The following is a 72,089-nucleotide window of genomic DNA, read 5'->3' on the forward strand; positions in this document are numbered from 1 at the left end:
GTGACCGGGTCACACTGGCACCATCGGCGAGTATGTGCATGGGTGTGTGGGGGCAGGGCAGAGTTCATTGGGCCCCGTACAGTTTCTTGGTATGGAGCCCCATGTATGTGGCCTAATGGTATAGTCACATTGCCTTTACCATAAAGTATCTGACCTCCTGGCAGCCTGATCCCTGTTTACGGCACCATTTACAATTATGTTTTCATCCTCTGGACACGGATATATAGTTGTCCAGTGCTTCCCAGTTCCCAGTCTGACACAGTGCTCTCTGCTGCCACCTCTGTCCATGTCAGGAACTGTCCAGAGCAGGAGAGGTTTTCTATGGGGATTTGCTGCTGCTCAGGACAGTTCCTGACATGGACAAAGGTGGCAGCAGAGAGCACTGTGTAAGACTGGAGAGAATACACCACTTCCTGCAGGACATACAGCAGCTGATAAGTACTGGAGATTTTTAAACAGAAGTGAATTACAAATCTACATAACTTTCTGACACCAGTTAATTTGGGGGAGGGGATTAGTTTGAGTAACAATGTACTGACAATGTACTAGTTAATAAAGTAACAGTTTTTATCCTTTTACAATAAATAGATAAATAAATAACTAAATTAAACTTTCCCACCTCAGTGGGCTCTGGAGGGCATTGAGTTTTTCCAAAAAGCAGGGACTTCAGATGATGTCCTCTCCATTTATTGAATAAAAAAAAAATTGTACAAAAAGTCACTGATAGGTGACGCTGTAGCAGTATCAGTATTTTATTGAGGCTTTTCCAGATCTGCTGTTGTTTCCCAATAGCCTGGCCTGACCCGTGTGTCTCCTGTTTATTAGGTTCCTTATAGGATCAGGTCTACAGTGGCAGATCGGCATCTGTGTCACATCTGAAGAACGGCATTCGTGTTAAAGCTGCTAAAACTGATTTAATGTGTTCTGCGATGAAAAATGTGGTTTTCTATGAAAAAAAGGAAGAGCTTGGTTAAAAACCAAGGGAGACATAGTGACCATTTTTAGGCTATGTTCACATTGCATAAGAGACAGGCTGTTCCGTGACCCAGACGGGTCACGGAACGGCCGGTCTCTGCAAAGATCATCCCAGCCAGTACTGCAGCAGCGGCCGGATGATCTTTCCGGCCGCAGTGTTCTGATGCGGACACATCAGCACGCTCCCCCATTAGAACTTTCATAGCGCACAATGAAGCAAGCGGCCGGAGCCGCTCGCTTCATTGTGTGAACTGAAAGAAAATGGTGGTGGTCAGCTCACCTCCAGCATGAATCCAACAAAGGTCCCAATAGATGAGAGGGTGCACGGGTCCGGCTTCGGCCAGCTGCCAGTTCAGGATGAAGGTAACAAATTGCGGCCTCAGAAAACTCAGTTTCTCGCAACGCCGCATGGGATCCCGGCCGGAGCGTATACGATATGTATACGCTCCGGCCGGGATTCCATGGAAGAATAGCTAGTGTATGGCAACAACGGCCGTATTTTTACACTGTGTGAACATAACCTTAGTGTGATTTGCAGAGATACAGCGCCACCTATCAGTGACTTTTCAGAACCAAAATTTTTTCATTTCTTAAATGGTGGTTGCATCATATAAAGAGACTGTGATTTGGAGCAGCAGAGTCCTCCTTTAATTTCAGAAGCCAAGTGTGTGCATGTGTGTGTGAGAATATATATATATATATATATATATATATATATATATATTAGTAAAATACACCACTGTAATTTAAAAAAGGGATCAAAAATTATCAAATTTGACAGATCGCCCCATGTCAGTATCACCCAGTACAACAAATTTACATAAAATCTATACAAAGCATCATTAGCTCTAAATCCTCATTCTCATTCTGCCGCCAGAACACTACTAAATTACAATGAATTAGATTAAGTTGTTAGGAAAACAATGACATCTCTATGGCGTTCCAATTACGGAGAGGAGCGTAAGGGCTGACAAACACCTACACACAGCCCCAGGGGGGCGACACGCAGATAATGTGGTGGGTGATGATAAGACATAATTACACCATAGGGTTAAGTGGGAATCAGAATTATAAATAGCTGCGGCTGCTCCATAGAAAATCACTCATTCTTCCTTTTAAAGAATTTTGCCTCTGTATTAAGGTCAAAAATCCCAGTCCAATTTGTTTTTCCAGCCTAAAGGTCAGACCGGGTCCTGCAAGGTATATAATGTATATACATGTTGTGAATGTAAGGAGTTTCCTACAACAAACGGCTAATATTGAGACAATCAGCATTGTTTAAAGGGGTTCTCCATAAAAAAAAAAAATCAACTGGTTTTAGAAAGTTATATAGATTTGTAATTCACTTCTATTTAAAATTCTCCAGTCTTCCAGTACTTATCAGCTGCTGTGTGTCCTGCAGGAAGTGGTGTATTCTTTCCAGTCTGACACAGTGCTCTCTGCTGCCACCTCTGTCCATGTCAGGAACTGTCCAGAGCAGGAGAGGTTTTCTATGGGGATTTGCTGTTGCTCTGGACAGTTCCTGACGTGGACAGAGGTGGCAGCAGAGAGCACTGTGTCAGACTGGAAAGAATACACCACTTCCTGCAGGACGTACAGCGGGTGATAAGTACTGAAAGACTGGAGATTTTTAAATAGAAGTAATTTACAAATCAACAGTTGAGTTGACATTTTTTTTCTTCTGGTAATGTTGATAATGTTTGATGGATTCGATCAGATTGGTAGCTGGGACTGTGAAGGTCTCCGCGGCTCGGGGTGGTGTAATGGTCTGAAAAGGAAATATACAATTAGTAACATATGTTGGGACGCTGTAACCTTTAATCAGTCATTTAGCGTTTCTCCAGCAGCAGCTGCTCCATCCAGGCAGAAGTCTGAGGAGCATTAATATCATCTGAATATAGAACCAAGGGGCAAAGCTCTCAGGTTTACACTACACCCCGAGGCTCCCAGCTATAGCAGTGTATACTGTATACTGCAGGGACAAAAGGGAGGGAGGGAGAGAGGAAAGGGACGGAGGGAAGGAAGGGACGGAGGGAAGGAAGGGACGGAGGGAAGGAAGGGAGAGAGGGAGGAAGAAGGGAAGGAAGGGAGAGAGGGAAGGAAGGGAGAGAGGGAAGGAAGGGACGGAGGGAAGGAAGGGAGAGAGGGAGGAAGAAGGGAAGGAAGGGAGAGAGGGAAGGAAGGGAGAGAGGGAAGGAAGGGACGGAGGGAAGGAAGGGAGAGAGGGAAGGAAAGAAGGAAGGGAGAGAGTGAAGGAAAGAAGGAAGGGAGAGAGGGAAGGAAGAGACGGAGGGAAGGAAGGGAGAGAGGGAAGGAAAGAAGGAAGGGAGAGAGGGAAGGAAGGGAGGGAGAGAGGGAAGGAAGGGAGGGAGAGAGGGAAGGAAGGAAGGAATAAAGGAAGGAAGGAAGGAAGGGAGAGAGGGAGGAAGAAGGGAAGGAAGGGAGGGAGGGAAGGAAGGGAGAGAGGGAAGGAAGGGACGGAGGGAAGGAAGGGAGAGAGGGAGGAAGAAGGGAAGGAAGGGAGGGAAGGAAGGAAGGGAGAGAGGGAAGGAAGAGACGGAGGGAAGGAAGGGAGAGAGGGAAGGAAAGAAGGAAGGGAGAGAGGGAAGGAAAGAAGGAAGGGAGAGAGGGAAGGAAAGAAGGAAGGGAGAGAGGGAAGGAAAGAAGGAAGGGAGAGAGGGAAGGAAAGAAGGAAGGGAGAGAGGGAAGGAAGGGAGAGAGGGAAGGAAGGGAGAGAGGGAAGGAAGGGAGGGAGAGAGGGAAGGAAGGAAGGAAGGAAGGAAGGAAAGGAGAGAGGGAGGGAAGGGAGGGAGAAAGGGAAGGAAGGAAGGAAAGGAGAGAGGGAAGGAAGAAAGAAAGAAAGAAAGAAAGAAAGAAAGGGAAGGAAGGAAGGAAGGAAGGAAGGAAGGAAGGAAGGGAAGGAAGGAAGGAAGGAAGGGAAGGAAGGAAGGAAGAAAGAAAGAGAGAGAGAGAGAGAGAGAGAGAGAGAAAGGGAAGGAAGGAAGGGAAGGAAGGAAGGAAGGGAAGAAAGGAAGGAAGGGAAGGAAGGAAGGAAGGGAAGAAAGGAAGGGACGGAAGGAAGGAAAGGAAGAAAGGAAGGGACGGAAGGAAGGAAGGGACGGAAGGGAGGGAGAAAGAAGGGAAGGAAGGGACGGAGGGAAGGAAGGAAGGAAGAAAGAAAGAGAGAGAGAAAGAGGGAAGGAAGGAAGGAAGGAAGGGAAGGAAGGAAGGAAGGAAGAAAGAAAGAGAGAGAGAGAGAGGGAAGGAAGGAAGGGAAGGAAGAAAGAAAGAGAGAGAGAGAGGGAAGGGAGGGAGGAAGAAGGGAAGGAAGGAAGGGACGGAGGGAAGGAAGGAAGGAAGGGAGGGAGGGAGGGAGAGATGGAGGAAAGAAGGGCAGGAGGGAGGGAGGGAAGGCTATAAAGGGACATGGGGGGGCAGAATAAACACTACCATGGAGCAGCTTCCTGCCTGTAGAGTGTAAGCCCTCGCCCCCAGGGTCCTCTGTCCTCATGCACCAGGCTGCCATTTACCTCATTTATGTAATATGTTTTTGACCGTGTAATGTTGTGTTTGTCATTCCCTATCGCTTGGTGGGGGCAGCTTTATGGGCTGGGAAATGTTCTCCGGGCCACTCATCCAAAGCTTTGGCTGTCCGGCATGATGGGAATTGTAGTTTGGCAACAGCTGGAGAGCCGCAGTTTAAGTTAGTCTAAAAGAAAGATTTTGTTGCCGAAAACTATCAAACACCACTCAGCTTTCACTTTGTATTCCACTCTTAAAAAATGAAAGCAGAGCTGTGATTGGTTGCTATGCACAGTTTTCCATAGCAACCATCAGATTCCAGCTTTAATTTTTAAAAAGGCGGGACTCTGAATGGTTGCTAGGGGCGACAGCTCCACCGCACATGCTCTGATAGTGTTTTCACTACCACATTATGATCAGCGCTCGGTGTGAACAGGGCTCATGTTACGTGACATTGTCTCATTCATTCACGAGCCCGTTCCTTGGCGCTCACAGAGACGTCATGATAAATGAGGAGATTCCGTTGTTGTGGGTAATAAATCATATTTCTATATTGAACAAAAACTTTATGAGGATGATAATTATGTGAGAAAGCATCATTGCAGCATAAAACACATTGGCATGGAACAAACAAGACGTTGGCAGGAGGCCTGGCATCTCTGAAGATGAAGACGACACACCCAGGAATAATCTACCAAACAAGTCAGAGCAGAGAGGAGACGGGTTCTCTGCCCCCATACTATATATCTCATTATCCTGGGACCTGGATCATAGGAGACAAAGCCGTATGAAAGATCACAATGCCGACTATTTGGGGCAACCTTTACCACCTGTTTTTTGCAACTCCCATGACCCTAGGACCAATTCTTAACCCACTTATGTATTCTGGCCATTCCCTAATTAAAGGAAAAGTGCGGCAAAAATTTTTATTAAAGCATTGTATTGCCCCCCAAAAGTTATACAAATCACCAATATACACTTATTATGGAAAATGCTTATAAGGAGCTTTCCCCCTGCACTTACTACTGCATCAAGGCTTCACTTCCTGGATAACATGGAGATGTCACTTCCTGGATAACATGGTGATGTCACTTCCTGGATAACATGGTGATGTTACTTCCTGGATAACATGGTGATGTCACTTCCTGGATAACATGGTGATGTCACTTCCTGGATAACATGGTGATGTCGCTTCCTGGATAACATGGTGATGTCACTTCCCGGATAACATGGTGATGTCACTTCCTGGATAACATGGTGATGTCGCTTCCTGGATAACATGGTGATGTCACGACCCGACTCCCAGAGCTGTGCGGACTGTGGCTGGTGGAGAGGATGATGGCAGGGGGACACTGAGGGACACAGGGCACTGGAGGGACACTGAGAATCCCCCTGCCATCATCCTCTCCAGCAGCCACAGCCCGCACAGCCCTGGGAGTCGGGTCGTGACATCACCATTTTATCCAGGAAGTGACATCACCATGTTATCCAGGAAGTGACATCACCATTTTATCCAGGAAGTGACATCACCATGTTATCCAGAAAGTGACATCACCATGTTATTCAGGAAGTGACATCATCATGTTATCCAGGAAGTGACATCACCATGTTATCCAGGAAGTGGCATCATCATGTTATCCAGGAAGTGACATCACCATGTTATCCAGGAAGTGACATCACCATGTTATCCAGGAAGTGGCATCACCATGTTATCCAGGAAGGGACATCACCATGTTATCCAGGAAGTGACATCACCATGTTATCCAGGAAGTGACATCACCATGTTATCCAGGAAGTGACATCACCATGTTATCCAGGAAGTGAAGCCTTGATGCAGCAGTAAGTGTAGGGAAAAAAACACTTTATAAGCATTTCCCGTAATAAGTGTATATATTGGGGTTTTGTATAACTTTTGGAGAGGCAATACAATACTTTAATAAAAATTTTCGCTGGACTTCTCGCAAGTCCAAAATCATCTGGGCCCCTTCTCTTCAAGGGCCCCTTGAAGGCAAATAGGAGATGAGGATTAACACTACTATCACATTATCAACACTATTATCACACAGTTAATAAGACTGGAAAAAGCAACGTTCTATCAAGGCCAACCTATAACTGTACAGTGTTGATCCAGAAGAAGTCAAGAAAAACTCTTTTTATGTCAATCTGCATATTGGCAGATTATGCATGCCTGTTGGATACCTACATTTGTTTTCCTATACTATGGCCCTGTGATATATCATAGTATGAAAGCCCAGACCCCGCCCCCAGTCAGAACTTAAAGGGGTACTCCAGCGATTTTATTTTCTTTCAAATCAACTGGTTTCAGAAAGTTATAAATTTGTAAATTACTTCTATGTAAAAACCTCCAGTCTTCCAGTACTTATCAGCTGCTGTATGTCCTCCAGGAAGTGGTGTATTCTTTCCAGTCTGACACAGTGCTCTCTGCTGCCACCTCTGTCAATGTCAGGAACTGTCCAGAGGAGGAGAAAATCCCCATAGAAAACCTCTCCTGCTCTGGACAGTTCCTGACATGGACAGAGGTGGCCGCAGATAGCACTGTGTCAGATTTAAACGAATACACCACTTCCTGTAGGACATGCAGCAGCTGATAAGTACTGGAAGACTGGAAATTTTTAATAGAGGTAAATTGTAAATTTATATAACTTTCTGACACTGGCTGTTTGGGAAAAAAAAAATTTTTGCTAGAATTCCCCTTTAAGGAAACTTTAGAAACTTTTTTTTATACAAACATTGGACAGCTAGTCTGCACCATAAATACAGTGATAGCATCTGAGGAATGTACGATATCTGCTTCTCCTACAGTGATTGCCGTCTCACAGATAGTTATAGGATGGCGCATTCATAAAGTATTTCCTCTACAGACATTAAGTCAAATGGCGCATGCAAAATATAGACTCTCTTACCCTGGGATCTCATAGCACTTTATCTGGCTGATAACAAGTTTGGGAGAACTTTCAGCAGACCATCCATCTAACTTTATGGGATCAAGGTTTACTGGCGCCGCATCAAGGCCTCAAGTTACAAAAATAATTTTCAATGGATTCTGTGGGAGATCTAAACCTCTAGGACAGGATTATACTGGTGCATCAGCACAGGCGGCATTGTAACGGAAAGTCGCAACCGTAAAGCCTGACTTTTTTATTTTATTTTTTATATAATCAGGGGTTGTGATCGCAAGCAGTTTTGCCATATACTCCTCATATTTTTGTTGAGTTTTTTTAATGTTTAACTCAACATTATACATACGGCCACTAGGTGTCTCCCTTCCTGTCAAACTGCACTCTGTTCTCCCTCCGTGCTGATATTTGGTGTTTTCTCTGTTCAAAAATAGAGACCAAACACAGGAAGTCCCTGTCCTTTGCGCTCACACAAGGAAAGGGGCCTGTTCTTCATGCCGGTTGTATATCATCTGAGGACAATTAATTTATTAACTTTTGGTAATTCTGTTATCATCTCTACAGCTTACAAGAAGACAATACTCTATGTTATGTAACAATTCAGTCAGTTCAGTGTAATGTCACTGTGTGGTTACTGTGTGGTGCTGTGTGACAGGAGAGCTGACCATTCAATGCGAGCACCCCCAGGATTCTCTGCTACTGAATGTGGACACTCAGCAGCCGTACACATGCACAGTGAAGACTTGTCCCGCTCTGTGCACGCTAAGGAATGGCTATGAATCAATAGCAAGCCATGTCTGTGAGTGCACAAAGGACAGGGACTTCCTGTGTTTAGTCTCTTTTTTTTAACCAACTATCAACATGGAAGAAGCATGGACTGCCATTTTACTGGAAGGGAGACACCTAGTGGCCATATGTATAACACTGATTCATAAAAAACATGTTAGTTTGCAGAGTAAAATTCTGCGACGGAGCTCTCCACCATGGAATCCCACCTGCCGTCTGTTTCAATGGGACGGCTCACGCGCCTCCGTTTCCGCCCCCTGCAGCTCCCGGCGCCCCCCCCTCTCCGAGCGCTTGTTTGCTCCTCTCGTCGGCCCGTGGAATAGGGGCTTAAGGGCCCTATTACACGGGACAATTATCGTGCGAAAAATCGTTAAATCGTTCGTATTTAAACGATAATCGCTCTGTCTAATTGCAGGCGTTGATCGTTTATTTAGATCTGAACCTAAAATCATTGTTAATCATTCGCTGTAATTCCACATTCGTTCGCTCAAGTTCCGCATTTGTTCACTAATCGCTCAGTGTAATTGCACATTGTCCATTGTTTTGCTGGGATCAGAAGGAATAAACGATCATAGTAACAATCACAATAACGATCATAGTAACGATCGTAACTAACGATTATCGTTCTGTGTAATATGGCGAACGATTTCAGGTAAACGATAAACAATCTCGTTTGCGATCGTTTATCGTTAGTGGTTAATGGTTAAAAATCAGTCAGTGTAATAGGACCCTTATGGTCCTTTTACACGGAACGATTTATCGTTCGAATTTGCACGATAATGATCGAATTCAAACAATAATCGTACGTGTAAACGCAGCGAATGATCAAGCGACGAGCGAGAAATCGTTCATTTTGATCTTTCAACGTGTTCTCAAATCATCGTTGATCGTTCGCAAAAAATTCGCAGATCGTTCAGTGTAAACATTCTTTCAACGATTTCACCTATGTGTGAGATAGGCTTAAGCGATCGCAAAGTGATTGCAAAACAATTTTTCCGAACGATGTATCGTTCCATCTAAACGCTGATCGTTATAAAAAAAAACATTGTTCATTCAAAATCGTTAATCGTGCGATCGGGCGAATTATCGCTCGGTGTAAAAGTACCATAACTCTTCCCTCTACTTCTCTTCCTATTACAATTGTTCAAAGAGAATAAAAAGTTGCAAACCTATTTTCTTATACAATGAGCGAACTTACATAGAACTCAGAGCGACCTTGTAAATTCTTATATGACTTAGGGCCCTATTACACGGGACGATTATCGTGCGAAAAATAGTTATATCGTTCGAATTTAAACAATGATTGTTCTGTGCAATTGCAGGCAACGATCGAAAAATCGTTCGTATGACGTTGATCGTTGATTTAGATCTGAACCTAAAATTATCGTTAATCGTTCGCTAATCGTTCGCTGTAATTCCACACTCATTCGCTCAAGTTCCGTGTAATTGCACATTGTTCATTGTTTTGCTGGGATCAGAAGGAGTAAACGATCATAGTAACGATCATAACTAACGACCATCGTTCTGTATAATATGGTGAACGATTTCAGGTTAACAATAAACAATCTCGTTTGCAATCGTTTATCTTTAGTCGTTAATCGTTAAAAATCGCTCTGTGTAATAGGACCCTTACTAGAGCGTCTTTTCTTATACCGTACCTCTGTGCTGTGTTTTTCCTCTGTTATTTTTCCAGTACATAGGTGTTAAACTCAAGTCCGCCAGCTGTTACAAAACTACAATTCCCATCATGCCTGGACAGCCAAAGCTTTAGCTTTGGCTGTTCAGGCATGATGGGAATTGTAGTTTTGCAACAGCTGGAGGGCCTGAGTTTGACACCCCTTGCATACTATACACTGATACCCGGGCACTATCCTTTTTGTCAATCGGCTGTGACCCTACCCGGTGGGACACTGACTGTACACTGCACACTGATTCCATTAACGTGACCACTGCTTGCTGTCATTGAATGAGACGTTACAAACAGTTATAATACTTGTTCCCTTCTGTGGGTTGCGAGTATTATGTTCTATAAGCGTCTCCCACAGGGTCACCTTTTGTAATAAAGTCTGCAGAATCTCTATTCTGTAGGCATCTTACGTACTGTGGGGGGAAGGGGGGCGGCGTTCACTGTCACAGCCCGGAGCTGGTGGCCAGACGTCCGCAGTCCTTCTCCGCAGTTATTTACATCTGGAGAACACTGCGGGTCTTGTGTCCATGTAAAAAAGGAACACGATGCAAAATGTAACTGGATCTGCAAACTTCAGTGTCGGCTTTCTGCAGCCGGTATTCGCTGGCGCGGAGCGGCACTGCTGGCAGCGGCTTCACATCTCGGGCTACGCTTCAGTGTAGAACAATTATTAGTCTTCAGCCGCAGACGTTTTCATTTTTCACAGGTTGTTTTTCTGACTTTTTCGTGGAATATGATATAAGAGCGGGCAATTCTCAGAAGGTTATTGATGAAATGACAGGAAAAAAAAAAAGTTTGCACCTTTTTATACAAATGTCAGTGGTAGGCGGGCAGCGATTGACATGGTTATTGGATTTCTGTTGTGTGTTTGAAGTTTTCTTGTTGATTCAATATCCAGTGATAAATAACAACACAAAAGACACAAACCACAAATATAAAGATACATAGTTGGGTCAGGTCAGTCAAGGTCGTCTAAACTTCCCCACCCCCCTATTACCCCATTTACCTTTTCCCCCCCAGGTCATTGAGCCGGACACCAGGATGGATTTGGCCACAGCAGCCGTTTCTACAGAACATAACACCTGGAACATATAAACATGTCATAACTTATATCCATATAACATATACAAAAATAACATTTCCCGTAATTATTCCCACCAGAAAGAGACATGTGACAACAGAGGACGTCCTTGGAGCGTCAAACATCTGGCGACACGTCTGCTCAACTGTAAATTACCTGCAGCCATAAACCTGGCTCAGAGGCCCCGGAACGCCACCTAAAGAGGTCATATACCAACCAACCAACCAAGAGCCAAGCCTAAGGGTCCTATTCCACGGCCGATGGGAGCCTGATCAACAATGTAAATGTTTGCTGGGCCTATTCCCTGGCCCAATAATCGTTACCGATGTCCTTGCAGCCCTTGTTTAAACATCATACTTTACCTATCCAGGCTGCAGGGCTTCTCCTGCGCTCCTTCTTCCTCCTGTGCGCAGCAGCTTCGGAGCGGCCTTTCTGGGCTGACAGACCGCTCAGCCAATCACTGGCTTTAACGGTCCTGGCCAGTGATTGGCTGAGCGGTCTGTCAGTTCAGACAGGCCGCTCCGAAGCTGCTGCTGCGCGCGGGATTGGGAGAAGGAGCGCAGGAGAGGCCCTGCAGCATGGTTAGGTAAAGTATGATGTTTTTAAATCGTCCGTCGCCCGCCGCATGTCGCTATTCCACGCAGTGATGCGAGGTTGGTGCCCGATAATTTTAGGTTTGCACCTAAATAAACGATCAGCCGATGACACGATCATGATCGTTGTCTCTATTCCATCTGATTCTATCCGATTTGGCCGATTATCGCTCCGTGGAATAGGCCCCTAAGGCTACATTCACACATCCCTTGTTCTGTCCACAATTGCAGACAGAACATAGGACCAATGGTATTCAATGGCCCCGTTCACACGTCCGTGTGTACGGGGCCGTGATCCGTGCCGCAAAAAAAAGGACATGTAATGCGGACCACATTTTGCGGCCCGGATTGCACTGGTATTGAAGTGGGAATGTAGTGCTCTGTGAAGCTTGCACACTTGCACATTCAGTAGCGGATTACAATAGGTCTGTTTTGGGGGGTAGCCTGGGGCCCTGAGCTCCTGTTGAGCCCATGGGCACCCAAGCAGACTTATACTTTCAGGGGTGTATTGTCTCCTGGCTACAGTTCTGCCATAATTTGCAAAAAAAAGTGTTGTTTTTTTACCTCGATTTTGCACAATTCAGGGCATCATGACATTATTCATCCTGTTCTATGAACACAACGCTAGTGCTGCTATAGTTACAGTAGGATGGGGGGGCCCAGGCCTGTTGAACAGCCCAGAGCCTATGGTAAACTTAATTCACCCCTGTGCACATTCATAGTGCGGGCCACGGTCGTGGGCTGCACTACGGGTGTTTGAATTAAGTCTTAAAACCATATGCATTAATAGAAGGAACCCATACCCACAATGCAACTCTCTCCCAAACAATTTGTCACTGACCCCCCCATCTAAAAAAGCCTTTACGACCAAGACTCAACATTATCCAGCTGCAGTAAAGGGCGGGTGGGAGATCCTGCCCCGTCCTTCATCAGACGCAGACTGAGGACCTCCTCCTGGCAGAGGAGCAGGGTCTGCTGGCACTGTGATCCCTCCCCAGTAGCACCGTCATGTTGGCCTGCCCCTAAGCCTATGTCTGGAATGGCCATTACTGGAATATTCTCACTGTAATTAGAGATGAGGCGAAATTGGATGCATTATTGATGTTATTGATCAGAGCAGGTCTCACTGCTAAGACCCGTCAACTCGCTAATTCCGACAGTTTAGCCCCGCCATAGTTTAGCCCCCAATATGAGACATGCCCGATGACATGTTGACAGTCATTTTTAATGATAGTGACTATTTAAGGCTTCAGACCGGACCCAAGACCATATAACACTTTCTACAGACCAGACACTATGATCCGTAGAAAGTTATCCGCCAGAATTCCTCAGTGTGCATATACCCTTAGGGTGGCATTTATTAAGTCCGGCGTTTTTTACGCCGGACTTATAAATGCCCCCGCAGCTACGGCGCTACGGAGATTTATGTAGAGGTGGACTGCCTCTACATAAATCCCGTGCGCGCCGGTGCGCACCGCCGAAAACCTACGCCAGCTGAGGAATGTGGGTGGAACGGATGGTAAATCGCGCGGACTCTGAGTCCGCGCCCTCCGTTCCACCCACTACACGCCCCCTTTCCGCCCCCCTGGCGTACTCGGCGGAAAGTGCCGATTTGCGAATATTTTATTCGCAAATCGGCCATTTGCGAATAAAAAAATACGCAAATCGGCACTTTCCGCCGAAAATCATCCGTTCGCCGGATGATACATGTGGCCCTTAGAGTCTAGCATTCAGTTGTCAGGACATTGGTGGTGCCTGCAAGGAATTGAAATCAATGGCCACGCAATTACAGACAAAACTATGGAATGTGTGGATGCAACACGGCCGTGATTAATGGTATGTTCACATCTCGTTTTTTGTCCTCACGTCGGGCTACAACATCAGAAATCAGTGCAAAAAGGATGCTGACGTGCAGCCCGGCGTGGTCGACAACGCTTTTGAGTCCTGCACAAAAGCTGTGTACGTCCCGCAAATGAGCAGAACACAGTCACATAATGACTCTGTCCTGCTCATTTAAGTCAATGTGGCCGTCGGCCACACGCCGGGCACGTCAACATCCTTTTTGCACTGACATGAGGACAAAAAACGAGATTTGAACATACCCTAATACTTAACTTACATTGAGCTGCAGCTGAGGGAATTCCGACCAGAGTGTATACACATAGGGCCACATGTATCATCCGGCAAACGGATGATTTTCGGCGGAAAGTGCCGATTTGCGTATTTTTTTTATTCGCAAATGGCCGATTTGCAAATAAAATATTCGCAAATCGGCACTTTCCGCCGAGTACGCCAGGGGGGCGGAAAGGGGGCGTGTAGTGGGTGGAACGGAGGGCGCGGACTCAGAGTCCGTGCGATTTACCATCCGTTCTGCCCACATGTACGCCGAAACCCTACTCCAGTCCTCAGCTGGCGTAGGTTTTCGGCGGTGCGCATCGGCGCGCACGGGATTTATGTATAGGCAGTCCGCCTCTACATAAATCTCCGTAGCGCCGTAGCTGCGGGGGCATTTATAAGTCCGGCGTAAAAAACGCCGGACTTAATAAATGCCACCCACAGTATACACTCCGTCCGAGACCGCTAGCGGCAACGCAAAAAAATGACATGTCAGTTGTCTGCGGCCGCTATGCATTGAATAACGGCCGCAAAGAACTTGTCAGTTTACACAATGGAGAGTGCGGCTCCGGCAGCAGGGAATTCGGATGTATCCTAATTCATCAGTAGATAAGATCATCCAGGTGGTGCTGCAGTATCGGCAAGGATGATCTTCAGTAACACCGGCCGTTCTGTGATCCGGCCGGGTCACAGAACAGCCGGTGTTAAACACAATGTGAACATGACCTTGCAATGCAGAAGAACAAAAAATATACATAAAAATAAATAAAAAGCACAAGAATTTGTTTTTCTTGTTTTCCCCTTTAAGAAAATACATCATGTCATTCCAACAAGTTTCCTTCCAAACCTCTGTGTGAGCGGCGGCGGTGGCGGCAGTAAATGTGTCTCCTGTGTAAGTGCAGCCATTAAAGTATTAGTGTCCCTCGGAGCTACGGTTCAGCCTCCTCAGATACAGAACATTGATATTTCCCCTGGCCGGGGAGGAATAGCAAATGGAGATGAATTAGATTATCCAGATCAGATTGTGGTCGTACGGCAATAACTATGTGATAAAAGTAAACAAACTGGAAGCGCCGAAAACGCCACAAACTCTGCAAGGCTCATATCCTGAAATGACGCCTATTGTCTACGGAGGGGAACGGAGGACACGGTACAGAATGGACAAAGGAAATTGTTTTTATTCTGCAGATTTCCAGTAATTCTCATAAAATAGAGAAAATTGCTGCCTGTATCTACTGCGCTGTTTGTGCACAATTATTTCTATGTTGCTTTAGTGCAGGGATGGGGAACTATCGCCCCCCAAGAGTCGCTTTGGCTGTCCAGTCATGCTGGGAATTGTAGTTTTGCAACAGCTGGAGGGCCGAAGGTTCCCCATCCCAGATCTAGTGGATGTTAGTGGTGACTGATTGTGAGGTCGGTACAATTGCCGGTTGGTGTGGCACCTCGAGGATGCTTAGGGGCACTTGTCACAGTGTTATGGCGTTACACGGTCTTACACCCACCCTGGGCTATTGGTACCACCATAACACAGAAAGCGAGGAAAGAACACCAGGGGGGCCATCTACTATAAAGAGACTACATGGAGGGGGACATCAACTAATAATAATATAAAAAGACTAAATAGGAGGGCAATCTAATATAGGGGGACTACACTGGGGGCTATCTACTATATGGGGACTACACAAAGGGGGTTTCTACTATAAAAAGACTAAATAAGGGGTAATCTAATATAGGGGACTACCCTGGGGGCCATCTACTATATGGGAACTACACATGGGGCCTTTTACTGTAGGGGACTACACAGGGGGGCCTTCTACTATAGGGGGACTTGGCAGGGGGGCATCTACTATAGGGAGACTACACATGGGACCATCTACTATAGGAGACTACACAGGGGGCCTTCTACTATAGGGGTACTGGGCAGGGGGCCATCTACTATATGGAGACTACACATGGGGCCTTCTACTATAGGGGACTACACAGCAGGCCCTCTACTATAGGGGGAGCACACAGGGGGCCATCTAATATAGGGGAACTACAAAGGGGGACCATCTACTATAGGTAGACCACACAGGGGGCCATCTGATGTAGGGGAATAGGGGAACTACAGAGGGGGGCCATCTAATATAGACAGACTACCCAGGGGGCTATCTACTATAGGAGGATGGCACAGAGAGGGTCACTTACTATATGAGGACTGCACAGATAGGGGCATCTAGAATAGAGTGGCACAAATGGGTGCATCTACTATATGGGGACTACAAGGAGGGAGCCATTTTTCTTGGTGTTTTTCTTTATTATTTCCCATGACACGGGTTTGGTCATTCCCAAGAAACATGGATTGGGGGGGGGGGGGGTAGTTTTTTTCGGACAGCCCATATCCCAGGGTACGTTTAATCCACCATTGTTTGGAGGTGCTAGTGGAAATCTGCCATAATAATGAAGTGTTATATCATCTTCAATCTTCTTAATAGATTTCTGCAAGGAACCAGTATATCGATAAGGACTTTTCGGTCAACGGAAATTTTTCAACCTGGTATCTGTAATGTATAATTAAATCCACATCAATAGATTTTCATATGTTCTCAAAACAACCATTACGTCCATGCTATAACAACTCCGTCATGTAGTGGATGTGCCCCAAAAGTCATCGATCATGTTGGATACAAAGTATACACGGCCATAAATCAATAGTAAGCCTATGTAATGCATCATTAATGTTCAAAAGACCTCTGATGCCTCCCCTCCATTACTGTCAGTGCTACAGAGCGTACGGCAAGAATCATTAATGGTAGGCGGCATGGGGGACTGAGGATGCCTTGAGGATACCTACACCATTGTAGCGTATAGAGAGCATTGATGCCTGGAAGAGGGAAATGTAGAGAAGGAAAATGAAAAGCCATATGAGCTCGGTAAGTATGCAACTCAAGGAGGTTATATTGTGAAATAAGTCCCCCATGATGCAGCGGCCGAAGCAACGACTTTACCCTCCAGGGTACACCTAGTACACCATGTCTGATAGATGGTAATGGGGTGCCCGTGGTGTTCCATGTTCAATAACACAGCCAGATACCACTTGTAGCATGACAAATGAATGGCTCTTTACCATGGTAGACTTGACAGTAGACAAACAACTTCACAGTGGTTTCTTAAGTCCCATTCTCTGGTTTGTGGTAGTGCTATTGTGCAGAGGAGGAGGTACCCCCGTGAGCCGAGTGGCAGGAAAATGGATGAGGGAAGACGAGTCATAAAATGTACTCCTTTAGCCTTGTGCAATGTAGTTAGGAATGACAACTGTCTACCGGTACTGGTTGGTAGTGATAAGCCAACATCCCGATGTTTGGGTCAGATCCCGAACCTGAACATAAAAAAATAATCGTGATCAGTTTGTGTTCGCCAAACATTCACAAACAAATAACGGACGTACAGTACTGTATGTTTCAGTCTACGCACATGCGTACAGATCATCAGGCGCTAAGCATAAATTACGCAGTTGCATACGTTTTGGTCTACGCACATGCATACAGATTATCAGGTACATAGCGTAAATCGTGCAGTTGCGCACATCGTGAGATAAACGTTCACAAGTTTGAATATGTTCGAAAATGATCGTTATAACCATTCCGATCATCGTTGAACACGAACAATTAGCGTCATGTTCGTACGAACGTATGAACATTTTCGCTCATGACTACTGGTTGGCTCATACTTTTAGGACTTTAAGAAGATTGATGAACCAACGGTGGGTGGAGAGCTACAATGTCCAGTAGCTGGATGAAGTATTGTGTGGAGACATGACAGGATAGGGGGCAAATATGAGATCTCAGGGGGTCCGACCTCCCTGCTAGATCTTCTCTCTCTGGTGGCTCCATAGAAAATGAATGGAGCTGCAGGTCACATGCTGACCCTCAACTCCATTTATAACAAAGGAGCCCATCTAGAGATCCCTGGTGGCATAGAGGTCGGACCCCCGCAATCCTTTAAATAGGAAAAACCCTTTAAGATTTATTCCTTCTCGGAGGCAAGAAATGTTCTGTAGCTCACCATCCCCTTAGTATGGATTGTAGGATTTCCCAGTAGAGTCTGTGAGTCATCTCCTTACACATCACCATTGCTTGAGACTAGTGTTGAGCGGACCTGTGAAACTGCTTGGCTTTGGCAACATTCTCCAAACCTGAATGCCCGGCATTGGATTCCCAGTGGCTCAGAATTTGGATGCCGCCCTAGGGCTGCCAAAAAAACATGGATACAGCCTATGGCCAGATCCATGTTTCCCAGGACCCCCTAGGGCGGCATCCAACTTCTGCAGCTGTGGGAAATTAAACACTAAGACAGAGATTTATCAAACATGGTGTAAAGTGACACTGGCTCAGTTGCCCCTAGCAACCAATCAGATTCCACCTTTCATTCCTCACAGACTCTTTGGAAAATGAAAGGTGGAATCTGATTGGTTGCTAGGGGCAACTGGGCCAGTGTCACTTTACACCATGTTTGATAAATCTCCCCCTGAGTGTTAAGATTTGGAGAATGTTGCAGAACAGTTTTCCCACTCTTGTCAAGAGTTTAAATTAAAGGGGTTATCCAGTGCTACAAAAACATGGCCACTTTCTTTCAGAGACAACACGACTCTGGCCATGTTTTTGTAGCGCTGGATAACCCCTTTAAGGCTGGCTTGGCTAGCTAACACTGCTGGATATGCTGCGCTCAGCCTGATGGCTAGCTCTACAGTGCACACGCTAGCTGCATGACTAGCACATGGACAGAACAGGACTGGACTAAATCAGATGCTTTCAATCTGTTAGGGGAATTCTGGGATAGAGAAATTCCACCCACAGGTTCTGGTAAATAGGGAAATAGTTAATTGAAGTCTATGGGGCCTTCGCATAAGCACTTACAAGTTGTAGCATTAGTTCGTTGGCAGAAAATAAGGAAACAACTGCACAATCTGTTCACTTATAAAGGAACAGAAAGCGTTGTGCATAGAGATGGTGCAGGAATTATGAGACACTGCAACAACACTGCAACCATATGACAACCCAATACCAATCTCTACTGGAATACTACAGATATAGAGAGAGTGAGTAACTTACCTGTACTGGATCCTGTGCTGAGGGTCCTATTCCATGGGCCGATGGGGGCCCGATCAATAATGTAAATGAGCTCTGATTTGCTAGATCGGCGCTCGTTTACTGGGCCTTTTCCACAGCCAGATAATCGTTAGAGAGGGCTGCAGGGACATCGTTACCGATGTCCTTGCAGCCCTTGTTTAAACCGCATACATTACCTAACCATGCTGCAGGTCTTCTCCTGCGCTCCTTCTCCGACCCACGTGCAGCAGCTTCCGTGCGGCATGTCTGAGCTGGCAGACCGCTCAGCCAATCACTGGCCGCGCCGTTCCTGGACAGTGATTGGCTGAGAGGTCTTTCAGCTCAGACAGGCCGCTCCGAAGCTGCTGCTGTGCGCGGGAACGGGAGAGAAGGAGCGCAGGAGAAGACCTGCAACATGGTTAGGTAATGTATGCTGTTTGTGAAATCGTCGGTCGCCTGCCGCGCACTGCTATTCCACATAGCGATGCGCGGTCGGTAATGTGACATGATCAATGACATGATCATCGGCTGATCGTTGTCTCTATTCCACGGAGCGAGAATCGGCTGAATTGGGCCGATTCGGACGATTATCGCTCCACACATACTGTATGCCCAGCATGCTCCAAATCCGGCCCAAGCTCCGCCGTCTCTGTGGTCAGCCCTGACTCCTTTAGCTGCTGTTCCCCAGTACTGCATAGTAATCTGTCCCCCTCCATTATAGAAGCCTAGGTAAGCCATGAGAGGCGGGTCTGACAACAAGCTTGTTGACTGTTTTCCATGACAACTAGTAGAATTTTGAATGCAGCTCTGGAGTATACATTATTTCAAGCTTTAAATCAGAATACTTAATTCTAAAGGTCGTGCCAATGTGTAGTTACATTTTCATGTGTACCTCACCTCTTTTGTATACAGAGGGTAGGTTGCAGTAGGGTTGTCTTGTGATAGTCCTAGCATTACAGTGCTAGAACCTGGGCCTACTGGAGCCTGGTATAAGAGCTTCTTCTGGCATGAGCCCAACCTGGTTCATTAGCTGATACCTTGTTGTTCTGTTTTTACCTTTTTCACAGAAAAGAGGACTAGGGCTTGTTTTTGGAGTTGGCCTTATTTTCAGAGAAACACGGTATGCCCCTACACTGTTGTCCCACGCTATATGGTAGTTATCCACCATACTGTATGTCTTACTGTTGTTAGGATTCTATACTGTAAGTTCCCTTGTAGTCAGGCCTCCATACTATATACCTCCCTACCCCCTCTGCAGGTTGCAGGTAGTCCCCATACTGTATACCCCCTGGCCCCCGAACACCCCCCCCCTTCGAAGTTGTTCCCCCATACTGTATACTTCCCCCTCTGCAGGTAGTCCCCATACTGTATACCTCCCTCCTCCTATGTAGTTGTTCCCCCATATTGTATACCTCCCCCTCTGCAGGTAGTCCCCATACTGTATACCTCCCTCCTCCTATGCAATTCTTCCCCCATACTATATACCTACCTCCTCCTGTGTAGTTGTTCCCCATACTTTATACATCCCCCTCTGCTGGTAGTCCTCATACTGTATATGCAAAAGAACACTGCAGAGACACCATCACGTGTCTCGATGTCAGTGAACTAGCCAGACCTTTCTCCGGGAAGGAACAACCTAGCCAAGGAATGTCTCCAATCAAGGAAACCACCCAAGCAAGGTATCCATCCACAGACAGCTGTTTCAGGGTATTTGCCCCTCATCAATGCGGAGTTGGTTTCTCAGTGAGCTAAAACTGCATGCATCTCCCCTCTGCAGGTAGTCCCCATACTGTATACATCCCCCCTCTGCAGGTAGTCCCCATACTGTATACATCCCCCCTCTGCAGGTAGTCCCCATACAGTATACATCCGCCCTCTGAAGGTAGTCCTCATACTGTATACCTTCCACCCCCTCTATAGTTGGTCCATGTACCCTCTGTCCCCCCATATATAATGTCCCCTACTGTGCACCTTCTTACCCCTTCTGCCTCCCCTGCAGCTTGTGCAGGTGGGGGGCGGAGCATAACACATCTGGCCCTGATTGGCTGATGCTCATCCACTCAGTGTCAGGGATCTGGTCAGGTGACTGTAACTAGGGTTTATATTCCAAGCCTTCTGCAAAAAGCCTGAAAAATGAAGCCAGGTCTTATTATCAGAATACATTTACCAAGAGCAGAGTAACAAATCATTGATGTACAAGGGGCCCACACACCTGTCTACATACCAGGACCACCCCATGTTCACTATTCATTCCTGAGGCCTTATTCATGTACAGAGCCTACCTATAATGCATTTCTTGGCCAGTCCAGGTTTTGGATGCCCACCATGCCCACGCATTACCGTAACCTGCTGTTATTATTAGCCCGGACTCGGCCCAGCAGATACGTAGATCGTGGTCTCACACACAAGTGTTCAGTGTCCTCGCACTCAGCGCCTCCGGCTCAGTGGGTGTAATACCAGGCTCCCGGCCAGACCTCTCCGCAGTCATGGAGAGAGTTCCCATAGCTCTGAAGACTCTGGGGATGAGGAGCATTAATATCACCGCTTCCTGTAAATCTGAATTACGGTCAATGTCTGGTGATATTTCACGTCATATTATATATGAATACATATCGGTTTTAGTGACTTCGGCGCAAGGTTATCCGACTCGGTTATGACCCCTCTGCAATGGATTCAATGTATTAGAACTACGTCTTGTATATACTGCATGCTCTGACTATGACGCCAGCAGATTATAATCTATATATTATATCTTACCCCAGAGGATTTGTAAGGAAAATTGGAACTAGATGAGCTCTATAAACGTCCACCCGGCAATGCTACAAATGTAGAGAATGATTTTATATATGTCCCCTGCCGGATCATCATATGAGTCCCCCGTCCCCTACAAAACCTTGAGAGAGAAAAATAGTGAGTTCATGCTATAATGGTCAGAGACTCATTTTTCTGTATATATACAGTATAGGCACCTTCCTATAAGATGGTTATACTGCAGAGTTTCTGCACCGGACTTGAGCAAAATCTTCAGTTAAAGGGAACCTGTCACCGCTCCTGACCTGTCTGTTTTAGTAAATCCTTAAATTCCCCATGAAATAACAATTCTGGGTCACCTATCCTTATAGCTGTGTGATGTGCCGCTCCTCTGTTATTCTTATCAATAACCAACTGGGTGTTACCAATTGGGGGTGTGTCCCTACACTGTCTAACACTATCCAATCAGAGCTCCCAGTATTAGACACTGCAGGGACACGCCCCCAGCTGGTAGCACCCACATGGCTATGGAATCATACATTTCTTGTAGGAATAACGGAGGAGCGGCACATCACACAGCTTTAAGAATAGGTGATCCAGAATTGTTATTTCATGGGGAATACAAGGATTTACTAACACAGACAGGTCAGGAGTGGGGACAGGTTTCCTTTAAGATGGAATACTGTGCACCAAAAATCCTTGTAAAATTGCAGCCACCTAAGGGTACTATGACACACAAGCAATTATTGGCCGTACTTGGCCGATTACAAGTTGATAATCGTTTAGTGTATTAGATCAATCAATGATTAGCCGACATGCATGATGTTGCCTTATTGCTGATTTAAAACATGACCTAAAATCCGGATAACAATAGCAATGGTCACCGCTCTCTCCTATGGGCCCCCAGGGTGAGCTAAAGATTGTCTGAGCAGTACCTGTGTCTGTGGTGACTCAAAGAGCAAGATGGATTTGGTAAACTCAGAAAACCCACACATTCGGGAGGTCACAAGAAGTCAAATAAACATTCAGGCTGGGTTCACACACAGTATATTTCAGGCAGTGTTTGGTCCTCATGTCAGGTCCTTATAGCAACCAAAACCAGGAGTGGATTGAAAGCACAGAAAGGATCTGTTCACATAATGTTGTAATTGAGAGGATGGCCGTCATTTAATGGGAAATATTTGCTGTTATTTTAAAACAACGGCCATTGTATTAAAATAATGGCCGTTATTTACCGTTATATGGCGGTCATCCACTCAATTTCAACATTGTGTGAACAGATCCTTTCTGTGTTTTTAATCCACTCCTGGTTTTGGTTGCTATGAGGACCACAATACTGACTGAAATATACGTAGTGTGAACCCAGCCTCAATCTGTATAATAATGTAAGAGTAATCATTGTAAACCACAGGTGTCAGACACGCCACGATCCATCTCCTGAAGAATGACAACTCCCATCATGCTTGAACAGACAAAGCTGTAGCTGTCAGACATGATGGGGATTGTGGTTTTGCAACTGGGCGGCATGTTTGACCCCCCCCCCCCCCCCCCCCCCCCAGGATCTGTACATGTGCGTTTAGTTACTGCGGGGGATAATATAAATTATCAAGGAAATTGCGCATTTTGGGTGGTCTTTTACTGAAATCCTTTACTTTATGCTGTCATTATAACCACTTTGTGTTGAAACGGCTGATGAGATTATTTATACACGTTTCTATCGGCACCAAAAACTCCTCAGACATGTGTTAGTGTTAATGTAGTAAAAGTGTACTGTGCCATAGAGCTGCTATAAAAGAAGATTGTATAACACAAGATACTGTAATTGCCTCTATTGACATAGACAAGTCTGGTTTGTCTCACCTTTGCTGTGTAGACTGGGACAAGGTCAGCAGAGTCATCTCCCTATCATTAGAGGGTGGGGTCAGCAGAGTCATCTCACTACTATTAGAGGACGGGGTCAGCAGAGTCATCCTACTATCAATATAGATCGGGGTAAGCAGAGTCATCTCATTATCATTACAGAGAGGGGTCAGCACAGTCATCTCATTATCATTAGAGGGCGGGGTCAGCAGAGACATCTCATTATTATTAGAGGGAGGGGTTAGCAGAGTCATCTCATTATCAACAGAGGGAGGGGTCAGCAGAATCATCTCATTATCACGAGAGGGAGGGGTCAGCACAGTCATTTCATTATCATTAGAGGGAGGAGTCAGCAGAGTCATCTGATCATTCCAGGGAGGGGTCAGCACAGTCATCTCATTATCATTAGAAGGAGGAGTCAGCAGAGTCATCTCATTATCATTAGAGGGAGGAGTCAGCAGAGTCATCTCATTATCATTCCAGGGAGGGGTCAGCACAGTCATCTCATTATCATTCCAGGGAGGGGTCAGCACAGTCATCTCATTATCATTAGAAGGAGGGGTTAGCAGAGTCATCTCATTATCATCAGAGGGAGGGGTCAGCAGAGTCATCTCATTATCATCAGAGGGAGGGGTCAGCAGAGTCATCTCATTATTATTGGAAGGTGTGCAATGTAACTTCTTAAAGGGATTATCTGAGGATGAAAAAAATTACATATGGGGGTTGTAAAAATAAGGATAGGCCTACACAGCGACATGTGTTGAGTAACAGCAAAAAGTCATGTGACCAAAATATAGAAGCCGCAAACAGGTTGCGTTGAGGACAACGTTTGCAACTTGGGACCCTTGACTGAAAATCCATCACAGTTTGGTTTTGTGTAACTATTGTGTTGCAGTCGCATCAGGTTGTAGGTTGTATCATGAACATATTGATAATTATTAGATACTCATAGCAATCTTCACGTCACGCTACCAAAGCCGCCTAAAAAAAAGTGATACTGACTGGTCCTTATTGTCATTGCTTCTTCCTGGTCCCTGTAATGCCTCATCAGTGCAAGGACTGCCCCATTCACTGGCCATAGCAGTGTCATAAAGTCAGAGTCAATGAAAGGTCCAGTAGACATTGGGTTTGCAGCTGTGGGGGTTGAGGGTAGATGAGTATCACTTAAAAGTAAAAAATTTTACACCACATATTGAGTTATCCATCTATTTGTGCAGTTCTCACCATGATACAGAGCTGAGAGACCCCCTTTAAGATCCTTTTACAGGCCTTTAGAATCCAATGGCCTAGAGTTCCCAGCTAATGTTTAACCCATGGAAATGAAATCATCCATATTTATCACAAACATCATGGCAGACGACAGGAGACATAAATATAGCAAATTGGCAAATTAGAAGAAATTACTAATACAGCTAATCACAGAACGGAGAATCATCTGTGTGCGGCAAAGCAAAATGAGAAATTATATCCTCGAGATCAAGGTGACATCTCTGAGGCTGAAGACATTTATATCCCAGTCGTCATGCCAACTCTTGTTGTCCTTCACGCAATATGGAAACTGAGACGTTATCACACAAAAGAAGCGTAAAACTTCAATACACCCCTCGAAATATCAGTTTAGGCCTTAATGAGACCCATTAATAGGTGTATTTGTACCGTAGAGGTGATGACCTATCCCACGGAAAGGTCAAAGCTAAATTGATAGGGGTCACATCTTAATTATTGGAAGTTCTTAGAGGGCTTAGAGGGCTAATTTGACAACCGGAAGTACTGCTATATTGGTTGTCACCTTTGAACGTTCTTGTATGATAGTTGTGTGTGCGTATTTGGTTTGATCACGTCATTGCATGATTAGTAGAGATGAGAGCAACTGAAGCAGGATAAGTATATGTATACGTCTGTAGTGACTGCTTTGTGTCAATGTATGTCCCCCAATTCGTAAGGTGCTGCGGAATCTGTTGGCGCTATATAAATAAAAATTATTCTTAAAAAATATTAATATTATTATCTAGTTTTTACAGAGTTGCAGACTAGGCAACTGCACAGGGGTCAGTGAGGACATGATCCAAGCTGTAGTCTTAGGAACACTTTTCTTGGCTCTCACTTCTAGTAATCTGGAAGAAATGGTATAAACTGTAGATAAGAATTTACCTCTGACTGGAAAACAGGATATCAAGGCCCTTGATGAAGACTGGCGAGCCCTCGAAACATGTTGTGTGTAAATCTTAAAGATACATTCCCACCTCAACTAACATAGTTATACTTGTAGGGCTCATCACTACAGGGAGAGGGGCTAAACCTGCCACCAGACACCTCAGACCCAAGAACAAAAAGATTATCCATGGATGTAGACATCAAATATATTCAACCCTCAGAGGCCAGCCCCCCTCCCTGTCAGTGCTCACAGACCAACTGTCCTTCCCAGGACAGCGCCAAGAGCAGCTCTCACACAGCATCTTTCTTAGGACGCTGTGTGCCATCCCTGGGGGGGATAAGTGGTCTGTGAGTGCCGTCCGGGAGGGGGCTGGCGTGATTGCTGCGCCTCTGAGCGCTGTCCCAGGGAAAGGGGGGAAGCCAGTCTGAGCACCATGCCATGGAGGAAGGCCACACTCTGCCAGGGGGGCCCGGGCCCCCCTGCTGCACAGGCCCCATAGCAGTTGCGTGGTCTGCTTCCATGGTAGCTATGCCACTGCCAACCTTTATCTTTCCCCAGCAGACTAGATGGACCAAGTGACCTTTTCTGCCAACACTCCTCTATGTCTCCATGTTGTCAGGAGGCCACCATACACAAAAGATGGTCAGCCCATCCTGGCACAATTCTCTGGCCACAAAATGGTGGGTCAAGGGTAGCTCCTTTAATTTTACCCAGAAACCAATTTCCAATAGATGAACCTAGTGTGTCTATCAGGAATGATCTTCATATGTTGTTTAGTTGGTTCTGTATTCTGTATCTGGAGCCGTGTATCTTGTCTGCGAGGAGTCGAGTGTCCTGTAAACTGATCTATTTTTTTATCTTCTAAGCCGTGTCTGAGATTGTCACTTACTAAATATATCCGTCAACTCCTCGTCATGAGGGATTCTAGATGCGGAATCAGATATCTGGACACGCACTAGGAAAACTGAGATTCACCCCACGACCTGCCCTTTGACAGTTTATACTATAATAGGATTGGCAGATCTTGCTCATAGGCTCATCAATGGTCTGTTTGTGGCCTAGTGATAATGTGCCGGGTGTTATCACGGGAAACCCAAAATGCATTGCTGTATTCATTATACAGTTAACAAATTGTAATGCTCACCCTTGGGCCTCCATGTACATTGACTTCCCATGGTTCGGTGCTATCTTCTTTGATAGAAATAGTTTAGAATATTGAAGGGTACACTGATGAGCATTGTGATGTTGGACTGGTGCATCGCCTTACAGATAGGTACTAAGAGAAGCTTATTAAAAGGTGCATTTATGTTTCCAAGCACCCAAGTGTAGCGTAAAGTAGACTTTGCGGGTAGTCTGTGAAATTTACTAAGTCTTAAAGGAGAAGTCTGGCCCCGAGAAGGATGTGACAGGCGAGAGGGGAGAACACAGCATTGATGAATTGCTTACCTCTCCCTGTGCCAGCGATGTGCCATCTGACTGGCCCGGGGACCCTTACCAGAAGGCATTTTCTGGAACTGGAACCGACTAATGGACAGCCCGGTCAGTCAATAAGTGACTGTAGCGACGTCTGGCTCCAGTCACTGACTTACTGAGCGGGCGGTCCATCAGTTGGGTTGTGACTTCAGCTCTGGTGGAGATCCTGGAGCCTGGTGGAGGTCCTGGAGCATCCAGCACCATTTAATGACTGGCTGAGCGAGCTGTTTATCAGCCAGGTCGCGATGTCCGCTCTGGTGGAGATCAGGTGCTGAAAAGGCATGGGGGGAGGTGAGTTATTACCGGTCAGCAGGGCACCCAGAGACCCAGCAGGAGGACATCAGGGGAGCGTAGAGAGGTAAGTGTGGAGAGTGAGGAGAGGTAAGCATAACATCTTTATTATTTTCTATATACCAATGCTGGAGTACCCCTATAAAACAATGGCTGCATGGACATCACTAACAATGTCCTAGCAGCACTGGCCACATGTTAATCGGACTATGTAATAGGCTCGATACGTGAGGACCGATCTAGCAGATCAGCTCCTACTTAGCCTGCAGGTCAAGTCCTCTAATACAGCCCCTAGCGCTTTCCATTACAGGAGCATCAGTATTAAAGGGGTTATCCAGTGTGGGGGCACTTTTTTGGGGGGACCGGGGAGGAGGTGGCTGAAATAAAAGACATCCACTTACCTCCCCGGTTCCAGCGGCGGGTCTGGCATCACGGTGCTCCGGTGCCCGGTTCCCGGCCGCTTCCGGGTGTCTGACGCCGCCCGAGAAGCTACGACTCATTGAAGGAGGCGGAATCCGAGCGGACTTCAAACGGATCCCACCTCCTTCACTGAGTGGCTGAGTGGCCCTGAGACGTAGCGTCTCGGCGGCGTCAGACACCCGGAAGCGGCCGGGAACCAGGCATCGGAGCGCCGTGATGGGGGACCCGCCGCTGGAACTGGGGAGGTAAGTGGACATCTTTTATTTCAGCCACCTCCTCCCCGGTCCCCTAAAAAGTGCCCCCGCGCTGGAGCACCCCTTTAAGCACCAGAATAAGGCAGGCAGACTGCAGCAGCATCTCCCTCCTCCCCCCACCCTCTCCTCTCCCCTTTGTCCCTCAGTTACTGTGTTAGCAAAGAAAACACAAAGAACAAACTACAGGGAAAAGAATAAGATATCTTACAGAGTTTACTTTATTCACATGTTTTCCCGATGCCTTCGCCCATGTATTATACTAATAGCAATAATGGTAGACATCTCTGAAACCTCTATCTTCTACCATTTTAAAACTGAAGAAAAGTCCAATTTGCTGTACTATTCTTCTAGGGAAGCTGCGCTGAACGGCCATTATAGTATTTTTACCATTGTCTTCTACGGAGTAGAGAAGACATAAGGAATGCTGGTGTAATTGTAGTCTTTACATTGCTTTGTGTCGCACGGCATGGAACCCATTCTGATGGTAAAAACCATCCGTGATTAAGAGATTTACTGGTATTTATATATTGTCAGCATATCCCGCTGCTCTTTTCTCTATTGCACACACAAAACTTCCTGCAAGATTGTCAACTAATTTGGCCTTAGGCTATGTTCAGACGCTGAATGAGCCCGGCCATTGCGTGACCCAGCCGGTCCCATCCATGCGCGTTCCCTTTAGAATTCTCCACTGCACACAATGGAGCGTGCAGCCGGAGCTCTTCGCTCCATAGTGTGCACTGACAGGGTTTTCTGCGGCCGATATTCTTTGAAGTATGTTGCGGCGCCGCTAGGGATCCCGGACGCAGTGTATACTATGTGTATACACTCCAGTCGGGATTCCCTTAGCCTGCAGCACAACGTAAGTACCTTAACAACGGCCTTGATTACCGCGGCACTTACGCTGTGTGAACATAGCCTTACAGCAAATTTACCAGCAGGGACTTAACATCTACATTTTTTAGGATTTGTCCGGCTGATTACCAATCACTTTTCCATGACATTATTATAGCATCAATGATGTAGATAAGTCCCCCAAACGAATGAACAAAATGATTGGCCCCCATGCTCTCATTACTAATAGACAGCACTGGAAGTGTTAAAGTGATATCCTACTCAAACATAAATGTTGCTGCCCATGGTGAGAATAACATTTCCTTCCATACTTGTTATTATTTATTTAGTCTCCTTCCCCAGTCCTCAGCTGCTGCTTTCTGCTGAAGACACAAAAATCCATGTGTGAGTTTTTCTCTCAGTCCCCCCTCCTCCCTTCTCCCTTCTGAGACGGCTGATGTAAACAAGTTCCTGGCAGGCTTTATCTGCAACATTGCAACTTCTTTGTAATGCTGGGAGGCTTATTCTGAAGTCAATTTGCTGATGAACTAACTGGGATTAACTCTCCCAGCATTACAAAGAAGCTACAATGTTGCAGATAAAGCCTGCCAGGGACTTGTTTAGATCAGCTGTCTCAGAAGGGAGAGGGGAGTTAATTATTGAAGTGGCCACCACAGGACATTAATGCATCACAGTATAAACTATATAGGGGACATTTCGCTTCTGTTTCTTTAAAGGGGGACTCTGGACAGAGACACTTTTCAAAACAGCCGGGAACAAGGTGGGTAAAAAATAACATGCACTTACCTCTCCAGCTCCAGCGCTGGTGCCCGCATACCGCTGCTCCGATGCCTCAGTCCCATGCCACTTCCTTTTCTGAGAGTGGACCTTGGACATAACATTGCAGGCCCGCTCAGCTAGTCAACGGCAGAGGCAGAACACCAGTGGGGACCAGGGGGACAAAGCGGCAGTATGGTGCTAATCCCAGCGCTGGAGTCAGGAGGTAAGTGCATGTTATTTTTTTCACCCCGTCCCTGACAGTTAAAAAAAAAAAAAAAAGAGTCCCTGCCCAGCATTCTCCTTTAAGAGTCAAGCACTGACTTGAATGAAAGTTACCTCCAATATACTTCTTCCCAGAAATCCCAGTTTATATGAACCAGGATTGAAAGTTTTGGCAATTCTTTATGGTATGGCCAACTGTATATCCTATCCATACACTGTATATACTGTAGAGCCCCATATGAGGTTCCTAACAGAGATGAGCCTATGGTTGTATCCATGTTTTTCCAGACTCCCTGGGGCTGAATCCAGTTCCTTCCGCCATCGGTATTCAAAAGCTGAAAGCGTGCTCGGGTCACACACATCACTAGTCCTTACCAATTACTACAACTAGTTTATTTATCTGATAAGATACAGAGTTATGTAGAAGTACGGATTATTTATGTACGTGCCCTTTATCGGAGGCTTCACAGTTGCTCCATGCCATCTGTCCATTGAAGCATCCCTTGTGCCATTAGTAAGAAGAACACACCAATTCATGGGGATGCCGTGTTGTGAGTCTCACTCCGGTGATTTCAATTTAGATAATGGCGGCATAATGGCTTTATGTGACCTACTTGTCTTTACAGCTAGAGCCATGTAGACAGCGTTCCACAACATTGATCTTGAATGGTGCCAATGTGGCCTTTGTTTTCCTTCTGTTAATATCTGAAGTTCATTATACATCAGGAAAGTTCTCGAGAGAAGTTCAGTCTTTGATTTACAGTATATTTGGTCCGGTAGTCCAAAAGTTTTTTTACATTTGTTTTCCATTTATTATTAGAGTTTGATAACTCTTGTGTTTTTAGCTTGGTGACCATGCCATTTTTTGTGCCAAAAAACTTTTGCAGTGTCAGCTTTGAAAACCCCACTCTTATTGACTTCAACTTCTGATCATAGTAGGAGACATCAAAGGAGTTGGCCATATATATTAACCCCTTAAGGACAGAGCCTGAAATGGCCTTAATGACAGAGACAAATTTTATGAATATGACCAGTGTCACTTTAGTCATTAATAACTTCGGGATGCTTTTACCTATCCGGCTGATTCTGAGATTGTTTTCTCGTGACATATTGTACTTTACATTTCTGGTAAATTGGAGTCGATACTCATAACAAATCTTTATGAAAAAAACCCAAATAATGTGAAAAAATGTGAAAAAATGCATTTTTCCAACTTTGAAACTTTTTTGCGTATACAGAAAGTGGTTATACCACATAAATTATATATTAAATAGCATTAGCAACATGTCTACTTTATGTTGGCGGCATTTATTAAACTATCTTTCATTTTTTTTAGACGATAGGAAGCTTAAAACATTAGCAGCAAATTTCCAAATTTTCAGTAAAATTTCAAAATCAGATATTTTTAGGGACCTGTTCAGGTTTAAAGTGTATTTGAGGGGCCTGTATGTTAGAAAGCCCCACAAAGCACCCCATTTCAGAAACTGCACCCCCCAAACTCTGCAAAAGCATATCCAGAAAGTGTTTTAACCCTTTAGGGGAGTCACAGAAATAAAAGCTAAGTGTGTAAGGAATTTGAAAATTTTAATTTTCTGTGCAGAGATTTTATTGTAATCCAATATTTTTCATAATTATAAACCTATTACCAGAGAAATGCACCCCAATAATTATTGCCCCGTTTCTGCAGTTTATAGAAATACCCCATATGTGGCCCTATTGCGCTATTTGACGCAACCACAAGCCTCAGATATAAGGGAGCGCCTAGTGAATTTCAACGCCTCCGTTATATTTGGTCATTTTTGACTGTACCACTTCAGGTTGGCAGAGGCTCTGGGGTGCCAAAACCTAAAAAACACCCCTAAAGTGACACCATTTAGAAAACTACACCCCTCAAGGAATGTAACAAGGGGTGCGGTGAGCATCTGGACCCCACAGGTGCTTCACAGATTTTCCGAACAATATGGCGTGAAAAAAGAAAAATTTATTTTTTACACTAAAACGTTGTTCTAGCCTTCAATTTTTCATTTTCTTAAAGGGATAAGAGGCAAAAAAAGACACAAAACGTGTAGCGCAGTTTCTCCCGAGTACAGAAATACCCCACATGTGGCGATAGAGTGCCAGGGGGGCGCAGGACGAGCCTCCAAAGGGAAGGAGCGCCAATTGGCTTTTGGAAGCTGAATTTCACTGAAAAGGATTTCAAGGGCCATGTCGCATTTACAGAGCCCTCGTGCTGCCAAGACACTGGAAACCCCCCACAAGTGATTCCATTCTGGAAACTACACCCCTCAAGGAATCTAACAAGGGGTGCAGTGAGCATATGGACCCCACTGGTGACGGGCACAAATGTGGAACAATGTGACGTGAAAGGGAAAAATTTCATTTTTTCACTTTCATGGCACAAATGTGCCCGTCATCAAGGGGTCCATATCCTCACTGCACCCCTTGTTAGATTCCTTGAGGGGTGTAGTTTCCAGAATGGGGTCACTTGTGGGGGGTTTCCAGTGTTTTGGCAGCACAAGGGCTCTGTAAATGAGACATGGCGTTCATCATCCATTCTAGCCAAATCCAACCTCCAAAATCCAAATGGCGCTCCTTCCCTTCGGAGGCTTGCCCTGCGCCCACATGGCGCTTTATGTCCACATGTGGGGTATTTACGGACTCGGGGGAAATTGCTCTACACATATTGTGTGTTTTTTTCTCTTTTAACCCCTTGTGAAAATGATAAATTCAAGGCTAAACCAACATTATAGTGTAAAAAATGTAATATTTCATTTTCACGCCACATTGTTCCACATTTGTGCCCGTCACCAGTGGGGTCCATATGCTCACTACACCCCTTGTTACATTCCTTGAGGGGTGTAGTTTCCATAATGGGGTCACTTGTGGGGGGTTTCAACTGTCTTGGCAACACAGGGGCCTTTTGAATGCAACATGGCCCCTCGAAATCCATTCCATCCAAATCCAGCCTTCAAAAACCAAATGGCGCTTCTTCCCTTTGGAGGCTTACCCTGCACCCGCATGGCGCTTTATGTCCACATGTGGGGTATTTCCGTACTCAGGAGAAATTGCTCTACACATTAAATGTTTTTTTTTATCTTTTAACCCCTTGTGAAAATGAAAAAACATGACAAGATTAATGATTTAGAGTAAAAATTTTACAAAAATTACACTAAATGTTGGTCTAGCCTTGATTTTTTTCCATTTCCACAAGGGGTTAAAAAAGAAAATGAACACAAAACGTGTAGGGTAGTGTCCCCTGAGTACGAAAATACCCCACATGTGGGCATAATGTGCCATATGGGCACAGGGCAAGTCACCAAAGGGACAGAGCGCCATTTAGAGGCTGGAATGGAGGATGGAGGCCATGTCGCAATTACAAAGCTCCTGTGCTGCCAGGACAGTAGAAACCCCCGACAAGTGACCCCATTCTGGAAACTACACCCCATAAGGAATCTAACAAGGGGTGCAGTGAGCATATGGACCCCACTGGTGACGGGCACTTACGTAGAACATGTGCCGAGAAAATAAAAAATACAATTTTTTTCATTTTCACGTCCCAAATGTGGCCGTCACCAGGGGGCCATATCCCCGCTGCCCCCCTTGTTAGATTCCTTATGGGGTGTAGTTTCCAGAATGGGGTCACTTGTGGGGGGTTTCTACTGTCCTGGCCGCACAGAGGGTTTGTAATTGCATCATGGCATCCTCTAATGGGAATGGCGGCCATACCTATTTAGCTGGGGAAAAGGGACAATTCTAATTTATTTGGGGGTATTAGGGCAATTATTAGTTTATAAGGTTGGAAATGACAGGTGTCCATCAAACTCAACCTGTGTTGATCCAGAGGAAGGCAAAAAACCCTCGTAATGCAGACGACAGTAGCCTCATCACAGGGGAAAAATTCCTTCCCGACTCCATAATGGCGATCAGAATAATCCCTGGACCAACGTGACCCCTGAAATAGGAATAAGGGACAGAATTTAGATAATGTAGAACCCCAGTGACGTGTGGTGCGCCTTGGAGCGATCCAGTATGCAGAGGCCGGGGTGATCAGGACAGGCGTCACACTGGAAATGGTGTCCTTCCTGATCCCCCTGTTACGCCACACTCTCCACTTCTTCTGGGGTCTCCCTTTCTCCAGTGTGGGGGACGTCACCTGGAAAATGTTGTCCTGGTGCGATACGGGGTCCTTCATATCCAGAAGCGCTGGGTCCGCTCCATGGCTGCTAAATATTAGGGCTCTATTACTGCTTCTGATATTTACGGATCGTGCCGCAAGCTACAGTAGCTCGGGCAGCGAGGGACCGGAAGAGGGGGTGCTGGTATAAAAGTTATCCCCGTACAGGTGGTAACCTTTATCCAGCAGTGGGAAGATCAGTTCCCGGACGATCTCCCCACTAACTCGGAGGATGGGGGGGGAGGGGGCATCTGGGGGCTGGATTCGAGTGTCCCTTCCTTCATACACTCTAAGGGTACGTGCACACTGCGGAATCGCAACAGATAACCCTTCGTGCATTCCGCAGCTGGCACCCACCGGCGGACTGATGCAGGCGCACGTCTCCACACGTGTCATAGACTCCATTCTATGCACGGGCGGATTCCGCTCTCCGTCCAATGTGTTCATTCTTTGGATGGACGACGGATTCCGCCCGTGCATAGAATGGAGTCTATGACACGGGTAGAGACATGCGCCTCCATCAGTCCGCCGGTGGGTGCCAGCTGCGGAATGCACAAAGGGTTATCCTTCGCCATTCCGCAGTGTGCACGTACCCTAAATCTGTAAGTGTACCCAGAGGTACGCTCACACAGTTTGTAGAATTTCACACCATACCGTCATCTCTTATTGGGACGGTTCTGGCGGAAAAGACGTGTCTGGGGGGCAGCGTACGCTATGCTACCCCCCAGACATGTCACTGGATGATGAGGATGATGAGGATGAATGGAGGAAAGAAGGATCCCCCCATTCATCCTCACTGGCTGTTTCGGTGTCGGAGGCAATAATAGCGTATCCCTCTGACGCCGAAAACACCCTGGGGGTCATCTTTATACGGGGATTGGTATATGGGGTATGTAGTGGTGTAGTGTCAAACTTTATTCAATGTAGTGTGGTGTAATGTAGTGTTTTTTACGTGTTTTTTTACAGTAAGTATAAAAAAAAAACCTACGCCAACAAAGGAGTTGCTGCTAAATGCCGCACTTATGTGCGGCACTTATAAGCAGACCGTGGCAGTAGGATATAGAAAAAAAACACCCTACGCCAAAAAGGAGGAGTTGCTGATTAGCAGCGCACTTTCGTGCGATGCTGATCAACACTCAGCGGCGATAGGGTGCGGAAAATAGAAAAAAAAAAATTTGAAAAAAAAAAAATAAAAAAATTCTACATTCTGAATTTCCCTGTAGCTGCTGATAAGTGTATTACACATATCAGCCGCTAGGGGGCAGCAGAGCGCAAAATACGGAAAGAGCCGACGCTGGAGCCGAAAATAGCCGAGAGAAGCCGAACGTGACGTCACGGAAGAAGCCGAAGACCCGAACGAAGACGAGAACGCCGCGAACCCGGAAGACGCCGATCAGGAGCCCGGGACAGGTGAGTAATGTACAAATACCTGCTCTGGACCCCTCGGCTACCTAGCTGAGGGGTCCAGGGCAGGTATTTACTATTTTGTGGGACTCTGATCGCCGTGCCACCGGCCCGATCGCCGTGAACGGCCGGCCGGCCGTTCACGGCGATCGGGCCGGTGGCACGGCGATCACCATTACTTTTTACAGTAATGGCGGTCGGTGCCGTCCTCGGACAGCACCGACCGCCATTTTTTTCCGGGTCATCGGGTCGCCGATGACCCGGAAAGGTTCCGATCGCCGCTATTGGCTGATCTGAATTGATCAGCCAATAGCGGCGATCGTAAGCACGGGGGGTGTTAACCACCCCCCGTGCCGTGAAGCTAAGATGGCCTGCTATGATTTATAGCAGGCCATCTTCCCCGACCGCTGTGTGTGAACACGCAGCGATCGGGGAAACATCGGGCGTAAATTTACGCCCTGATGCGCCAAGTACCAGGGCGCGAGGGCGTAAGTTTACGCCCGATGTCGTTAAGGGGTTAAGCACTATTCACACACCAGTCATGGCTTCCATTACAATGACGGACATCAACTGTGCCCAATAGACCTCACTGACTTATTAGTAGTATTGGGTGGACCTGTCAAACTGTTCAGGTTTGGCAATTTTCTCCAAACCCTAAACACTCAACATTTGATACCCCATGGCTGGAGAAGGTGGATGCTGCCTTAGGGCTGCCAGGAAAATATGAATACAGCCTATGGCCTATGATTGTATCCATGTTTTCAAGGACTCCCTAAGGCGGCATCCAACTGCTCCAGACGGGGAAAATGCTGAGCGTTGCGGTTCAGAGAACATTGCCAAACCTGAACACTTTGACAGGTCCACTCAATACTACTAATAATGGAATTCAATAGGTTCCAGCATGGTAGAAATATGCAATGCTCTCATAGGTGTCCACAGCAAACAATAACAGCACAGCCTTAATAGTGTGACATAAAATGGCCAGGGGTCTCTTAGCGCCAGGGCGGGGGTTGAAGTTGCGTCGTTAGAGCCTGAGAGACGCTATACTATGTGTGAGCCTCTCTGTGTTGCTGCGGGGGGGGGGGGGGGGGGGGGGCGTTGAACTGTCTGTTAGTTGAACTTGCAGATAGTACCATGGAGTCAGGCTACACTGTCCCATAGCAGCTGCGAGGTCTGCCTCCGTGGTAGCTATGCCATTGATGGGCACATACCACTCCTGGCCACCATGACTAAGCGGTACTCTACACCTGCCCTAGCTAACACCACCTGGCTCCTTTGGGTTACCACATATGGAGTATGCGGGTTCCTATAGGTGAAGAGCGCCCCTCACAGGGCATTTTCTCTGTAGAAGCATTACAGAACATGCACTGTAGATACTGAATTTAAAATGACAAAAATGAATGAGTTTTACTATTTTGCGCTGTGTATAATCATGGGTTTTCTTCTGAGACAACAAGTAAATCCATAATTATTAATACCTGTATTGTTCCTGCAGGTAGATCAGTATCGCAGATTCATCAAAAGATCAGAGATGTTGTCGGCTCCGCAAGGAGAAAATTAAAAGCCATCAGTTGTAAACATCTGTTTATTAGCGTAACAAATATCATTAGATCCAATGGTGTCTGAAGAAACAATGAAATATATTAAGTGATCCCTCAATGTGGGGGTTTTCAAGGGATAATAATTGATGGCCTATCCCTCAGTGCCAGAAAGAACTGCAAGCACAGATGGAAAAGGGACAGAGCTCTTCATCAAGACCTGTATACAGTAGGTATAGCTCTTATATAGTTGCCTTCAGGAGACTGGACCTGGATACAGTAAGTATAGCTCTTATGTAGCTGCCTTCAGGGGACTGGACCTGGATACAGTAAGTATAGCTGTTATATAGCTGCCTTCAGGAGACTGGACCTGGATACAGTAAGTATAGCTGTTATATAGCCGCCTTCAGGAGACTGGATCGGGATACAGTAAGTATAGCTGTTGTATAGCTGACTTCAGGAGACTGGACCTGGATACAGTAAGTAAAGCTGTTATATAGCTACCTTCAGGAGACTGGACCTGGATACAGTAAGTATAGCTGTTATATAGCTGCCTTCAGGAGACTGGACCTGGATACAGTAAGTATAGCTGTTATATAGCCGCCTTCAGGAGACTGGACCTGGATACTGTAAGTATAGCTGTTATATAGCTGCCTTGAGGAGACTGGGCCTGTATACAGTAAGTATAGCTGTTATATAGCTGCCTTCAGGAGACTGGACCTGGATACAGTAAGTATAGCTGTTATATAGCTGCCTTCAGGAGACTGGACCTGGATACAGTAAGTATAGCTGTTAAATAGCTGCCTTCAGGAGACTGGACCTGGATTTCTGGTAAGTTCAGCTTTGTTTTACAGCATGATAACAACAACAAAAATAATTAATGTATATTGAAAACTTGCTTTATTTCACATCTTCTGTTGATTTAGATTTTGAAAGTTATAATGACAGTGAGACTTTAAAGGGCCTCCTTCCTGCCATCTGTGCCTAAATAACAAGGTTAAACAGCCATAAAGTGACAAGCTGTAAATAGTTTCGGCTTCTCCCGTACCTCTTGTCCACTGCCTGCCTTGACTAATGCCTTTCCGATGCCTCTGACCAAGCTCTGAGTGTACTCCTGTCTGATACCTGCTCCAACCAATGTCTGTCCCATGCCTCTGCGTGTACTCACCCTGCCCTTACCTGCTGTCATCTCCTATATTTGCAGGAAGTCTGCCAGCCCTTACCTTGTACCTGAACAATTACCAACTACCTCAGCTACATTGCCTGGTAACACTCCCTATCAACATCACCAGATAGCAAATACGATAAAGATAGAGAGCGACCTGACTGCAAATATCCAAGGCTGACTGGTTGAGCAGCTAATCCATCAGTTGGGACAGGCCTAAACCCCCCGAGTTGTGACGTTATGACAACTCGATGGAAAATGCCTTCTGGCGGGGGTCCCGAGGCCGGTCACATCACACACCGAGGGCACGGGGCGAGGTAAGTTCGTACTTGTATTCAATATCCCCCCATTACCTGCCGGCTGGCAGATTTTAAAAGTCACCGGACTTCTCCTTTAAGGGGCTTCCTATACTTGGCTAACACCACAGCAGCACAGAGTACTTACTACAAGAACAGGTAGGTCTTTTACATTAAGTCTAAATTATCCTTCTCTGTTGCCACTTAAATCCAATTATGAATATTCTGGTGGAAATCCATTATGGCTGACATCGTAGATCAAACAAAAGTTGCCACCAACCTTTCCTAAACCTCTCATTTGAATGGAAGTTTTTCTGTGGAAGCTTTTAAAATAGTTTCCTCCTTGAACCAATGGCAGATTTCCTCTTATTGTTCTTCTTGTATTAGAAGCGTTGATCAAAGTGAGACGTGATTGGACTGGAAGCATCAATGTAAGTAGGTGGATGGATGGATGGATAGATGGATAGATGGATAGGAGATAGAGAGATAGATAGGAGATTATAACGTGTTTCCCCGAAAATAAGACGCCCTCCGAAAATAAGACACCCCAGCTACTCTACCCTCTAGTCTAAAGTAAGGAACCCCACACACACACACACACAGACACAACTAAAATAAGGCACCCCTTACTCTAAACTAGGGCACCCCCCAAAAGTAAGCCCATCCTCCCCCCTCCACCCCATACTCACCTAATCCCCTTGTGTACTTCCGAAACCGACACAGCAGGCGGCCTGGTCCATGACCCCCACGTCGTCCCCGCATCCTGACGCATACTGCCGCCGGCATACGTCACCCCGCCGCACGTCATGCCACTGATGCGCTCGTCCAGTGAGTATTCCGGGGAAGTTGTCTTATTTCTCTCCCCCCTGCCGTGGGGGAGAACTAAGACATCCCCTGATAATAGTGCCTGTTTTTTTTTTTGGAGGAAAAAATATAAGGCACCGTCTTATTTTCAGGGGATGTCTTAGTTCTCCCCCACGGCCGGGGGAAGAGAAATTAGACAACCTCCCCGGACCTCCCCGGAATACTCAGGCGTGGGATGGAGTCCATCCACATTTACTCTTCTCTTATAATAACCCATGGTCCCGCATGTAGGATACATAATAATATCTATGAATCTGCAGCGGCTATTAGAAGACGATATTATAAGACGATATTACAAGGCGATAAATTCTAACAAGACGTCTTTTGATGCGGAGCCATTAGAAACAATACGTTGGAGGTTGGAGGAGGTGGAAACTTCTGAACTTTTTCTCTGCTCTCGTCCTTTTCATTCCTCTGTGATAATCCTTCAATAATTAGATGCAGATAGAAGAGCGGAGATCTCTATCATTTATGTCCGGGAGAAAGAAAGCGAGTTATGGGAACACAGCGGCGGAGGGAAACTCGGATCCATCTGTGCAGAAACAGAATCAGATGACCCCAACCTTCCGCCAACCAGACTTCTAGGGAACAGCCAGAATTCTCAAACCTTAGAAGACAATAGACCAGGGGCGTAGTTAGGATTCAGCGGGCCCCATAGCAAAAAACTGGATGAAGCCCTATGAATCCTGTACGCTTCCCCCACCCCACCCTCGGACCAGCATACATATATACTCACCCAGCCCAGCGCTGCCCTCGGCATTATCTAATTCTCCTGGTTCTCAAATGCACGAGTGACATCACTTGTGTGTCGGGGACCCAGGGGAATGAACAGAGGTCCCTGCTGTAGCCAAGCTAGGATCTGGCTCTGCCAGGACCCTTGTCCAGGACAAAGTCAGTTCAGTGTGTTCAGTGTTCAGTTGAGTTAGTGAGTCTAAAACACACGTAGATGCAGAAGCAACCAGAGACGCTCAGTTCTTTTAGTCTATCCACTATATCTACTATGCAGGGCATAGTAGAAAAGTCGAGGATAAACCCAGCCAACACCAAGAACCATTCTACAAAGTGCAAGGCACTATCCTGATACACAGAGGAACTAGCCTGGATAGGACAAAGCTACCAGAGGGTCTACGTATCGTATCTCACAGTGCAAGAAACCCCAGGAAGTCTCGGACACCTAGCTTCTCCCAGGTAACAATGGCTGGGGCTTGTATCTCCCTAGTAGGAGAAAAAAAAAAAAAAAAAGTTTTTCAGCAGCACAAGAAAAAAAGTTTGTGGGTGCAAGTCTCACCAAACCGGACCCGGGTTCGTATGAAGTATCCAAGAAGATGAAGGAGACCGCACTTCCAAAAAGAATATCCACTTTATTCACACCAATGCAATGTTTTGGCTCTATGTGTGTAGCCTTTCCACTTTTCACTGCTTGACATAGGCTACACACATAGAGCCGAAACGTTGCAGTGGTGTGAATAAAGTGGATATTTTTTTGGGAAGTGCGGTCTCCTTCATCTTCTTGGATACTCCCTAGTAGGACAAGTACCTCGACATTGTAGGGCAGAAGGTGGTCAGACACTAATCTAAACACGAATAAAAGTATCTCTGGACTCTCAAGTATCTCTCTCTAAAGTTCTGGCAGAGCACAAGTACTACATTGGGTTGAGACTCCTTTGACAAACTCCTCTCCTCTGCGCTGCTCCACTCTACTCTCAACTCTACAAGCACCGCTACAACTACCTCTACTATATTCTACACTTCAAAGTATCTCCGCAGCACAAACCTAGTTGAGCACTATCACCTGTACAAAGATTATCTATTTGCTGCCAAAGTGTGTTATATTATTCAGAGACTGCACAGTAAAGCTGCTCTATTTTTATCTCTGGGACTCAGTCATCTCTTACTTCGCACCAGCACATATACACCTATACAGCCACACACCTTGGGTTATTTTTCCCCTTTCTGTGGGTGGCGGTACCGATAGTCCAGGTGGGTCAATTGCCACTCAGGACTAATGTGACACGAGCCCAAGGGACCCATCACAGCCCGGCAGGTCACCAACTATTTGGGGAACAGTACAGACCCGCCACACTAAAAGGAGGTAGCAACATCACACTTGTGTGCTGGACTAGCACTGGCGTCACGACAACTAACATCACTAGCCGAGTACTGTACCAACACCAACCAACCGCCACAACTCGAGTTCAAAAGAAGCAGAGTAGCCTCGAGGTTCACTCGTCTCTAGTTTATGACTACTTTTACGACTATTAGTGCGTTTTTAGCATACTAACTTGTACAAAGTGGTAGCCCATGACTCCTTGATCCCAACACTCTTTTCCAGAACTCACCTGCCTGGTCAGCTTCCAGCCAGCAAGGGGCAATGCTCTGCACTTGTGAATTCTCCATACTTGCGACCGCATCCAGAGAGACATTCTCCACTAGTAGTGTAGGGACCGTCGTCCCTGCGGCCAAGGGAAAGACTGGCAAGTAGGCAGAGACAGAGGCTGTGGGTTGTTGTCCTGAAGTTATAGTTAAAAAAAAGTTTAAAAAAAATATGCAAATGAGCTTCTTTGGTACACCGAATGGGGCCCAGAGCCCCCAAGTGCACTGTTCATTCTATCCAACAGCTCATCAAAGAATTTGTATACAGTGGTAAATTGGTTTAAGAGTAACTTGGTTTAAGAGCGTTTTGGTTTAAGAGCTCACAGTTTTTCATAATTGTGACTTGGTTTAAGAGCATTGCTTTGGTTTAAGAGCTCCCTGTACTGGGTGGGAGGGGGAGTGAGGGAGGGGCATGGTCTGCATTGCGGGGTCTACAGCACTGTATTGTGGCCCAGGAAGTCTCCCTCACCTTCCAAATCATAGCAGATCCACTTCAGGCTGGGGCTTGCATCAGAGGACAGGACTGTGGAGGTAATCTCTCCATTACTGTAACCCCTCTCTCCCTGGACAGAAAGTGCTGCTATACTGTGCCCACCCTATATCCTGCTCATTCATGCTCCCTGCAGTCTGTCAGTCGTGATTGATCCATGCTGAACACACACCCCTTCCCCATTGCTGTTATGTGACCACACAGACCTCTGACAGCAGCCCTGCTTCTCTATTCTAGCCTGTTGTACTACGCTACTGCATTATGGGGATCTGCAGCTCCATCCTGTATCTACAAACTTCTGCTGTGTTATCAGGGTTATGCACTTACTATACATTATACTCCACATGCTGATTACTATACTGCACAGTAACTCATAATATCACATGTTCAGCTGTTTCTGAATGTTTGTTTTATTAGTTTTACATGTTATTCAGAATATAAAATAATTATTTGTGGGGTGTGGAACCAATTGTCTGCATTTCAATGATTTCTTATGGGAAAATTTGCTTTGGTTTAAGAGTGGATTTGGACTACAAGCGCGGTCCCGGAATGGATTATGCTCGTAATCCAAGGCACCACTGTATTCATGTCCTTCCACCTCTGTCCATGTCAGGAACTGTCCAGAGCAGCAGCAAATCCCCCTAGAAAACCTCTCCTGCTCTGGACAGTTCCTGACATGGACAGAGGAGGCAGCAGAGAGCACTATGTCAGACTGGAGAGAATACACCATTTCCTGCAGGACATACTGCAGCTGGTAGATACTGGAAAACTGGAGATTTTTAAGCAGAAGTAAAATACAAATCTGTATAACTTTCTGACACCAGTTGATTTGAAAGAATTTTTGTTTTACCAGAGTACCCCTTTAATGTGGAGGGACCATATTTACAGTCATTTACATCTGCAAAGAGGTCTAAATTGTAGTGGGAATCCACACCAGCCCCTTTGCCCCTTATGGGAAGAGCATTCCTCTGAGTTTTTCTATTCCTTACTTAGCTCCTAGTAAAGGTGATGCAGAGCAGCCATGTTTTTCAGTCAACAGAGCAGCAATGTGATGTATCTTGGGCGGACCACTTCTGACCTGAACCTCTTCCTAACCACAGATCATTACGTATTACACATGTTTTGACTTTAAATTCCCCCTTTAATATCAGAGAACCACCAGCGAGCCGACTACAGATGGAATGAGCTGAGTAAATACATTACTTTCATCCAAAGCCGCAAATAATTATCTCATTTGGGCTGAAAAAACATTAGATTAGTGGAGATGGTTATTACGGGTCCAGAACAATGAAAGCCGTATGGGATCTGCTGATCAGAGCCGCTATTATGTGCCTCACTGTTTAATGTCTAGTAATGAACGTATGGATCTCGGGGATGGGAGGCCTCCCTGCACATGGGTCACAGCGTACGCATGGTAAGTAGTTTTTGTAGTTTTTTTATGTTTTTTTTTTTTTGCTTTGTGGTTCATGGCCATAGATGCTCCTGTGCACCAGGTTATTACAGTTACGTGTTGGTGTAAGTTGTACGGCCTTATCATACAGCACCTGTTCGCTTCTATAGTGCCTCCTATATATTATAAATGATACAGAATGCAGACCCATAATGCAGTGCTCGGGGTTGTAGCTATAAGATTGTAGCCAAAGCTAAAGCTTTGGCTGTCCAGGCATGATGGGAATTGTAGTTTTGAAACAGCTGGAGAGCTGAAGGTTTCCCATTCTTGATATAGGCATTGCTCCCACCTAGCCAGAATCCTGCTCCACGCTGATGAGGGGCAACACCCCAAAACAGCTGTCTGTGGAGGGATACCTGGTCTTGGTTTTTCCCCTTGTCATTACATTGACTTATAGGGCCACTTAATGTGGGGGTTTCCCTACAGGAGCCACCCCTTGGTGTTAGGTAGGGGACTGGGAAGACACAGACGAGTGCAGCCCTAACAGTGGCACCTGCCCCAGCTGGCCCTACCTACTTGCCACAACAGTACTAAGGTTACTGTGGTCAACTGGGCAACGTTCCCTATGCTGTAGTCAATGAAACACAAAACAAAGACAAGACGAACTCACGCAATAACAGAATGGTCAGAAGTCTGGGTTGGCAACAATCAGGCAGCAAAGGTACAAAATCGAAATCCAAAAGGCAAGGTCAGGGTCACAAACTCCAAAGGTCGGAATTACAATAACAAACGATCAGGGAAATGCTAGATCAAGACACAAGGCGCTATCACAGGCAAGGAGGAAGTGCCGGGGCTGAAACTTATAGTGGGCAGAAGGCTAAGTGCTGACAGCTAACTGGCCAGGTCAGCTGTCAGTCCCTGAGCCCAATACATAAAACCTGTTGCCGATCGTAAACCCGGAAATGCAGGGCGGCTGCTAGGGACGCTGTCCGTGCACCCCCAGCAACCGGCCCTGCTAGTATCCAGGGACGCTGTCAGTGTCTCCAGAGCTGCTCGGTATACGACACTGGGCTAGGCCCTTCCCGGAGGGAGAACTGGCTAGACCTGTGTTTTGAGACTCTTAATTGAGGCTCCACGGGCACTTTTTGCACATTCTTGCTGAAGTTTTGTTGGAGTTTGTGAGACTAATCAAGTATACAATTCTAAACCCAAAGGTGAGGTAACTGTAACCTGGGATCACCCTTGCCTATGCCAGGGATAACCAAGTCAGAAAAAGTCAGGGATATCCAAGAACAGGATTAGTCTGCAGTGGAGCAAAGAGCTTAAGCTGAAGTACTCCATTGGAACTTGCTCGGTTTACTCAGGAAACCTTGAGGGGTTAGCTATACGCAGTTGCTCAAACCTGTGACTCATACTACCAGACCTGACACTTGGTGGGCTCTTCTAGCAGAAGGTGGTCTTCTTCTCTTCCTATATTTAACCATGAGTAAGAAATTCTTCTACAGAAAGTCACACTACAAGTCATTCCGGCAGAGTATTGTACTGTGGGGAGACAGTCCCTTAACCTTTATACTCAAGCTACACTTCTTAATCTACTCTACCTAAGTAACCTACGATGTATACTACCAGCACATTCTGTGTTGTCCATCAAGAGAAAGGACTATGTTCCGCCTATTTTTGTGATTATCTTTTGCACACCGTTCTTCTTCAATTGTACTAAGTTGTATTACACTGAAGATTTACTCAGTAAAAGTTGTTCTTGTTTAAAGCTCCTAGACAGACCTATGTGTCACCATGGTTACAGACTACAAACAGACAAGGTGTAGTCTCACATGTTATTCCCTTCCTATAAACTGCACCAGTCCTGCCCATGGGTTGTGCCAAGAAATTTAGATCAGAAAAATTGTTGTACACATCTTTCCCATAGGAGATAAGCTAAATTAATAAGGTTATGAAGTATTAGCAAAACGTAACAGTTTTCTTCCAGAAACAGCGCCATTTTGGTCCTCAGTTTGTGAGTGGTTTTGCAGCTCAGTTCTATTGAAGGGAATGGAGCTGAGTTGTAATACCTCACAAAACCTGAGGACAACAGTGGTGCTGTTGTTTTTATTTAGGGAAAAAAGCAACTAAGTTTTTCAAATCCTGGACCACCTCTTTAAGATGGAATATCCATTTAATATTTAAAACACTACTCTATTATCTAGAGAAGTGAACAGATACACGGAGTGTCTTGAATGCAGGAGGACCCAACACATTTATTACATACACAGCACATTGATGTAAATAAAAATGATGTCATACCCAAGTTCACCTGTGGAGGAGCTGGAGGGAATTTGATTTCCTGCAGTTTACAGCTGATCGTCCAGGACTCCCTGTAATCAGGTTATCATTGTGAAATCTTCCCAACAACGGGGTTATCCACCATAATGTTATGTATACAGCTTTTTTTCGTGTTTAGGTTTTCTTTTCTCTTGTAAGACTAATGTTGATGCCTGTAAGTGGGAGTTCTGTGTATCCCTGATCTGTGTCAACAATACAAAACTTATAAAAGATGAACTTCAACCTACTTGTGTCTTTTCCCATCCTTAGTGTCTGTAAATAGGATGTAGAGGAAAGTAGGCCTCATTCAGTGGAGCACCCCGACACCCTGTAAATCCACTGACCTTAGAAAAGATAAGTACTTTCTTCCAGAAACAGCGCCACCCCTGCCTTCAGGTTGTGTGTGGCATTACAACTCAGCTCCATTTACTCCAATAATGGAGCTGAAACCCAAACCGAGGACAAGAATGGAGCTGTTTCCGAAAGAAAGTAGCTAATTTTTTGTCTAAATCTGGATAACACCTTTAAGGATGAGTATGTTTTTTTTCTTCTTCTTTCTATATGCTGGTTGCAGATTTTAGACAATTTTTTAAAAAATTCTTTGGAAACCACTGTGAAACATTTGTCCAGGATTGCCAAAGCATGACTGTATGCTTCCAGAAACAGCGCCACATCAGTCCTTGGGTTACATCTGGTATTACAGCTTAGCCCTAATCCCTTCAATAGAGCTGAGCTGCAATACCTGACCCAACCTATGGACAGATGTGGTGCTGTTTCTGGAATAAAGCAGCCTTATCCAGCATAGAAAAAATAAACTGGTTTGCTTTCCAGATACAACATGTATCCATTGGTTGAGCCTGGCGCTGCAGTTCTACCCTATTCTTTCACAAGAAAGAGCTGCAGTTCTAGACACAGCCCTCGGAGAGTAGTGGCGCTGTTTTCTTGATGCCATCCACCCATCGAAATGACACGATCTAAAAACAAAAGAACTTTAAATAGTTAATGAGAAGGTTTCTGTGCATTCTCCTAGTCTGTAATAATAAGATCTGCACCTCCCTGCCAGAACACTTATTGTATTATAAGAATCGTTCTGCCCTTTTCCCAGTGATAGGTCATCCAGCTTCGTGTTGTGTCTACAGCCATCTGGATCGTATTTTCTCTTATAAAAAAACATGTTCAATCTTTTCTTTATTTTCACTCTGGATGTAAAGATCTGGCGTGGGTTATACTCGCAGGTGCAGCCAGTGTGTTTGTGATGGATGAATCAGTGGAAAACCCTTGTATACAGGATAATAGTAATCTAAAAACCCCGAAACGGCTGTCTGTGGGTGGAAGCCTGCCTTTGCAAGCCCTTGTCATGATCGCAATACTCGCACCTTGAGTTAGACATTGACAAAAGGGGCCACCCTGTTGTTTCCCTGTCTATGTTCCAATACTCGCAACCGAGTGGGACTTAAGGGGTTATTTATCAGGGTGGTGTGGTGCTCTCCCCATCATGGAGGCACCCCGTTGGCAACAGGCTAGAGATATCTGGCTATCCCGTGTTTTGAGACTCGTAACTGAGGCTCCACGGACTCTTGTTTTGCATATTTAAATTTTTGGGGGCATCAGTGGAGACTCTTGATTGAGTACTTCATTGGAATTTTGTTCGCTGTTCTCCTTGAGTTCAGTGATTACTGTGTTTTGTTGGTTGATTTTTCATTGCCCCAACTAGCCAGAATCCTACCCCACACTGACGAGGGGCAAAAACCCCGAAACGGCTGTCTGTGGGTGGAAGCCTGCCTTTGCAAGCCCTTGTCATGATCGCAATACTCGCACCTTGAGTTAGACATTGACAAAAGGGGCCACCCTGTTGTTTCCCTGTCTATGTTCCAATACTCGCAACCGAGTGGGACTTAAGGGGTTATTTATCAGGGTGGTGTGGTGCTCTCCCCATCATGGAGGCACCCCGTTGGCAACAGGCTAGAGATATCTGGCTATCCCGTGTTTTGAGACTCGTAACTGAGGCTCCACGGACTCTTGTTTTGCATATTTAAATTTTTGGGGGCATCAGTGGAGACTCTTGATTGAGTACTTCATTGGAATTTTGTTCGCTGTTCTCCTTGAGTTCAGTGATTACTGTGTTTTGTTGGTTGATTTTTCATTGCCCCAACTAGCCAGAATCCTACCCCACACTGACGAGGGGCAAAAACCCCGAAACGGCTGTCTGTGGGTGGAAGCCTGCCTTTGCAAGCCCTTGTCATGATCGCAATACTCGCACCTTGAGTTAGACATTGACAAAAGGGGCCACCCTGTTGTTTCCCTGTCTATGTTCCAATACTCGCAACCGAGTGGGACTTAAGGGGTTATTTATCAGGGTGGTGTGGTGCTCTCCCCATCATGGAGGCACCCCGTTGGCAACAGGCTAGAGATATCTGGCTATCCCGTGTTTTGAGACTCGTAACTGAGGCTCCACGGACTCTTGTTTTGCATATTTAAATTTTTGGGGGCATCAGTGGAGACTCTTGATTGAGTACTTCATTGGAATTTTGTTCGCTGTTCTCCTTGAGTTCAGTGATTACTGTGTTTTGTTGGTTGATTTTTCATTGCCCCAACTAGCCAGAATCCTACCCCACACTGACGAGGGGCAAAAACCCCGAAACGGCTGTCTGTGGGTGGAAGCCTGCCTTTGCAAGCCCTTGTCATGATCGCAATACTCGCACCTTGAGTTAGACATTGACAAAAGGGGCCACCCTGTTGTTTCCCTGTCTATGTTCCAATACTCGCAACCGAGTGGGACTTAAGGGGTTATTTATCAGGGTGGTGTGGTGCTCTCCCCATCATGGAGGCACCCCGTTGGCAACAGGCTAGAGATATCTGGCTATCCCGTGTTTTGAGACTCGTAACTGAGGCTCCACGGACTCTTGTTTTGCATATTTAAATTTTTGGGGGCATCAGTGGAGACTCTTGATTGAGTACTTCATTGGAATTTTGTTCGCTGTTCTCCTTGAGTTCAGTGATTACTGTGTTTTGTTGGTTGATTTTTCATTGCCCCAACTAGCCAGAATCCTACCCCACACTGACGAGGGGCAAAAACCCCGAAACGGCTGTCTGTGGGTGGAAGCCTGCCTTTGCAAGCCCTTGTCATGATCGCAATACTCGCACCTTGAGTTAGACATTGACAAAAGGGGCCACCCTGTTGTTTCCCTGTCTATGTTCCAATACTCGCAACCGAGTGGGACTTAAGGGGTTATTTATCAGGGTGGTGTGGTGCTCTCCCCATCATGGAGGCACCCCGTTGGCAACAGGCTAGAGATATCTGGCTATCCCGTGTTTTGAGACTCGTAACTGAGGCTCCACGGACTCTTGTTTTGCATAATCTACTGTATAGCCAATATGTAACAGACCACTTAATTATATGGGTGATGAAGAAGAACCTAAACCTTTGAAACACGCTGGCACCTGTGCATTCTCCAGGTAGTAACAGCAGTGGGCTAGGTGGTGTTTTACTTGGGCACTTGTTATGGTGGCCAGGAGTGGTGATACCCACCCCGGGATATGCTAGCACTGGGCTTTGTAAGGATAGCATTGGGTGTGCGGGTGCAGTTGCGCCACAAATAAAACACTAAGGAAAAAAAATTGTAGTCAATGGGGGACATTTATTATCATTGCCCCATTGGTGTACACCACAGAGAAGGCCCAGATTCTTACCTTATCCTTGGTGTAGACCAGCCGTAACCCCAGCTGGGTGAATAGGGCGGGGCCTATTTTAAGACCGGCGTACGATTACATGGTCGATTACGAATGTATGTAAAACACACATAGATATATTATGGAGGAGATTTTTTTAAACATGGTGTAAAGTGAAACTGGCTCAGTTGCCCCTAGCAACCAATCAGATTCCACCTTTCATTCCTCACAGACTCTTTGGAAAATGAAAGGTGGAATCTGATTGGTTGCTAGGGGCAACTGAGCCAGTTTCACTTTACATCATGTTTGATAAATCTCCCCCATTGTCTGTAGGCCGTGAACCGTGACTGACTTGTTAGTAGAGGAGAGAGTGTACTTAGTGACTAATGTGCGTGCACCATATACTATAAATACATAGAATAGAGAAAAGATGTCTGCACCATGTGGTGTCAAGATATTCATCTGGATGTTGGTTACAGCTGCTTCCAGTTATTTATATAGTGCTCACATACTCACACTCCACTACAATCCACCATCAGCAACACCAGGTATAGCAAAATGACAGAAACTACGATAGATTGGGATGGTGTCCGTCACATGGAGGTGATCCATTACATCATAGGGGAACGGGGCCTTATCTTGTGCTCCATGCTCCTCCAGGCTTACCATGTAATTTTGGTGTCCAATACCTCGTTTCATAGGAAGCCGATTGATCTATGAGTATATGGGAGGGAATCCATAGAAACGCTGGAAAAGCCCAAATTGGAAACATTCATAGTCACTTCTGTGTTCCATTAAAGGTTACATGTTAGACATCTAGCATCAGTCTACTTCCCAAGTTTCTTGAAGTTAGCACTGCAAAACAGAATGAGTCCTCCAGGGAATTTGGAGACAGCAGAGGCGGGCCGAGGGGTGGCCTTATACGTTTCACTGCCAAGGACGGGATAGGCATGTCCGTTCTGGCATTAAAGGGGTTGCATAATATAAAAAACATCTGTCGAACTGAAATAGCATTACATACGAATGCCAACTTGACATTTCTAACAATTTATCCAAAACCTGAGAATTAGGAAAACAATGTTGAATTATCAATATTAGTAGAAACAGACATAGGAGAAGGTTTGGTAGGTAAGGATAGTGATATAGGAGAAGGTTTGGTAGGTAAGGATAGTGATATAGGAGAAGGTTTGGTAGGTAAGGATAGTGATATAGGAGAAGGTTTGGTAGGTAAGGATAGTTGTATAGGAGAAGGTTTGGTAGGTAAGGATAGTTGTATAGGAGAAGGTTTAGTGGGTAAGGATAGTGACATAGGAGAAGGATTGGTAGGTAAGGATAGTGATATAGGAGATGGTTTGGTAGGTAAGGTTAGTGACATAGGAGAAGGTTTGGTAGGTAAGGATAGTGACATAGGAGAAGGTTTGGTAGGTAAGGATAGTGATATAGGAGAAGGTTTGGTAGGTAAGGATAGTGACATAGGAGAAAGTTTGGTAGGTAAGGATAGTGACATAGGAGAAGGGTTGGTATGTAAGGATAGTGATATAGGAGAAGGTTTGGTGGGTAAGGATAGTGACATAGGAGAAGGGTTGGTAGGTAAGAATAGTGACATAGGAGAAGGTTTGGCAGGTAAGGATAGTGACATAGGAGAAGGTTTGGTGGGTAAGGATAGTGACATAGGAGAAGATTTGGTAGGTAAGGATAGTGATATAGGAGAAGGTTAGGTAGGTAAGGTTAGTGATATAGGAGAAGGTTTGGTAGGTAAGGATAGTGACATAGGAGAAGGTTTGGTAGGTAGGGATAGTGATATAGGAGAAGGTTTGGTAGGTAAGGTTAGTGATATAGGAGAAGGTTTGGTAGGTAAGGTTAGTGATATAGGAGAAGGTTTGGTAGGTAAGGATAGTGACATAGGAGAAGGGTTGGTAGGTAAGGATAGTGACATAGGGGAAGGTTTGGTAGGTAAGGATAGTGACATAGGAGAAGGGTTGGTAGGTAAGGATAGTGATATAGTAGAAGGGTTGGTAGGTAAGGATAGTGACATAGGGGAAGGTTTGGTAGGTAAGGATAGTGACATAGGAGAAGGGTTGGTAGGTAAGGATAGTGACATAGGAGAAGGTTTGATATATGGAGCTGTAGAACTGTCGCACAAATATTTCACTTTTACCATTGTAACTTTTCATCACTATCGTAATCTATTCATCTTTTTACCTGTTTTCTAGTAAATCCACCTCCTGGGCTGGTTATGCAGCTGCTTTGCCTTCTCCCCCTTTATCCAGCCTTTCACATAAAACACAGTTTAAAAGGAATTTTATGAGCCATTTCTTACAAGTCGGCTCCTCCATTCCCCATAATTCTCGGTGACATTGAGCGGGATTATTTATGACTATTGCTTTTTGTTTTTGCTTATATCATCTTCTTCCTCCGCACGCCCAGACGCATTAATACAAGTATTCCAATAGAATAACTCAATGCGATTTCCATCTGGAAGTTTTTTCCGTCACGTTTGATGGTTACCGAGATGAATGTCTAGATTTTAAAGGAAAGCTGTGTGATTATTTTACTGTAGGGCGAGAATGTGCTCCATCATGCCAGGGATTAGCGTTTGATCCGTAAGAAAAATGACGGCAATTACTCCGCACATAGAACCCAGTGTTACCATCTCAGCAGAATGGGGGTCACTGTTTGTAAAGAAAACCCCCAGATACCGCAGGGATCATAGGTGTAATTGAAGGAATTTGGCCATTAGGTTGTTTGTTTATGTGTGGTAACCCTTCCATTATATGATTTCTTATCCATTAGGTCTATAAGGAGCAGAATTGACCCATTTATTGCCCAGAGGGTAAACATGCGCTTATTACTGTGTCAGGGCCTCAACATTGGGAAATTAAGCAACTTTATAAATAACCTTGTTGTCAAAAAATTCTCCCGTTTTGCGTATTCAGCTCCTATGCAGAACTATGTGTCCCCGTGGTTGCTGACTACAGACAGATCCTGTTTATGTGAATCTGGAGTCATGGGGGGAGATTTACCAAACTGGTGTAAAGTAGAATTTGCTCAGCTGCCCCTAGCAACCAATTAGATTCCACTTTTATTTCTTCACAGATTCTTTGGGAAATGAAAGGTGGAATCTGATTGGTTGCTAGGGGCAACTGAGCCAGTTTCACGGTACACCAGTTTGATAAATCTCCCCCAAAGTCTCTATCATACAAAAAGTCAGCCCTGTCAGCCTTACCAATCACTTTTGGTGGTCCAGTACAGGGATAATACACAGTGATGTCACAGTACAGGGGGAATAATACACACAGTGATGTCACAGTACAGGGGGGATAATACACAGTGATGTCACAGTACAGAGATAATACACACAGTGATGTCACAGTACAGGGGGAATAATACACACAGTGATGTCACAGTACAGAGATAATACACACAGTGATGTCACAGTACAGGGATAATACACAGTGATGTCACAGTACAGAGATAATACACACAGTGATGTCACAGTACAGGGGGGATAATACACAGTGATGTCACAGTACAGAGATAATACACACAGTGATGTCACAGTACAGGGGGGATAATACACAGTGATGTCACAGTACAGAGATAATACACACAGTGATGTTACAGTACAGGGATAATACACAGTGATGTCACAGTACAGGGGGGATAATACACACAGTGATGTCTCAGTACAGGGATAATACACAGTGATGTCACAGTACAGGGGGGATAATACACAGTGATGTCACAGTACAGAGATAATACACACAGTGATGTCACAGTACAGGGATAATACACAGTGATGTCACAGTACAGGCATAATACACAGTGATGTCACAGTACAGGCATAATACACAGTGATGTCACAGTACAGGGGGGATAATACACACAGTGATGTCACAGTACAGAGATAATACACACAGTGATGTCACAGTACAGGGGGGGATAATACACAGTGATGTCACAGTACAGGGATAATACACACAGTGATGTCACAGTACAGGGATAATACACACAGTGATGTCACAGTACAGGGGGGATAATACACAGTGATGTCACAGTACAGAGATAATACACACAGTGATGTCACAGTACAGGGATAATACACACAGTGATGTCACACTACAGAGATAATACACACAGTGATGTCACAGTACAGGGGGGATAATACACAGTGATGTCACAGTACAGGGATAATACACACAGTGATGTCACAGTACAGAAATACTACACACAGTGATGTCACAGTACAGGGATAATACACAGTGATGTCACAGTACAGAGATAATACACACAGCGATGTCACAGTACAGGGATAATACACAGTGATGTCACAGTACAGGGATAATACACACAGCGATGTCACAGTACAGGAATAATACACACAGTGATGTCACAGTACAGGGATAATACACAGTGATGTCACAGTACAGGGATAATACGCACAGTGATGTCAGAGTACAGGGATAATACACACAGTGATGTCACAGTACAGGGATAATACACACAGTGATGTCACAGCACAGGGATAATACACAGTGATGTCACAGTACAGGGATAATACACACAGTGATGTCACAGCACAGGGATAATACACACAGTGATTAGAGATGAGCGAACCTGGGGCATGCTTGAGTCCATCTGAACCCGAACTTTCGGCATTTGATTAGCGGTGGCTGCTGAAGTTGGATAAAGCCCTAAGGCTATGTGGAAATCATGGATATAGTCATTGGCTGTATCCATGTTTTCCAGACAACCTTAGAGCTTTATCCAAGTTCAGCAGCCCCAGCTAATCAAATACCGAACCCGGTTCGCTCATCTCTAACAGTGATGTCATAGTACAGTGATAGTGAACAAATATGACATACGGGCAGAGGAATAGTGCACAAAAGAAATTGTAACTGTGTATATCTGGCATCATGCAACGGGAAACAAAATAGAAGACTAATGCGACAAGTTCACACAGTCATTTGATGTGTAAATCAGCCGTCGCTGCTCACCTCTTCTTATTTCATCTCCCCGTCTCAGCATGTAACGACAGGTGCACGGAGGACTGCGGAACATTCTGGCAAGGATCCAGCTTCATATCTGAAGGAAAAATTCCCCTCGCTCGAAAAACCGAGAATATAAAAAGACTGTGCTCCAAAAAGTACATAGGGTTTAAGAACCTGAACTAGGCCTTCATCATCCATAGTCATCAGTAACTGCATCAGGGTCTGGGACCGCCTCCAGGGCACCAAGGAAACTAATTTACATAAAACGTTTAGAGCAATGTGTCAGGAACCGCACTGCCAAACAAAAAATGGAGGACGCCAATCATCTCAGCACCGCGGTGCTAATTTACCCATACTAAGAGGATGCCAGGAGAAAAGTTTCTTCTAGATTCCCTTTAAGCGATCCTTATACCCATGGACGTGCCTTATAAATGACCTTTTCCCTCTATAAGGAATGCATTCACTTCTGGAAGTAATTACGGCCCCCGGAATGTAAACCTGTTACACACTGACCGCATTATCCGTAAGCTGAAGATACATTGACGCTGCGAAAAAATAAATAAAGTGAATGGAAATGCAGAGGAGTGGGAATAAACGACCGGAGGGGTCGGGTATTGTCAACATGTCCGATCCTATTAAGAATATAAATAGAGCAGAAGTCATGTACACTAATGTATGAGAGCAATTAGTCTTGGATCTTGGGACCCAAGACGAAAACCAACTCTGTATGAGGTCCCACCGCCTCCCGATGTATAGACAGTAATACATGAGGTTAAAGGGAGAGCATAGTCACCACTGCGGATCAGGCTCGTGGCCCTCTCATCTCTTTTATAATTACATATTGGTCTTTCATTATAATGAATGTCCAAGAAGGAGGCGATAGAAAGTGGCCATTAGTGATGAGCGAACATGTTCGGTTCGGATCCCGAACACGAACATTAAAAAAAATTATCGCGATCGGTTCGGTTGGTACTTGCCGAACATTCGCGAGCAAATAACGAACAAATACAGTAAAAGTGTACATTTTATTCCATACAATTTATCAGGTGCAAAGTGTACAATACGTAATGACGTAGCAATTACAAGGTGCGTATCTTTGATTCGCCTGTGTGTATACGCAATGATGTGCATACATGTATCATGCAATACGAGCGAGGAAATCTAGGCAGCAGGGTAAAGTCAGCTCAGCAAGTCAAGATGTCCCAGCGAGCCTCCCCTTTTGCTCTCGGAGAACTCAAATACATTGTGAAGATAATGGACATGATGGACTATGATGGACGTCGGGTCATTACAGGGTTAAGAAATGAATCCTTATAGTGCTAAAACGCTGGATTCTGTCACCCTCACTACACTGGCAATTTCACAACGTTCTAAGCCCTACTTGGCAAGCTCTCCCTCCCTACACTGGCAATTTCACAACGTTCTAAGCCCTACTTGGCCAGCTCTCCCTCCCTACACTGGCAATTTCATAACGTTCTAAGCCCTACTTGGCCAGCTCTCCCTCCCTACACTGGCAATTTTACAACGTTCTAAGCCCTACTTGGCCAGCTCTCCCTCCCTACACTGACTAACTCCCTTTGTGAATATTGCTGCCTAACTAAATTCAGATTCTGTCCCTGCTCGTGTCACTCTCCCTACTGAACGGCACAAGAACCAGGAAAGACTGTGAGAAAATTCACACTATTTTTATAGCATCTACGCAACATACGTAATGGGGCCAATCGTACATGCCAACCAGTAGTGAACATGGATACTATATTACCTGATGTATCCATCCTCCCTCACACGTTCATTGGCCCTTTCAAATTGGGGGGAGGAAACCTGCACAGTTGCGCACATCGTGAGATAAACGTTCACATGTTCGAATATGTTCTAAATGATCGTTATAACCATTCCGATCATCAAACAAATTGTTCATGATCGGCGAACACCAACAATTAGCATCATGTTCGTACAAGCATCTGAACATTTACGAACATGGGTTCGCTCATCCCTATTGGCCATGTATCACCACTCATCTCTGACATAATGTTTATACAAATATAATTGACCCCCGTCGCTGACTATTATACAGTGTACAGTGTATGGTATGTTTTTATTGACATTCAGCAGTATATGCAATGTTCATTAATAGGACGGTTCAGGACTGATGGTTCGGAGTCATCTTGCTTTTCTTCTTTGGGTGTAAAATAATGAGGTGGAAAATAGATGAGATCACCCGCCGCTACGCTGTATAATAGCCGCTTACATCTATTGCTTCTGATCATGCTAATAAATCGTCTGGAACAGATAAATGGAAGTATGAGAGCATATCCCAGCCTGACCGGACAGCGGATCATGGCACTGCTGCTGATTTTCATCAATTATTTGTTGATCGATTTATCAATCATAGCCAAGAGTCCAATCTATTAGTGTGAATAGCTCCATGGTGGTTATTGTGGAGTATATGACATCATTAACACTGTCACATTCAATTCTGGACCAACGCCCAAGATCTGCTTTTGGCTGAGAATAAATGTTGGATCTATATTAAGAAAGATTAGTAGGAGAATTGAGATGCTGCCCGTAATCTTCTTGTTAGGAGCTAAAATGGCAACTTGGCAGATGAGATGCGTCTGGATACGTCCTAGAACTGAGCAGAACGTTCAGCGTTTCTGCACCTCTCATGATTCCATATAGTGTGCAAGTAACCGTAAAATACCTAATGATATGGTGTCTATATAGTTCATAGGTTGCCCAATGCCATACTGTGCCACAACAACTACATATTAAAAAAATAATGCCGGTGTCCCAGAACCCATGTGCCACTGCTGTATTTGTGTGTATGTAGGTCGGTACTAAGGTCATGTACAGTATGTGTATATGTGTATTGTGTGGATGAAAGTAGCTTACTGCATTTTGGCCACAAGATGGCACTATTTTCTTTCACAGTGAGCACACTGAAGGATATAAAGGGGTTAATTGCCTATGTGACACTCCCACACCTCTGGTCCCATCACAGCCTTTCCAAAAGTTCCTTCCAGTTCTCCCTAGAACCGTGGTACCTTGGACTGCTTTCCACCAATAGGAAACAAGTCCTGTCCCTTACTTATAAGTCTGGTGGAGAGAGCCATATGCTCATTTTTTACTATAAGGGGTAAAAATGTATGTTTGTAAAACCAACTGGTGTCTGAAAGGTATACAGATGTTTACATTACTTCTAATTTAAAAAATATAGTACTCATCAGCTGCTGTATGTGCTACAGAAAGGGGTGTATTCTTCCCAGTCTGACACAGTGCTCTCTGCTGCCACCTCTGTCCATGTCAGGAACTGTCCAGAGCAGGAGAGGTTTTCTATGTGGATTTGCTGCTGCTCTGGACAGTTCCTGACACAGACAGAGGTGGCAGCAGAGAGCACTGTGTTAGACTGAAGAAAATACACCACTTCCTGCAGGACATACAGCAGCTTATATGTCCTGGAAGATTCACATTTTTAAATAGACGTAATTTACAAATCTGCATAAGTTTCTGATACCAGCTGATTTTTTTTTTTAAGAAAAAAACTTTTTATCTAGTTAAAAAAATATATATTAAAATTAAATGAAAATATAAACATTTAAATTAATTCCCTTACATATTTTATTCAAGTCTGAATGTTCAGTCATTAGACCAGGTTATGTGCCAAATCTGTGGTCTGTGTATCTTCTATAAAATATAAATTCTGGACGACCATACTTTCAATGTGAGGACTCCGAAATGTATGACCAGGCTGGCAAAATATAATTGAATCATTATTATTAATAGAAGTAACCAAGCGGAGGCGAGATAACTACTCAGGGAGCGCTCACGCGTCTTAATGATAGAGGTGAGCGGCTACCGACCGCATCGATCTCACTAAAAAGAGGAGATTCGGCCGTTTTCAGAGAAATTAGATTGAACACTTATTCCTTTAGTGAGCACATAATGAATGCCGAGGAAGACGAGATCGAGGAAGGAAAAACAGGTAATAGAGAAGGATACATGGAAGGACAATTACAGATCAATCAGGACGTGATTACAGGAGAGGAGTCAACTAGGAACAATGAGCTCAGGCTTCAAATAAGTGCGAAACCAGGAGAAATGATCAGTGACGTCTGTATAGATGATTTAGGAAATGTGATTATCTGCTAAATAGTAAGATAGATAGATGATAGATACATTACATTACTGATCCTGAGTTACATTCTGTATTATACTCCAGAGCTATTCTGCTGGTGGGGTCCACTCACTATTCTGCTGGTGGGGTCACTGTGTACATACATTACATTACTGATCCTAAATTACATCCTGTAGTTCTTTTATTAGAAAAATAGAAAAATTTACAAATACATAAACCAAAATCAGGCGTATCCAGCCATAACCAAAACAAATACAATACTAAACTTGTCTTGTCATGAAAAAAAAAAACATCCAATGTTTCAAAATTGTGAAATAAACAACAATATAATTGCATACACCTGCCTCACGTGGCCAGTCCAGCTTTATGTTTAAAATAGCTATTTTTCCCCTTTCCCTGGAGGAGGAAAAAGAAAAAAAAAAAAACACAAGCAAAACAAAAACAAACACTTCATAGCACACAGATTAACCCTTTGAGGACCAGGCCCAAAATGACCCAGTGGACCGCGCAAATTTTGATCTTAGTGTTTCCGTTTTTCCCTCCTCCCCTTCTAACAGCTCCAGCACTCTCAGTTTTTTTATCTACAGGCCATGTAATGGCTTATTTGTTACAGGAATAGTTGTACATTGTAATGGCGTCATTCATTTTACCATAACATGTATGATGGAATCCCAAATATATTATTTATGAAGATATAAATTGGTGAAATCGCAAAAAAGAATGCAATATGGTAACGTTTGGGGGGTTCCTGTGTCTACGTAATGCACTATATGGTAACAGCGACATGATACAATTATTCTATAGGTCAGTCTGAACACAACCATATGCAGGTTACACAGATTCTCTAATGTTATATATTTTTTTTTTAAATGAAATCCTTTTTTTTGGCAATTAATTATAAATAAAATGGGCCTATTGTGACGCTTATAACAGTTTTATTTTTTCACCTACGGGGCTGTATGGGGTGTCATTTTTTCCGCCATGATCTCTAGTTTTTATTAATACCATATTTGTGAAGATCGGACGTTTTGATCACTTTTTATTAATTTTTTTATATATATAATGTAACATAAAATCGGTAATCCGCGCACTTTTTTCCCTCTTTTCGTGTATGCCATTTACCATTCGCAATGACGCTTGTTATATTTTAATAGATCGGACAATTACGCACGCTACGGTATATTATATGTTTATCTATTTATTTATTTTTATATGTTTTATTTATATATTGGGAAAGGGGGGTGATTTCAACTTTTATTGGGGGAGGGGTTTTGGGGTTGTGTGTTAGTGTTTTTAACTTTTTTTTTTTTACACATTTGAAGTCCCTTTGGGGGACTTTTACATAGATTAGTTTGATTTCTACACTGATGAATGCTATGCCATAGGCATAGCATTGATCAGTGTTATCGGCGATCTGCTCATTGAGCCTGCCTGTGCAGGCTTAGAGTAGCAGATCGCCGATCGGACCGCATGGAGGCAGGTGAGAGACCTCCTGCAGTCCGTTTTACCGATCGGGACCCCCGCAGTCACACTGCGGGGGTCCCGATCGGTAAGTGACAGGGGACTCCCCCTGTCACTTACACTTAAACGCCGCGGTCGAGCCGCGATCGCGGCGTTTAAGGGGTTAATGACACGCGGCAGCGCGATCGCTGCAGCGTGTCATTACCGGTGAGGTCCCGGCTGCTCACTGCAGCCGGCCCCCACCTCCTATGAAGCGCGCTCCGCTCCGGAGCACGCTTCATAGCGGGAGAAACACCCAGGGCGTACAGTTACGCCCTAGGTCGTCTGGGGACAGACTTCCATGGCGTAACTATACGCCCTGGGTCGTCTAGGGGTTAAAGGCCACATAGGGCCAAATGCCATATATACGATGAAAAAGCTGAACTTAAAGTTGTCCCAGCTGGGATATAACCAAAGAAAAATAACACATATACCTTAGCCTGCTCACCCCTAATCCCACCAACAACCCTCCCACACACACATGCACACCAACGTGTTTCACCCCTGAACCCCCCCACACCACCACCAAACACACAGCCCCCCAACCCCATACACACACACTAGATAACTTCAGATATAAATCTAATCACCTAACTAAAACTAACCTAAAAAAACAAGATAGCATAAAAAAAATAAAAAAAACATCAGTACTACTACCTTCGTCATCATCATTAATAGAAATAATAAGAGATAAAAACCTCCCAAATCAACTGAAGAACAACAGGTCCGGCTGCCTTATATCTTACAATCAAAGAGAAAGCAAAGCAAAATTGATGCAAATAATAACAATGCAATGACCATGTGAAATATTAGCCTGTCTATCACACTACCTACACGCCCCATCACCCTCACCCCAAATCTAGACATAAGTCTAGGTCTGTACGTTCACTCTTGTCCCTCATTGACCCATGTCAGAACCATCAAGTAACCGTCCTGTGCATGAGCCTCAAGTTCTTGGAGTCCGCAGAGTTAGTCCGGATATAGCTCCGGCTCCATCGGCTCACGCCAGGAAAACACACGATCCAAACCCCCATCACCCACCCAACCTATTCTATACCCCAGAATTTATCACATTTTCCACCAACTACCTAAACATATAGTGTAACACAACACATAACAATATGACCCAAGTTCGGTAGCCTGTAAGCCCTTTACCATTTATAACCTGATAGAAAACCAAAACAAAAAGCTAACGTGTCATGCATAGCCCCCCACCGGGATCGGAGGATGGCAGACCGGGTACCATAATAATTTATAACCTATCCCTGACTACCCTCTCCCTAATACTATCCCTAAATATTAATCTAACCCTCACACTCTCCCTACTGCTGTCCCTATCTACACTGTCCCTAACCAGAATTATGGTCCCTCACCCAGTGGGCTCAGTACCTAGGGCACAGAAAAGGAAAAACCTCTCCACAGGAGAGGAGCCCTACTGGTACCCAGCCTGCCATACTCCAAAGACCTGATCTTCCCGAGGTCACCAGTGATGTTCCTACAGACCTCCACCTCGGAGAGGACTCTACGCTGTGTAGATACTAGACACCGTGTGTTCCACGTGTGGTACCTAACCACTAAGCTGACTAAGAATAACGTGCATCGATCTCGGCCACCCAGGTTCCTGAATGCCCCATAAGCCCACTCCGGATAGGTGAGACTGACCAACTGACTCCAACCTATGGAGGCGCCCACCCTGGTGTAAACCCCTATATTGAAGGGACAATGAAGCAGGAAATGATCCATGCTTTCCAGCGTATTCCCACACTCCTCCCGGGGACACCCCCGATCATCGGAGCTCCTGCACTTCAAGTTGTCCCTTACATATAGCTTCCCCTGGAAGCAGCGCCAGGCCAAATCCCAAAACTTCTGAGGGATCCGTTTTGAGTTTAAAAGACTAAGCCCAACCTCTAGATCCTGGCCTGGGCAATCCCTGAGCGCCAAGGGCTTCTGGAAATGGGTCAACAGAACCCTGATGACATCATCAGCGTACGCTACCACTCTCAGGGTGGCTTCTGGCTCCTCCAGGCTCATCCCGACCCCTGCCAATGGTCCACAACCAACCCTCCTAAGGAAAGGGTCAATTGCGAACACATACAACAGTGGGCTCAAAGGACAGCCCTGGCGAACACCAGACCCAACCTCAAAAGAGCGGCCAGACCAACCGTTCACCAGCGGGAAACTCTCTGCCCCTGCATACAAGATCTTAAGCCAATTGACAAAAGTATCTGGTAGGCCATATCTCAGAAGGACAGACCAGAGGTACTTGTGGTTCACCCGATCAAATGCTTTGGCCTGATCCAGGGACAGCAAGTACCCCTTCCAAAGATCCGCACTACTCCGCTCCACTGCCTCCCTGACACTAAGGACAGCACTTAAGGTGCTTCGGCCTGGAACAGAGCAGTGCTGAGCCTCCGAAAGGAGCCGGGGTGCAAACTTCACCAGCCGATTAAACAGTATCTTTGCCAGAATCTTCCTGTCCGTATTGAGAAGAGCTATGGGTCTCCAATTCTCAATACGGCTCGAATCTTTACCCTTTGACAAAAGAATCAGGGCTGACCTCCTCATTGACCTCGGCAGAGTGCCCGAGGAAAGACACTCATTGAAGACCTCAGTCAAGAGGGGAACCAAGAGGTCCCTCAAGGTCTTATACCACTCAGATGTTAAGCCATCTGGACCTGGCGACTTCTTCAGGGCAAGCCCTTCAATCGCCAGTCTAACTTCCTCTTCCCTGATCTCTTCTGCCAAAACATCAAGAGAGGGGTCTACCCCTGGCTCAGGAATGGTTTCAGCCAGGAAACCCGACATCACATCCCGATCTAGATCCTTCCTCCCCAAGAGGTGTGAGTAAAAGGATCTGACGACCTCCAGGATCCCTGATCTGGACCGGTTCAGATATCCCGTACTATCAACCAGTCCAGTCACGATCTTACTACTCACTGACATCTTACAGTTTCTGTAGGGGTCGGGCGAGCGGTACCTCCCGAAATCCCTCTCAAAAACTAAAGATGCGTGCCTATCATACTGACACCTCATGAGCAAGGCTTTCACTCTGGAGATCTCCTCTCTACTACCTCCAGTCGAGACAAGATGCTCGAGTTTCCTCCTCAGGCCCTGATACACACGATACCTATTCAGGGACCTGAGGCTCGAGAGCTGGCGGAAGAACCTCGAAACCCGCTTCTTGAATATCTCCCACCACTCTGACTTACTACTACATAGGCCCAGTAGTGGTACCTGACTCTGAAGAAAATCCTCAAAGGGTTGTCTTACCTCTGCTTCTTCCAGGAGGGACGAATTCAGCCTCCAGTAGCCTCTACCCATCCGGGGGGGGTCTCTGAAACATTCAGGGAAAACAAAATTAGACAGTGGTCGGAGAACTCCACCTCAACCACGGACACTGTGACCTGACTCCAGGTTTGCCCCACCCCCTGAAGTACATGGTTCAGCAGGACAAGGCTCGGTGCCCCCTGGAGGCTTCTTTGCCCGTGATACTTCACCCTCGGTCTCCCTCTCTGAAGATGTTTTCAAGGGATTGGTATCGATTTGACAGGTCAACCAGAGGGGGGTTGGTCGGGCTTCCTTTTGGTACCTGGCCCACAACTCGAGAAGAGGAGGACTTCACCCTCCCACTCCTTCTTCTCCGGTTGCCTTTTCTACATTTTTTATCTTGCCACCTTTCTTCTTCCTCACCAAAACTTTCATATTGGGAAGATTCTGAAGAAGTGGCTACTTTGCCTTCCTCTCTACGAAGCCTCACAACCTCTTCATTCAACTCATCCTCCCCCAGGGCCTCAGCCACACTAGAGCCTGCCTCAGGAGTAGGACTAGGTGCTATTCCTGCCACCTGGGAATCCTCCAGTTCCCTACTCCTTCGGCGTTTCTCCTCCCGCCTAAGCTTGGAGGGGCTCTTTCCTTTGTTCTTTTCTTTCCTCACTGGCCCTGTTGCCCCTTCACCTCTGCCTGTACCCTCCCCAGCCAAGGCAACCTTATGGCTCTCCCTAGCTGGAGCGGCCGCTGCATTGGCAAAGGAGCGGGGACAACGGCTGAATGGGTGACCAAGGTCACCACACAGGTGACACCTAATCCGCCCACAGGATGTGGCTAGATGATCTGTCCCCCCACACAGTGCACACACCTGTTTGGTGCAATTTGCACTAAAATGTGTGGGGTCACCGCACCTGTGGCAAACCTTAGACTGTCCCTGGTAAAAGATCTGGATGCAATCGCGTCCAAGGAAGGCAGCAGATGGTATGTGAGAAACCGTATTACCTGTACGTCTTAGTTTGACAGAAAACGTCCAGGCCCCAGACCAGATACCATGTTCATCAAAATTCTTTTTGGGCATGTCTGTCACATCCCCAAAGCGACCAAGCCAGGTCATGATATCATAGCAAGAAAGTGTTTCGTTACGGGTTAGAACTGTCACTTTCTTGACTGCACTCTGACGGGATATCGCCTTGACGGTAAAACCCCACCAGCCAGGCGCGTCTTTCACCAGCTCATAATTTGACCAGAAGAGTTCTAGACCCTCTGGCCGTATGAAACTGATGTCAAACTCAGACAGGCCGTAGGGGTGGATCAGGGCATAGATGTCGCTTGCCCTGAAATCCATCTGAAAGAGAAGCTCCACAACTTTTGCCCGCAATGGGCACGCATCACTGCCTCTCCATATCAGACGGACCACATTCCTACGACCATTGTCCTGCCCGGGTGTCGGAAGGGACCAGACCACCTCCCCATTGTACTCTCGGAAGGCTCCCAGACCATGTTTCTCTATCCAGAAAGACAAGTCGACCTCCCTCCCCTCTACCTGGATTGACCTGTCACCCTTCCGTAATGCCTCCAGGAGGCGTCGTTGCAAGTCACCAACCCCTGAGTCAGCTGGAGATGAGGATCGCCCTGGTCCCCCAGCAGCAATGCTAGCATAGCTCATTGGCGGAGCAGCCACCACTGGGGGGGCAGCCGGACCACCACCCGCCCTTTGCTCAACATTACAAATACCATCATAAAAATGAATCATTATTATTAATAGAAGTAACCAAGCGGAGGCGAGATAACTACTCAGGGAGCGCTCACGCGTCTTAATGATAGAGGTGAGCGGCTACCGACCGCATCGATCTCACTAAAAAGAGGAGATTTGGCCGTTTTCAGAGAAATTAGATTGAACACTTATTCCTTTAGTGAGCACATAATGAATGCCGAGGAAGACGAGATCGAGGAAGGAAAAACAGGTAATAGAGAAGGATACATGGAAGGACAATTACAGATCAATCAGGACGTGATTACAGGAGAGGAGTCAACTAGGAACAATGAGCTCAGGCTTCAAATAAGTGCGAAACCAGGAGAAATGATCAGTGACGTCTGTATAGATGATTTAGGAAATGTGATTATCTGCTAAATAGTAAGATAGATAGATGATAGATACATTACATTACTGATCCTGAGTTACATTCTGTATTATACTCCAGAGCTATTCTGCTGGTGGGGTCCACTCACTATTCTGCTGGTGGGGTCACTGTGTACATACATTACATTACTGATCCTGAATTACATCCTGTAGTTCTTTTATTAGAAAAATAGAAAAATTTACAAATACATAAACCAAAATCAGCATATCCAGCCATAACCAAAACAAATACAATACTAAACTTGTCTTGTCATGAAAAAAAACATCCAATGTTTCAAAATTGTGAAATAAACAACAATATAATCGCATACACCTGCCTCACGTGGCCAGTCCAGCTTTATGTTTAAAATAGCTATTTTTCCCCTTTCCCTGGAGGAGGAAAAAGAAAAAAAAAAAACACAAGCAAAACAAAAACAAACACTTCATAGCACACAGATTAAAGGCCACATAGGGCCAAATGCCATATATACGATGAAAAAGCTGAACTTAAAGTTGTCCCAGCTGGGATATAACCAAAGAAAAATAACACATATACCTTAGCCTGCTCACCCCTAATCCCACCAACAACCCTCCTACACACACATGCACACCAACGTGTTTCACCCCTGAACCCCCCCACACCACCACCAAACACACAGCCCCCCAACCCCATACACACACACTAGATAACTTCAGATATAAATCTAATCACCTAACTAAAACTAACCTAAGAAAACAAGATAGCATAAAAAAAAAAAAAAAAAAAAACATCAGTACTACTACCTTCGTCATCATCATTAATAGAAATAATAAGAGATAAAAACCTCCCAAATCAACTGAAGAACAACAGGTCCGGCTGCCTTATATCTTACAATCAAAGAGAAAGCAAAGCAAAATTGATGCAAATAATAACAATGCAATGACCATGTGAAATATTAGCCTGTCTATCACACTATCTACAAGCCCCATCACCCTCACCCCAAATCTAGACATAAGTCTAGGTCTGTACGTTCACTCCTGTCCCTCATTGACCCATGTCAGAACCATCAAGTAACCGTCCTGTGCATGAGCCTCAAGTTCTTGGAGTCCGCAGAGTTAGTCCGGATATAGCTCCGGCTCCATCGGCTCACGCCAGGAAAACACACGATCCAAACCCCCATCACCCACCCAACCTATTCTATACCCCAGAATGTATCACATTTTCCACCAACTACCTAAACATATAGTGTAACACAACACATAACAATATGACCCAAGTTCGGTAGCCTGTAAGCCCTTTACCATTTATAACCTGATAGAAAACCAAAACAAAAAGCTAACGTGTCATGCACAGCCCCCCACCGGGATCGGAGGATGGCAGACCGGGTACCATAATAATTTATAACCTATCCCTGACTACCCTCTCCCTAATACTATCCCTAAATATTAATCTAACCCTCACACTCTCCCTACTGCTGTCCCTATCTACACTGTCCCTAACCAGAATTATGGTCCCTCACCCAGTGGGCTCAGTACCTAGGGCACAGAAAAGGAAAAACCTCTCCACAGGAGAGAAGCCCTACTGGTACCCAGCCTGCCATACTCCAAAGACCTGATCTTCCCGAGGTCACCAGTGATGTTCCTACAGACCTCCACCTCGGAGAGGACTCTACGCTGTGTAGATACTAGACACCGTGCGTTCCACGTGTGGTACCTAACCACTAAGCTGACTAAGAATAACGTGCATCGATCTCGGCCACCCAGGTTCCTGAATGCCCCATAAGCCCACTCCGGATAGGTGAGACTGACCAACTGACTCCAACCTATGGAGGCGCCCACCCTGGTGTAAACCCCTATATTGAAGGGACAATGAAGCAGGAAATGATCCATGCTTTCCAGCGTATTCCCACACTCCTCCCGGGGACACCCCCGATCATCGGAGCTCCTGCACTTCAAGTTGTCCCTTACATATAGCTTCCCCTGGAAGCAGCGCCAGGCCAAATCCCAAAACTTCTGAGGGATCCGTTTCGAGTTTAAAAGACTAAGCCCAACCTCTAGATCCTGGCCTGGGCAATCCCTGAGCGCCAAGGGCTTCTGGAAATGGGTCAACAGAACCCTTTGGTCAAGGAATTTCCTCGACTGAGTCCTGATCTCCCACATTCCCAGACCCCATCGGCGTATCATCTTCAGAGTCGGGGTAGCGTAAGCCGGAAGATACCCATGGGGCGTACGAAGGTCCTTCACTCGCCCTCCTGTCTCCCATTCCTGGAAGAAAGGCCGAAACCATTCCCTGCAGGAGAGTACCCACGGAGGAGCCCTCTCTTTCCAGAGGTTTGCGATGTTAGCTTTCAAGAAGGTGTTCACTAAGAACACCACAGGGTTCACCATAGACAAACCCCCAAGTCTCCTCGTGCGGTACGTAACCTCTCTCTTGACCAGGTTCAGCCTATTCCCCCATAACAGCTGGAAGAACAGGCTGTAGATCCTAGTATAGGAAGCCTCTGGCAAGATACATACACTGCCCAGGTAGATGAACAAAGGGAGCAGGTACGATTTGATCAGGTGTACCCTTTCCCTGAGGGTCAAAGACCAACCCTTCCACTGGTCCACCTTCTGAGCGGCATTCTGGAGCCTACCATCCCAGTTTTTAGTGGGGTAATCACCCTGGCCGAAAGTAATGCCTAGGATTTTTGCCGAGTCTTGGGGCCCTGGAAGAGATCAAACTCGGGATCTCCCCCTCCCAGCCAGAGACTTTCACACTTATCCGGGTTGATGCTGGACCCAGATGCCTCTGAGTAGCGGTCCACCTTCGACATCACCACATCTGCCTCCCTTCTCAAAGACACAAAGATAGTGACATCATCAGCGTACGCTACCACTCTCAGGGTGGCTTCTGGCTCCTCCAGGCTCATCCCGACCCCTGCCAATGGTCCACAACCAACCCTCCTAAGGAAAGGGTCAATTGCGAACACATACAACAGTGGGCTCAAAGGACAGCCCTGGCGAACACCAGACCCAACCTCAAAAGAGCGGCCAGACCAACCGTTCACCAGCGGGAAACTCTCTGCCCCTGCATACAAGATCTTAAGCCAATTGACAAAAGTATCTGGTAGGCCATATCTCAGAAGGACAGACCAGAGGTACTTGTGGTTCACCCGATCAAATGCTTTGGCCTGATCCAGGGACAGCAAGTACCCCTTCCAAAGATCCGCACTACTCCGCTCCACTGCCTCCCTGACACTAAGGACAGCACTTAAGGTGCTTCGGCCTGGAACAGAGCAGTGCTGAGCCTCCGAAAGGAGCCGGGGTGCAAACTTCACCAGCCGATTAAACAGTATCTTTGCCAGAATCTTCCTGTCCGTATTGAGAAGAGCTATGGGTCTCCAATTCTCAATACGGCTCGAATCTTTACCCTTTGACAAAAGAATCAGGGCTGACCTCCTCATTGACCTCGGCAGAGTGCCCGAGGAAAGACACTCATTGAAGACCTCAGTCAAGAGGGGAACCAAGAGGTCCCTCAAGGTCTTATACCACTCAGATGTTAAGCCATCTGGACCTGGCGACTTCTTCAGGGCAAGCCCTTCAATCGCCAGTCTAACTTCCTCTTCCCTGATCTCTTCTGCCAAAACATCAAGAGAGGGGTCTACCCCTGGCTCAGGAATGGTTTCAGCCAGGAAACCCGACATCACATCCCGATCTAGATCCTTCCTCCCCAAGAGGTGTGAGTAAAAGGATCTGACGACCTCCAGGATCCCTGATCTGGACCGGTTCAGATATCCCGTACTATCAACCAGTCCAGTCACGATCTTACTACTCACTGACATCTTACAGTTTCTGTAGGGGTCGGGCGAGCGGTACCTCCCGAAATCCCTCTCAAAAACTAAAGATGCGTGCCTATCATACTGACACCTCATGAGCAAGGCTTTCACTCTGGAGATCTCCTCTCTACTACCTCCAGTCGAGACGAGATGCTCGAGTTTCCTCCTCAGGCCCTGATACACACGATACCTATTCAGGGACCTGAGGCTCGAGAGCTGGCGGAAGAACCTCGAAACCCGCTTCTTGAATATCTCCCACCACTCTGACTTACTACTACATAGGCCCAGTAGTGGTACCTGACTCTGAAGAAAATCCTCAAAGGGTTGTCTTACCTCTGCTTCTTCCAGGAGGGACGAATTCAGCCTCCAGTAGCCTCTACCCATCCGGGGGGGGTCTCTGAAACATTCAGGGAAAACAAAATTAGACAGTGGTCGGAGAACTCCACCTCAACCACGGACACTGTGACCTGACTCCAGGTTTGCCCCACCCCCTGAAGTACATGGTTCAGCAGGACAAGGCTCGGTGCCCCCTGGAGGCTTCTTTGCCCGTGATACTTCACCCTCGGTCTCCCCTCTGAAGATGTTTTCAAGGGATTGGTATCGATTTGACAGGTCAACCAGAGGGGGGTTGGTCGGGCTTCCTTTTGGTACCTGGCCCACAACTCGAGAAGAGGAGGACTTCACCCTCCCACTCCTTCTTCTCCGGTTGCCTTTTCTACATTTTTTATCTTGCCACCTTTCTTCTTCCTCACCAAAACTTTCATATTGGGAAGATTCTGAAGAAGTGGCTACTTTGCCTTCCTCTCTACGAAGCCTCACAACCTCTTCATTCAACTCATCCTCCCCCAGGGCCTCAGCCACACTAGAGCCTGCCTCAGGAGTAGGACTAGGTGCTATTCCTGCCACCTGGGAATCCTCCAGTTCCCTACTCCTTCGGCGTTTCTCCTCCCGCCTAAGCTTGGAGGGGCTCTTTCCTTTGTTCTTTTCTTTCCTCACTGGCCCTGTTGCCCCTTCACCTCTGCCTGTACCCTCCCCAGCCAAGGCAACCTTATGGCTCTCCCTAGCTGGAGCGGCCGCTGCATTGGCAAAGGAGCGGGGACAACGGCTGAATGGGTGACCAAGGTCACCACACAGGTGACACCTAATCCGCCCACAGGATGTGGCTAGATGATCTGTCCCCCCACACAGTGCACACACCTGTTTGGTGCAATTTGCACTAAAATGTGTGGGGTCACCGCACCTGTGGCAAACCTTAGACTGTCCCTGGTAAAAGATCTGGATGCAATCGCGTCCAAGGAAGGCAGCAGATGGTATGTGAGAAACCGTATTACCTGTACGTCTTAGTTTGACAGAAAACGTCCAGGCCCCAGACCAGATACCATGTTCATCAAAATTCTTTTTGGGCATGTCTGTCACATCCCCAAAGCGACCAAGCCAGGTCATGATATCATAGCAAGAAAGTGTTTCGTTACGGGTTAGAACTGTCACTTTCTTGACTGCACTCTGACGGGATATCGCCTTGACGGTAAAACCCCACCAGCCAGGCGCGTCTTTCACCAGCTCATAATTTGACCAGAAGAGTTCTAGACCCTCTGGCCGTATGAAACTGATGTCAAACTCAGACAGGCCGTAGGGGTGGATCAGGGCATAGATGTCGCTTGCCCTGAAATCCATCTGAAAGAGAAGCTCCACAACTTTTGCCCGCAATGGGCACGCATCACTGCCTCTCCATATCAGACGGACCACATTCCTACGACCATTGTCCTGCCCGGGTGTCGGAAGGGACCAGACCACCTCCCCATTGTACTCTCGGAAGGCTCCCAGACCATGTTTCTCTATCCAGAAAGACAAGTCGACCTCCCTCCCCTCTACCTGGATTGACCTGTCACCCTTCCGTAATGCCTCCAGGAGGCGTCGTTGCAAGTCACCAACCCCTGAGTCAGCTGGAGATGAGGATCGTCCTGGTCCGCCAGCAGCAATGCTAGCATAGCTCATTGGCGGAGCAGCCACCACTGGGGGGGCAGCCGGACCACCACCCGCCCTTTGCTCAACATTACAAATACCATCATAAAAATGAATCATTATTATTAATAGAAGTAACCAAGCGGAGGCGAGATAACTACTCAGGGAGCGCTCACGCGTCTTAATGATAGAGGTGAGCGGCTACCGACCGCATCGATCTCACTAAAAAGAGGAGATTTGGCCGTTTTCAGAGAAATTAGATTGAACACTTATTCCTTTAGTGAGCACATAATGAATGCCGAGGAAGACGAGATCGAGGAAGGAAAAACAGGTAATAGAGAAGGATACATGGAAGGACAATTACAGATCAATCAGGACGTGATTACAGGAGAGGAGTCAACTAGGAACAATGAGCTCAGGCTTCAAATAAGTGCGAAACCAGGAGAAATGATCAGTGACGTCTGTATAGATGATTTAGGAAATGTGATTATCTGCTAAATAGTAAGATAGATAGATGATAGATACATTACATTACTGATCCTGAGTTACATTCTGTATTATACTCCAGAGCTATTCTGCTGGTGGGGTCCACTCACTATTCTGCTGGTGGGGTCACTGTGTACATACATTACATTACTGATCCTAAATTACATCCTGTAGTTCTTTTATTAGAAAAATAGAAAAATTTACAAATACATAAACCAAAATCAGCATATCCAGCCATAACCAAAACAAATACAATACTAAACTTGTCTTGTCATGAAAAAAAACATCCAATGTTTCAAAATTGTGAAATAAACAACAATATAATCGCATACACCTGCCTCACGTGGCC

The 72,089-nt window shown here is 45.7% G+C and overlaps 1 long non-coding RNA gene across 1 annotated transcript; it reads right to left on the reverse strand.

The window, feature by feature from the left end:
• Positions 1-16,051: 16,051 nt before the first annotated feature.
• On the reverse strand, positions 16,052-17,996 carry LOC138798851 (uncharacterized). The gene is made up of 3 exons (XR_011364190.1): positions 17,722-17,996; positions 16,784-17,035; positions 16,052-16,217 (listed from the first exon to the last, which is right to left on the reverse strand). It is a non-coding gene; the product is annotated as an uncharacterized lncRNA (long non-coding RNA).
• Between the last annotated feature and the right edge of the window lie 54,093 nt (positions 17,997-72,089).

Source organism: Dendropsophus ebraccatus, chromosome 8, assembly GCF_027789765.1.
Source record: "Dendropsophus ebraccatus isolate aDenEbr1 chromosome 8, aDenEbr1.pat, whole genome shotgun sequence".
Classification (NCBI taxonomy): domain Eukaryota; kingdom Metazoa; phylum Chordata; class Amphibia; order Anura; family Hylidae; genus Dendropsophus; species Dendropsophus ebraccatus.